The 71,449-nt window shown below is 47.0% G+C and overlaps 4 protein-coding genes and 1 long non-coding RNA gene across 5 annotated transcripts in view; all 5 read right to left on the reverse strand.

Annotated features, from left to right (window-relative positions):
* Positions 1-2,141, reverse strand: part of LOC142930599 (uncharacterized) — a 6,239-nt gene extending 4,098 nt beyond the window's left edge. The window contains exon 1 of the long non-coding RNA XR_012946550.1: positions 1,713-2,141. This is a non-coding gene — a long non-coding RNA (uncharacterized LOC142930599). The remainder of the gene's footprint in view (positions 1-1,712) is intronic.
* Positions 2,142-11,026: 8,885 nt separating this feature from the next.
* Positions 11,027-13,173, reverse strand: LOC142930602 (protein-arginine deiminase type-4-like). The gene is made up of 2 exons (XM_076073453.1): positions 12,659-13,173; positions 11,027-11,835 (listed from the first exon to the last, which is right to left on the reverse strand). The coding sequence occupies exons 1-2, from the start codon at positions 12,659-12,661 to the stop codon at positions 11,596-11,598; spliced, it is 243 nt and encodes an 80-aa protein (XP_075929568.1). The 5' UTR covers positions 12,662-13,173; the 3' UTR covers positions 11,027-11,595.
* Positions 13,174-14,728: 1,555 nt separating this feature from the next.
* LOC142930601 (protein-arginine deiminase type-4-like) lies at positions 14,729-30,705 on the reverse strand. Its single transcript, XM_076073452.1, has 7 exons — positions 30,524-30,705; positions 28,600-28,754; positions 26,661-26,808; positions 24,068-24,173; positions 23,113-23,195; positions 18,139-18,264; positions 14,729-17,429 (listed from the first exon to the last, which is right to left on the reverse strand). The coding sequence occupies exons 1-7, from the start codon at positions 30,620-30,622 to the stop codon at positions 17,190-17,192; spliced, it is 957 nt and encodes a 318-aa protein (XP_075929567.1). The 5' UTR covers positions 30,623-30,705; the 3' UTR covers positions 14,729-17,189.
* Positions 30,706-31,069: 364 nt separating this feature from the next.
* Positions 31,070-37,391, reverse strand: LOC142930633 (protein-arginine deiminase type-3-like). Its single transcript, XM_076073629.1, has 6 exons — positions 37,293-37,391; positions 35,585-35,702; positions 33,774-33,893; positions 32,325-32,506; positions 31,719-31,822; positions 31,070-31,209 (listed from the first exon to the last, which is right to left on the reverse strand). The coding sequence occupies exons 1-6, from the start codon at positions 37,389-37,391 to the stop codon at positions 31,089-31,091; spliced, it is 744 nt and encodes a 247-aa protein (XP_075929744.1). The 3' UTR covers positions 31,070-31,088.
* A 3,043-nt stretch (positions 37,392-40,434) lies between these two features.
* Positions 40,435-56,774, reverse strand: LOC142930634 (protein-arginine deiminase type-2-like). The gene is made up of 3 exons (XM_076073630.1): positions 56,533-56,774; positions 41,615-41,786; positions 40,435-40,623 (listed from the first exon to the last, which is right to left on the reverse strand). The coding sequence occupies exons 1-3, from the start codon at positions 56,622-56,624 to the stop codon at positions 40,435-40,437; spliced, it is 453 nt and encodes a 150-aa protein (XP_075929745.1). The 5' UTR covers positions 56,625-56,774.
* Between the last annotated feature and the right edge of the window lie 14,675 nt (positions 56,775-71,449).

A 71,449-nucleotide genomic window follows, 5' to 3' on the forward strand; every position in this document is an offset into this window, starting at 1 on the left:
TGTACTTCTATGCTCCGCGCCTTAATCGACCCACACAGAGCAGCCGTGGTGAAATATGGTGAAGAACCCCCGCGAGAGACACTGCATGGGGGGAGCGGCCTTCATAACGAAGTGAATCGCCAAAGGGCTGTAGATTAGCATTTATAATTGTAAGCTTATCAAACGTTGGGGCTGTCGCCAATGATCTGTACTCAGGATGCAATTCTGAATTTCGGATTTATCCGTAATTCCGAATCGTGTTTATTTTCACAGCCAACAGCCCGTGACATCGTCTCCATTATTCTATGGTTCTTTCGGTAAGTCAGGTAGATAGCAAAAATATAAAAAGTGATTAAAAAGTGATTTTACCGATTAAAAAGTGATTTTACCGATTAAAAAGTGAATTTACCAAAAAAAGTTACTTTAACGAAAGAACCATAGAATATGAATTCCTGCAGTCACTAAAGTGGTAAGTCAAAATCGCTCCCTTACCACAATTATTATAATGCTGCAAATATGTAAATGACCCTAAAACTTTTTCGTAAACTGTCACGGGAAAATTGTAAATGTTCATCCGCAACGTGACCTTAGGGGCCGTCCATAAATGACGTCACGCACCTAGGGGGGGGGGGTCAGACATTTGTGCCGATGTGACGAGGGGGGGGGGGTTGAGAAATGTGACGTCACATCAAAATGCGCAACTTAAATAAATATAGACACATTCTACTTAATTAAATAGACTTTTTTCTCCTACAACATCAGAGTGCAGCGCCACATTAAATACGCACTACAATGACAATAGTTTAAAGCGATTTGAAGCATGTTTTACTTTCAAAATGAAAATATGGTTTTGGGAGGTGGGGCAGAGCTTTGTGACGTCATATTTGAGGGGGGTCTGACTTTTTGTGACGCCGTGAGACGGCCCCTTAGACCGAAAGCTTTAAGAGGTTAAAAACCTCTACATCTGGCATGTTTATATTCTTAGTTTTTTCGGTAAAGTCACGTTGAAGAGAAACAACAAAATAATAAAATATATATAAAACAATAAAAAAAATTCTCACGACGTTTCGACCATAACTCAAACGGTCATCTTCAGGTGTGTTGGTTTGCATAAATTTATTTTTAAACGGCGCATTTATTTATTTATAAAAAAAAGACGTTAGCGTCACGCGCAGCGATTTGGCAGTTTACCCAGGACTAGTCCATCTATATTTTGAAAAGAGGAGGGGGGAGACGAAATTTTATAATGTATGCTGTCTGAAAGCCAATGTAAGCGTGAACAATCAATTAAGAACTGAAATGGAAAGATTTGATAAACCATTTCGTTCTTAATTGATTGTTCACGCTTACATTGGCTTTCAGACAGCATACATTATAAAATTTCGTCTCCCCCCTCCTCTTTTCAAAATATAGATGGACTAGTCCTGGGTAAACTGCCAAATCGCTGCGCGTGACGCTAACGTCTTTTTTTTTTATAAATAAATAAATGCGCCGTTTAAAAATAAATTTATGCAAACCAACACACCTGAAGATGACCGTTTGAGTTATGGTCGAAACGTCGTGAGAATTTTTTTTATTGTTTTATATATATTTTATTATTTTGTTGTTTCTCTTCAATGTGACTTTACCGAAAAAACTAAGAATATGAATTACTGCAGTCACGAAAGCTTTAAATCAAAATCTGCCATGTTTGTTAGGGGGGGGGGGGGGCACAACGTGACGTCACGTCTTACCTGTGACTCTGTGACGTCACTCGCCCCGCGCCCTTCGCTTTCGATGTGGCCAGGGTGCGAGCCCGCACGGCTGGCGAGCTCACGTGACGGCACGCAAAAGCGGCGATGCATGTGCCCAGACGCGCGGTTTGACGCGGACCCTCGTACTCCCCTCAGGTCTCGGAAGTTCGAGGTCATCGGTGATGTCATTTGGCGTTCCGAGTGGCCGTCGCACGTGCGTGACGTCACCACTCGACGGCGTCGACTGTCGATTCCGAGGCGTTCGGTGTGAGCGATTCGCTATCGCGATTCTTGAATCGATGGCGTTTCGTCTCCCGTGGGCTGTTCCTGCGGCCGTGATGGCCACGGCCCCTTTTGTGCCAGGCTAGGTGCACCTTGAGGCCGTCAAACGTGGACTCCACCTGCTCCGTCTGTGTGAGATAGAGGGCGTCGCGGTGGCTAAGAGATGTTAACTACCTCGCTTGGTATACGGGAGGTCGTGGGTTCGATCCCGACCCTGACCCCTGCTATATATTTGGAGTTTGCGTGTCTCTCCTCCCGTAGAGATGTTAACTACCTCGCCTGGTATACAGGAGGTCGTGGGTTAGACCCTGACCCCTGCTGTATATTTGGAGTTTGCGTGTCTCTCCCCGTAGAGATATTAACTACCTCGCTTTGTATGCAGGAGGTCGTGGGTTCAATTCCGACCCTGACCCCTGCTGTATATTTGGAGTTTGCAGTGTCTCTCTCCCCGTGGTCGCATGGATTTTTCTCCGTGCCCTCCGGTTTTTCCTTCCACATTTAAAATCAACATCACGCGTTTAGAGTCGATCATCGATTATCCACGAGGGAGGGGACGCCAGATTTTCAAAAACTCCGGATAATTAATCACTAAATAATTATTTAAAATAGATGATTTTTGCACATTCTTGTATGACATGTTTTTAGGTGTTATATGTTTTTTTTATTTGTTTACTGTATGAAATTGTCAGACATTAACATACAATGGACAAAAATGAACATCCAACTTTAAAAAAAGTTACTCTATTTACTGTATCGTACTTACCACTCCAATTTCGAAGACTACATGGGTTTATGTATATGAGCGCAGTATTATTGTATGTAGTGTATAATGTAGTGTATATATTTGACACTGAAATCAAGCATAGCTACTTTGTATGTCATGTTTTGGTGATTTCGAAAACGTTTTTTGGTTTGGCCATGTTTTTGTTTATTGTAGTACGGAGTTAGACTGATGGCCTTAATCTAAGTTGTCTTGTGGTTGTTGTTGTTTGACTTGCATCCCACTGGGATTTTTGCACACAGTGTTGGTGTACGGTGCTTTTTCAGGAATATTTAGATGTTTTTTCCTGCATTTTCTGTTTGCACAGTCGCATAGTCACTTTAAGATGTTTTCTTGTTTATTTTTGTGTTTGTTGCGGTTGCACCCGATTCACGAGCCGAATGACTCACATGGCTATACCTAATAAATGGAACTATCAATGGAACTATGTGTAGTGTCTTCAAAAATTACTCACACCAACACGTAACAAGTCACCTACTTACACTTTATTCACCTATTCTTGCACCAGTTGTAGGCACTCCTATAACTATCTATATCAGTGGTTCTTAAGCTGGGTTCGATCGAACCCCAGGGGTTCGTTGAGTCACTCTCCGGGGTTCGGCAGGGGTCAAGACACACACAGTATAGCAGCCCGGTTCGCACTAGCAATGTCGGGCCGTTTTTGTCAGCCGTCAAAAAATTGGCAACACACAATTTTTCTTCGCTGTGTTAGATTACAAGTGTTACACAAAATAAATTCAGCCCACTTGTATTAGTCGTGACGTCACGCTCCGCTTGGCCATCATTGGCTGCAGCTGATCACGCCACATTGCGTGATCAGGAACTTGGTGTGCTCAGTAGTCGACTTGTGGCTGTTGTGATTTTACGTCATTTGTGATTTTCTTTTAATCTTTCAATCCCTTCATACTAACTATGTCGAGCAAAAAAAGAAAGTGGTTGGACGAATATGTACAATATGGATTCACGTGTATAAAGGAACGTGATAGGAGTCAGCGTCCTCAATGCATGATTTGCAATGCCAAGTTGAGCATTTCTAGTCTAGCACCGGCAAAACTAAAGGAACACTTCCTAAAGCTGCATGGAGATGGGAAATACAAGAACACAACGCTCGCTGAATTCAAGGTGAAGAGAGCCAGATTCGATGAAAAGGCTACTCTGCCTGTTCTCGGCTTTGTACCCATCGACAAACCGATCGTCACAGCATCACAGTTGCGTACCTGATCGCAAAGCAGGGCAAACCACACACCATTGGTGAAACACTCGTAAAACCAGCTGCGTTGAAGATGGCGAATATCATGCTGGGAAAAGCTGCTGAAGATAAGACGACATGAGCGATGAGAGCTTGGCTCAAGTAGTTCTGATTTCAAGCCCAATAAAATTCAGCCTCCAACTCGACGAGACCACTGACGTTTCCAATCTAAGCCAGCTTGTATTCGTGGGCAATATGAAAGACGACGTGATGAAGGAATATTTTTTTTATTTTGTAACGATCTTTCGTGGAATATAGTTTCTGCAGTTTGTTCGGACGGAGCTCCAGCCATGCTGGGACGACACTGGTTTTGGAGCGCTGGTGAAATCCGATGCACCACACATCATTGTTACGCACTGTGTTCTGCACAGGCATGCGTTGGCAACAAAAACCTTGCCTCCAAAACTGCCAGAAGTATTAAAAATTGTAGTTGAGTGTGTGAACTACGTGCGAAATAGTGCTATGAAGCACCGCATCTTCAAAGAGCTGTGTAAGGAAATGGGCTCTGAATTCTAGATACTTCTGTACCATTCTAACGTTCGGTGGTTATCCCGGGGAAAGGTGCTGAATCGTGTTTTTGCCATGCGTGTGGAATTAGTCCTGTTTTTGCGAGAGTACCAACATTGTCACGCAGATTGCTTCGAAAATTCTGAGTTCGTTCTCATTTTGGCGTACATGGCCGATATTTTCGATGCTCTCAATCATCTCAATCGACAGATGCAGGGTGGTGGAGTCAACATCATTGAAGCGGAAGAAAACCTGAAGGAGTTTAAAAAAAAGCTCCCTTTATGGAAATGACGAACAGAGAATGATAACTTCACAAACTTCTCCCTGCTGGACGACTGTGTAAGTAAGATCGAAGACGTGTCTGGAATTGGAGACATTTCTGTACCTGGGGAGCTGAAGCAAGCAATTGCCATGCACTTAGATGAGCTCGCAAAGTCTCTCGACGGATACTTCCCCACCACAGAGTCATATCCAGCATGGGTGAGACAGCCGTTTACGTTTAGTGTTGCGACAGCAGATGTCAACGATGAATACCTCGAGGAAATCATTGAACTTCAGCAGAGCCAGCTTCAACAGCAACTCTTCAGAACAACAACGCTCTCAACGTTTTGGTGTCACCAAATCGTACCATACCCTCTAATTGCTAAGAAAGCCCTTGAGATACTCACACTGTTACAACGTATCTTTGCGAGCAATCTTTTTCGAGGATGGTAGACCAAAACTAAGAAAAGGAACAGACTTTGTTGCGAAAATGATATGAGAGTGGCACTTGCCAAGGTGAAGCCGCGCATTTCTGAACTTGTATCTGAAAGGCAACAGCAAAAGCCACATTGATTTGCAGTAAATATTCATTGAGTTATGTTTTTGTGTGAAATTCATGTTTTGTTGGTTTTGTTCTTTGAACACAGTGATTTTGTGTGCAACTGATGCATGGTTAATTTTGTGCACTAATAAAATATATACCTATGTTTTGAAGAAATCATATTTTATTTTTCCAATTACGAAGGTTTCGGTGAATGCACTGATGAAGCTTGCAGGGTTCAGTACCTCCAATAAGGTTACGAACCACTAATCTATATGATCACTTATGGTTAACTTCTCCCCACTCTTATCTACCTTTCGCCTCCCTTATCCTGCGCTCAGCAGCTCTGCTCTCAGCAACTTCGCACACAGGGTCTCCGCATGCAGCGTCTCCACACACAGCAACTCTACACCTCGACCGCTGCCCTCACCTACGCTCCCTCAGACCCGCTCACCCGTCTGTCCCAGGTGAGGGAATCACTATCACCCGCCTGGCGACGGCATAAGGGTTGAGGTTCCTTTGACGGCTGGAGCGGCTGCGGCGAGATGTCTTCACACTTGGTCCCCGGCAACAACTCCCCCGCTCCGCTCACGCACACTCCCTTATTTTAATTCCTCTGCTAATTATCCAAGACCTCTCGTGCGTCTCTTTAAGCTGTCGCCAGGCTAGCGCCTGTCAGCCCATCAATCAACCAGTATCTCCCGTCTCCCTGGCAACACCTCCGGTCTCAGCGTGCACAACCGGTCGACTCCGTTTGCACCTGGTTGCCCCTTAACAACTGGCGGTTTGCCCGTGCAAACCTCATGCGCACCTGTTTGCCCTCAGTTGCCCTGGGTTAACTGTGCGCACCGCGTATTTCACTACTCTACACATGCACACGGTGGCGATACCTGGACTGGGTCACAGCCTTTGGAGCGGTTTTGTCGGATTGGCCCGGGACAGCTGGATAATGTTGGAAGCAGCCGGATTATCGATAATCAACTATTTATCTGCTTTGCATTTTCACGTGACAAAGCCACTTCGTTGAGCTATCATTTGTGGTAGCCAGGTCGCTTCTGACAGCTCAGTGGGCCTTAAGTGGTAAAATAAATAAATCAACTTTAGTTTTTGGTTTAGTGCATATATGGGTTTTCTCCAAGAGCTCGTTTCCTCCTACTTAAACACGAATCTAGTTACAACTCCCCAATATAGTGAGGATCCCAGAGCTTGAGCATTTGCTGGCGCCGGCTCACTGCTTGGCTGCTGCTGCATTCCCACTTGTCTGTGGTTCCTGCACGCTCTTCTCGAGACGTTCTCTCGCTTCAAGAGCGAGTGAATAACTGCGGCGCGTTACGAGTTGAAGTTATTTTCTGCTGCAGTTGGAATTAGTGGTCAGTCGGCTTTGTTAGCTTTGCACCCAAGCTTTGGAACGCCTTGCCACTTGAAATCAGGCAGTCGGTAGACATTTAAGTCTGCTTTGAAAACCCATCTCTTTTTAAAGTGGCCTACCCTCTATAGTTTGGTCAGTTGGCCTGTCTTTATTTTTGTTTCCTGCTTTTCATGCATTGCGCATTGGGAACCTAGGATGGAATGCGCATTATACATTTGAATTATATTATTCACATTCTTGCGCCTCTTCCCCTAAATGATATCCTGATTCTTCTACTATTGATGTTCCATCACGAGACATCAGTATCCATTTTGTACTTTAACACAGCATCGCAACCTCCCTGCATTTAAGAATGCAAGTCTCAAGTTTATTTTGTTTAACCACGTGAGGATTGAAGACGCTAGCATAGAGCCTCATTTGCAAGAGTGACCTGGGCATCAGCCCACGGAAGTCGATATGACAGTCATTCACGTAACTTTAAATTCTTATGGGCACCAGCATGAGTCACAGCAAGGCCCCTCAGTAACATTTATGTGTAGCTATGGAATTGACAGCAAGGGCATTGCGGTGGCGAGATGTTAACTACCTCGCCTGGTATACAGGGGGTTGTGGGTTCGATCCCGACCCTGATGCCTGCTGTATATTTGGAGTTTGCGTGTCTATCTCCCCATGGATTTTTTCCCTAGGTCCTCTGGCTGCTATAAATTTCCACGTGATAAGCCACTTCGTTGAGCTGTCATTTGTAATAGCCAGGTCACGTCTGAAAAAGAGCTATACAGCTCAGTGGGCCTTACCTGGTAAAAAAAAAACATTTTTTAGTAAGTTGATACAGGAGTGCTTCAAGAAAAGCCAAAAGCATTGCATTCGTCCCTGTGTGTGTGAAAAAGCAGGTGATTTCCCAATGCACTCCATTGGGTCCGATTCTGGTGTTGATAGTGGCAGTTTGTAGTGATATTTGGTCCGAAAAAAATTCGAATTATCCCTCAGTTATCAAGAGCAACTGCCTTTCTACCAAAACGTAATTCAGGCCCGGCCAAATCACCTTTGACGAACAGATCATAGCTCAGTGGGCTGTACCTGACAAATAGAACAGTATATCCATGAATGAGAGGATATTATTCCTCTGCACTAATCACACCTCCGATTAGCACCATTGGCTAAATACGGTGCGAAATAAGTTCATCGCACATACAGAAAGTTGCAAATCAGTAATCAACTTGAATGGGTTTTGGGCATTGTTAGAAAGTACACTTTATTGCGAAGAAAATGTCATCAACTATTCACTTTGCAATTTACACAAGACCTGAAATATCTTGAATTACAGAACATTGACATCCCTTAGCCAAGAGCGATGCTGAAGCGTGGGAAGGTAACTAGGAAACATAAACCATTGTGAAGCATGCACAGTAAAGCCACCGCCTCCGCTATAACCGTGCATGTGGCCGCATGACATTCTCGCCGAATCTTATAAGCCACAGGCCCTGAGGGGGCATGCATATGCGTGGATTAGCACACACGGTACGGACACCATAAACTGCGCACAGTGACATGCTGATGGACAATCGACTTCCGTGGTACTGTACACCTAAGTTTTTTTTACACAGGGCACAACCTCCTGATGAGACTCGAGGAAACGATAAAGAAACCATTGTATTTTTTATTTTACCAGGTAAGGCCCCACTGAGCTGTGGTAGCTATTTTAAGAAGCGACCTGGCCACAAATGATAGCTCAACGAAGTGGCTGATCGTCACGTGGGAATTGATAGCAGCCAAATACTCCTTAAGCGCATGTTGATTCTAAATGTGGAGGGAAAAACCCTAGGACCCGGAGAAAAATCCACGTACCCACGGGGAGAGAGAGACATAGAGGCGAACAAAGCCTCACCAGGGTTTTCTGACGCATTGCTATTAAGAGCCCAATAATTGGTATATTGAAATGTGATTTTATTGCGGAGGGTAAACAAGCTCCCTTTTTGTGACTTTATGTAAATATATTGGTTTGAATAAAAGTGTTTGAGGGATTTTGCATTTCTCTTTGCTGTGCATAACTATGTTGGAACTGCATCTGACAAACAATTGAACTAGACATGCGTAGGTATGTACAACTTGATAACACTGTAATCAACTTAAAACTGACACTGTATATTGTTAGGGTTCTAGATTTAAAGCTTTCGTGACTGCTAGGATCCATACTCTTTGGTTCTATTGGGTAAAGTCACGTAGGTAAAAAATAAAATAACAAAAATCACGACGTTTCGGCCACAACACAAGCGGCCTTCATCGGGTGAAGGGACGAGACTGTCTGGAGGACAGCGCTGGAGTGAAAAAAGCCACGCTCAGATCACGACCTTTAAGCTGTGTGAGAAGAAACAAAGCGCCTTGACAAAGGAATTAGCATATAATTTAGCATTGAAATGGCTCATTGAAATAGCTAAGTTAAAGTATACACATCCGCAGAGGCACCCCTTGACAAAGGAATTAGCATAGAATTTAGCATTGAAATAGCTGAGTGATTAGCTTGTAACTGGTCACAGAAATAGCTATGTTAAAGTCAGAGCATATACATTCACCGAGGCACCTAGTACAAATCAAACAAATTCTCCGATACCAGGGTTTTTATCAGAGATTTGTTCACGAGGCAATTCAGATCTACAAACACAGACACAAATTCAACCGAGAAGATGGTTTCAAATTAAGCAACCATTGGAAAGATGTTCTAAATCGAACTAAACATTAAACTAATTTCAATGGTACAGTATATTTTTCAAGTAGTGGTACCCCAAACTTTCGCAGCTCTTATAAATTCCCTTTTCACACGATCAATAGGTAAACTCCTCCCCCCCCCCCCCCCGCGCCAAACGGCAAGTCCACCGGCACGTACACCACCTCTTTTCTAAAATCGGCCAATCAAATGCTAATTTTTATGCTAATTTCTTTGTCAGGACACCTTGTTTGCTCGCACACAGTTTAAAGGTCCGCGGTCTGGGCGTGGTTGTATTTCGCTGAATTCTCCTGTTTGATTTGTACTAGGTGCCTCGGTGAATGTATATGCTCTGACTTTAACATAGCTATTTCTGTGACCAGTTACAAGCTAATCACTCAGCTATTTCAATGCTAAATTCTATGCTAATTCCTTTGTCAAGGGGTGCCTCTGCGGATGTATATACTTTAACTTAGATATTTCAATGAGCCATTTCAATGCTAAATTATATGCTAATTCCTTTGTCAAGGCGCTTTGTTTCTTCTCACACAGCTTAAAGGTTGCGATCTGAGCATGGCTTTTTTCACTCCAGCGCTGTCCTCCAGACAGTCTCGTCCCTTCACCTGATGAAGGCCGCTTGTGTTGTGGCCGAAACGTCGTGATTTTTGTTATTTTATTTTTTACCTACGTGACTTTACCCAATAGAACCAAAGAGTATTGTTAGGGTGTTTATGAATTGTCTGAGGTTGCTTAATCTGTGGAACTGCCAGTGTTTCTTAGTTAGATGAGGCATAAATATTATTTGCCTTAAGAGACCACTTTCTGTGCGTTGTTTACACTACGTTATGGATGCTGTGTTTTTTATTCCTTAATATAATGCCATCGTGTTTTAGGCTCAGTCTACATTACAATTAATGACAGATTAAAAATGCGTGTTTTTAGAGATACATAATTGAAAAAAAATGAAGATAATTTGTATATTGCGATTATAATTTTCTATCTATTTTTTTACTTCGCTTATGTGTTATTGTTTATTATTGGTTTATTTTTACCGTCACTTGTTGCATATGTCGGAGGAAGTGGTGGTGTTGTTTTTGTTGATGAAACACGATTCGAGAGCTTCTTGACTCACAGGGTCATGCAAAATAAACTCAAACTTAATGGACAGCTGAGGAAAGACAGTTTGAGTTCGGAAATATATATTTTTGCACGGACATCATTTGCCGTAGCAAATGTGTAAAGCGTTCCAACCACCCCCCCCCAACTCTACACTCAATGCGTCGTGTCCAATTCACCGTACGTCACATGACTTATTGATGAATGCAACTCAACACAGTATCACTTAAAAAAATTGCTTTCATGGTGGATTATACGTAAATAATAATAATAGGTCTACATCACCACATTAGAATTACATCTTGGTTGCTCTGCCTATAGGCTGTTTAATACTGGAGTTCGTTACCTCAAAATCCACTACGGCAACATACAGCGATTGCTTTTGCATCATGTCGCTGGGTTATGGTGAAGGGACCCACCCCACAGTGTTCATGGAGACCTCTTGCCTATATGAGGCAATCCATACACATTGTAATGAGCAGGCTAAATGGAGCACAGGAGGGCAAGTGAAAGATGAGCTTCATTTTATTCACCCGAAACCATATTGACGCTCACCCACTTAAACACGTGCTTCTGGCAAATATTGTTCCAAACAGCACAGTAAGCTGCTCATTAGTGAAACAAACATATGTCCGTTTATTTTGTAGATTTTAAAAAATGCATGTTCATCAGGATTTCATTGTACACGTACGGTAGCTGGGGACCTTTTAAGCAACTGCTTGGACCTGTCCAAAATTGGCAAATCTCCCTCTTTCCAATGTGTTTTCGGGTCATACCATGTTCTTGTACCATGTTTGTTGTCCTTCCCCTGTACCACCGATTAGCACGGTCGGCTAACACACGTACACGTTCGGCTTCTTCGGGAGCTCTCGTGAAACTGAAGAAGTTCCCAGAAAACGTCGGAGACATCGTGCCCAACAATGCGCAGTGCAACCATAAAAAAAACCACAGACATAGAGAGAGGGCTATGAAGCACAATAAAAACGCGAAAACGTACGCAGCAAAACTCTCCGTCAGTAGGGCGGTGGCCCTCGCGGGCACCGTCCCGACCCCGTGGGTACGTGGTGGCTGGGGCCTCACAGGGGGCCCACATCCCACCAATGCGTGGCGGCGAAGTGCGCTCGGCGCGTGTTGGAGCCGCAGTGGACCTCGCCCTTCTTCACGTGGTGCGACAGGAGGTCGTCCACGAAGGAGCAGCGCAGGCCGAGGGGCTCGATCAGCGAACACACGCTGGTCTCGAGGGCGCACTGCTCGTCGATGATCGGACCAAACGGCTTGGGGATGGCCAGCTCCTTGTTCAGCACCACCATGTTCACCTGCGAGTCGTGACACGTGCAAGAGGTGAATTTTTTTTCACGTGTGTATGTTTAACTTTGTTAGCAGCGTATGTAGCCAACCGCACTAATCGGCTGAGTGTCTCGCAGTTTATAACGGTTTGTTAGAAACGTCTTTGCCGTGTTCACCTTTCCACAATAAAGAATACGACGTTTCGCCAATTCTGGCCGTCCCCTTATGATGCTAATTGTAATTATTGGTGAAACATCGTACTCATTGTAAATGTTGTGGGTTTAACTCTCCAAAACACCGGTGTGCTGAACTCCTAACGAATTGGCATGTTTTGTTTACGTACTGAACCTTACTAATTAAGCAAGCACCCTCTCTAGTTTCCGCTCCTCCCTCAAGACCCACCTCTTCTCCCAGGCCCATCCTTCCCTCCATCCCTTAGCACCCCCATAATTCCGGTACTCACAAACCGCCCTCCCCATACCCCAAACCCTATCCGCCAAATCACTTTTCGTTACCCGAATTATACCACTCATAATCCTTGTAAAGCGCTGTAGATAACAGCGCTATGTAAATATAAGATATATTGGCTGTGTCGGGTGGTGGCGGATTTGACGACATTTATATTTATGCGATCTAACCCAAAAAACCTCTTATTATGGACAATATTGGTCGTGAAAGCTCTGCTACTACTACGTGTTAACTTGCACCTGTGGTGGCGAGGCTGTTATCGCTCGCCAAGCGCACGGCTTCCGTCGCGTTTTGCATTCTCGACCGGTCGCAGGGGACGTGAACCCGAGGTTTGCCACGCAACATTGCAGCAGCAACAACGACAATGAGGGCAGCCACACGCACCATGTTGGAGAAGTAGGCCTCGGCCTTGCTCTAGTTGAGGAAGAAGAGCACGGGGAGCTCGATAATGTCCGCCTCCTCCAGGCCCAGCTCCCTCTTGAGCACGTCACGGTTCCAGTCGATGCAGCGCTGCCACCACACACAGGACAGATAAATGGGGAGCCGGGGATCGCGTCGCTTCAAGGCTGTGTGGCAGGTGCCTCCCCAACCCCAGCAAGCTGTTAACGGCGCTGTCTCCACCGCTGCGTACGTTCAGTGGTCCCTCGGTCTATGATTCCATCGATTAACAATCCGCCTCCCATAGTCCCATTTCTATTAACGATACATTTTCAATGAACGATACGGTTTTACGATATCACACGGCCGCCCATTTCGGCCAATCGGAGCGGTCCCAAGTGGACTCAGCCAACCTCAGCTCCAACAACCCCTTAAACCGCTATCCATGTTCTTAGCCAAAGGTATGACATTTTATTGTATGCTCTATTCATTATTTATCCATTTTTCTATTCATATTAATGCTCTAATGTGTTCCTACAACGTGTATTTATTAAAATTGCGTGTTTAAATATTATAACCTATATTTTTAGGGTGAAAAAGATCAACTTCTGGTCGTCTTTTAACAAATTAAGCCTTCAACGTGTATTTCCTATATTCGATTCATGATGTCAAGTAACGATGGTTTTCGTGGACCCAGTTAACATCGTTAATCGAGGGATCATCGTATATCTGTACAGCGGCTGGGAGGGCAATCACTCGTGATGATAGTGTAGAGGTGTTAACTACTCACTGTTCGGTAACCTGCATTGCCACGAGGTATCAAAGGGGCAGTGCAGCGTTACCTCTGTGTACATAACGGTTGGGGTCAGACGAGGTGAAGTGGATCGTAGCGACAGGTATCAGTGTGTTTAACACGTAGTAGAGCTTCCACGGCCAATATCCATGAGAGGTTTTTTGTTGGATTAGATTGCGTAAATATACATGTCGTTAAACCCGCCACCACCCGACAGCCAATTAGTAAGGTTTGTCACGCAAACAAAATATGCCAATTGGTTACTAGTTCAGCACGCCGATGTGTTGAAGAGTAAACTCACATTTATAATTCGAGTACTAAAACTTACATCCTATGGTTGTGGCTTTAGCCAGGAAAAAATACATTTTAGTGATATTGCTATTGATTTAATGATCAACTTATATTTAACATATGTAATTGAAGATATCGGTGTTACAAAAAATAACCTAATGATAACATGTCTAATGAATGTAAAACACTAAAATCCCTCTTGCACCCTCAAATGCGGAATGCGCACCGTTATAACGCGGAACACTCCCGTTATAACGCAGAACGCTCCCATTATAAAGCGGAATGCTCCCATTATCACGCAGAATGAGCGGCGTTATAATGCTGAATGCTCCCATTATAACACGGCATGAGCGCCGTTATAACATGGCATGAGCGCCGTTATAACATGGAATGAGCGCCGTTATAACGCGGTTTTCTGAGCAGTCGACGTCGAACTACTTTCTTGAGCTGCATGGCTGAATGGTGTGATACAGTACGCGGAATGATACAGTAACACGGCGGTGTAGCCTCAGTTATTTATCCCGCCATGTTACTCCCCGTGTGCACATCATATCTCGCCAAACTATATTGTTTACATTTTTAGTGGGGAAATAGTTTTTCGCTTAAAACTAGTTTTTAGTTTGAAGCAGCACTTATCAGGAACGCATCTACCGCCTTAAACGAGGACTTACTGTGATGATATATTTTCTCATTTTTATTAAACAAGAGCCCAGTATACGGCACGAGCGACGGAAATTATATTTTTGTTAAACGGACAGTGTGATTATCGTGGACATGACATCGTACTTTATATCGTAGCATCCCCATAAGGGGTGACCCGAATGAGCTGTGTGTGCCCATCTGGTGGAGAGGCGATGATGATGATGGCGAAGCCACTGCCAGCGCATTTCAGTTTCAAATTAGTGAACTATTCTAAACTAAAAAAAAGATTTTACCAGGTAAATAGCTCTTTTTCAGAAGCGACCTGGCCACAGAAAGTCAAGAACAAAGAACACGTTTAAACAATTTATTGAAAGCAGTGCAACATCAATCAAACACCAATATTTTAACCACATCAATTTGCAGTGGCGATTAATAAAATATAAAAGAGAAATGCACCTGGAAATGAGGCACTTCTCATAAATGTACTACTGATTTTGGTCCATGGAAGGTACATTAAAAAGCAAAGCGAATCACATGACTTGGTGGCCTGTGGTCGAACCTGGCGCCGACGTCTTTTCGATGCCGAGACACGTAGAAGAGAAGCATTTTGAATCAATATCTCCTGTAAACCGGAGTACATTCGCAGGCGGATATTGTCAAGAAACTCTGCGCTTTTAATTTAAGCTAAATTCCCAACTCTGAAAGTTTGACGCTCATGCAATGAACATTAAGTCTCACGTGGCAGAGCGGGTGAGAAAATTCCTCCCTCTGACACGTGGAGCCAGAGGTCACTTCCAGCTGTCTCAGAGGTAGCGCTGCTATATCCTCTTCAGTGAGCCATACCATTACACAAGGGGGGGTTGGTTGCACTGCTGAATGAGACATCCCAATGGATACTTCGTCTCAGACATGATGCAAACAGGGAAATTATGATAAAAATTTTGTAAAGTTTAAAAGCCATGTAAAACTATTCTTCACATTAATCTAAATCATTGTTGCCACGGCCAATTCGAGTGACGCACACTCGTTACATGTTTTTCTAATTTAAACTTTTCTTATCCAATGCAAAACTGGATGTCAGAGTTAAGTTGATCCTTGGGGCTCTAGTTATCCTTCGATCTCAAAGGATTCGCAAGTCAATTGGGGGATGAATAGGCCTGAATAGGCACGAACATCATACCAGCCACAGTTTTCTTAAATGCCTTTCCCTACACAATGTTTGCAATGATAAGGCAAAAGTCTGCTGCAAGAGTTACTTGGCTTAGATAACGCCCTTCGACAAGCCTACTATTTGTTTTTAGTCCTTAAGAGCTGGCACGAGTTACCTGCCTGAAATAATCAAATCACCATACGTGATTACAGCCTGGATTAATACTCACAAGGCAGTTGCCTGAATTGAACCAGCTGAGCAAGCTATGCCAGAGCTGTGCCGAGCCAACCCTGGTGTGACTCGAGAGGTGCTGGGTTGTTTTTCCACTGCACCAGCCAAGACATGCCAGGGCTGTACCGAGCCAGCCCTGGTGGCACTCGGGAAGTTGCTTGGGTTGCTTTTCCACTGCAACCAGCCGAGCCATGCCACCGGCAACAAGCACAACGAGCAAGTCGAGACACAGGTAGACAATGTGATGACGCCGTGTCCTCACCACAGTGTGCCGACTAGCGTCGCACATGATGAACGAATCATTAGCCCTGTTTAACACGTAGTAGTAGGCTACGTGTTAGATATAAATGTGTAATTCAGCCTGCCACCACCCGACAGCCAATTGGCGAGGTTTGTCACATCAACAAAACATGCCAATTAGTTGCTGCTTCAGCACATTGATGTGGCAAAGAGTAAAAATAGTAAATTGTGGATTTACTCTCCCAACACACAACCGGTGTGCTGTAGTAGTAACAAATTGACACGTTTTGTTTACGTTATAATCTGGATGGAACACTCATTTCTTTAGAACTGCTTTTCGTGTTTCGTTTGTGGTCCTTCCCCGACACCTCCGATAAGCACGGTTGGCTACGTATGGTGCGAAAGAAGTTCAACATACAATTCTTACAAATTGGCTGCGTCGGATGGTGGCGGGTTAATCAACGCATATTTACGTGACCTAACCCAAGCAAAACTCTTTGTGAATCATTGACCCTGACCCTGTTTGGGCCCGAGCTAGATTCAGATACTTTGTTAGCCCAGGAAATTATGCTTTGGTTGTGGCTCAGCACAGTGGGAAAACCAACCACCTGTACCATCAGTTTAACACGTAGGCTTTCGTGACCAATATTATTCATAATAAAGGTTTTTGGGTTAGATCGCGTTATGTATAAATGTGTCGTAACCCTCTACCACCCGACATGGCCAAACAGTAAAAAATGTGTCACGTTTACAAAGGACAAATAGTTTACTACTTTAGCCCACCGGTGTGTTGACGAGTGAATCAACATCATTTAAAATTTGAGTACGACGTTTCGCTGGTAATTACATCCAGCTTCATCGGGCAATTCGCCAGAATGGTAAAGCCCTCACTTTCTCCCGGTGTTAAATAGAGCAGCAGGGTGACGTCATCATTTAACTCATTCAGGTGCAGTGATTTCAGGCGGGAGGGGGGGGGGGGTATTGTAATTATAAAATCGATTGGTAATCAGTCAATGGTTATGATTAGTAATGAGTTGTAGATTAGTAATTAGTTGTAATGTGTGTTATTATAATTATATGCACAATAACACATGCGGGCCTCGCACTGGCTTGGCTCGGACGATCCAGCGGAGGACGGGCCATCGGCATGACGTGGGCTGTCGTCTTCACGCCCAGGGGCTTGACGGGTCTCACAGGGGGTCCACGTCCCACCAGCGGACGCCGGCGAAGGGTGAGCGGCGAGTGTTGGAGCCGCAGTGCACCTCGCCCTGATTGAGGTGGTAGGTCTTCAGGTCGTCGATGAAGTGGCAAGCGAGGCCCAGGGGCTCGAGCAGGGAGCGCACGCGTCTCTCCAGTGGACACTGCCCGTCCACGTGCGGCCAGAATGGCTTTGGGATGCCCAGTTGCTTGTTGAGCACCACCATGTTCACCTGGGCCACGGAATGGCACGGGAGAAATTAATAAGCCTGCATTTTAACGATGATATAAGGAATAATATACTATTTTGCAGAGGTTCTTAGCAGTCAGTTGTAGAGTATTCCAAGTTGGTCATAGAGGAGTGGGGTAGTTTAGGGTACAGTATACAAAGTATGTATGTACGGTGAACTTATTTCGCACCGTGTGTAGCCAACAGTGCTAATGGGAGGTGCGGGGTAAAGACAACAAACTAAACACAACAACAAGCAGTTCTAAGGAAATGAGTTTCCTGTGGCTGAAGTCACGATACAGCGCAAGCACAATGCGATGGCAGTGGTGGATGGTGAATGTTTACAACTGAGACTGCCACTAGTGTGACCACTTGGCAGCATCGTGAAATAAACAGATCTAAGAGAAGGGCACGGCAAGATGCCGGATGGCTATCGTAAACAAAATTCGGATATTGCCATTTCTAACAGATGCCGGTTTAATGGAGCATTCTGGATGGTAAAGTGCCGAATTGCAGAGCTTTTCCTGTATATACTATTAAAAATAATAATAAAAAAATTAAGCTTCTAATCTCAATGGTCCTCAAACTATTTGTGATGGACAGGTCACTTCTGAAAAAGAGCTATATAGATCAGTGGGCCTTACCTGGTAAAATAAAAAAAATAGTTAAACAGTTAAAGAGTGGAGCTTTGGTAACAGAGCATCCACACGCACCACGTCGGGGAAGTAGGCCTCGGCCTTGCTCTCGTTGAGGAAGAAGAGCACGGGGAGGTCGATGATGTCCGCCTCCTCCAGGCCCAGCTCCCTCTTGAGCACGTCGCGGTTCCAGTCAATGCAGCGCTGCCACCACAGTCGTTGCCATTAATACGCACGTGTGCGTGTGTGTGCGCGCGTGTGTGTGTGCATTTCTTCACAGGTGCTCGCTAACAGCACTTGCCCCAAAAGGCCGTTAAGGCTATATGGGGGATCTTTGTCTTTGTGCCTTACAAAATTGGCGCGTGATTTTTGGCGATTTCAGTGGCGATTTTCTTTTTCTCTCACTAACTTTGACGTCAATTATTTTTTATATGCATGTAGTATTAATAATAACGAACGATAAAAAGTAGCATTCAAAGCCATCAAATGGGGCTGTCTTTGGCCTTATGGAAACAATAGGCTTTTGTATTCTTTGGTTCTTTCGGTAAAGTCACGTAGGTAATAATAGAATAAAATAAAACAAAAATAAAAACAACTAAATTAAATCACGACGTTTTGGGCGCAACACAAGCGCCCGTCATCAGGTGGAACACAACAGTTAGAAACATCTAACTGCAGTGAAACAAGACGCTATATAAATAAGAGAGGGGTGGGAGGAGCCAAGGTGGGGGGGTGGGGGGTGGGGGGTGCGTGGGGCGGGGGGTAGGGCATAGGAAGATCAAAGAGAGAAAAGGGAAGACACTAAACATGCTGCAATGGACAACATGACACTAAACATGCCGCAATGGACAACAACATCATGTAGTTATGATTTTACCTGATTAATAACATATTTCCAATGATTGCTCAATTTGTATCCATCATCTCAGTTAAAGTTATGTCTATGTTTGTGTATCTGGATGGCTTCATGAACAAACCTTTCATAGTAGCCAGATGGTTTGCAGAGTACCTTGGTCTCGGAAAAAACAATATCATGAGAGCCCACAGCATTATAGCAGTGATCAGCAACTGCGGAGGAATTGGTTTTTCCGTGTTTCAGATCTGACTTGTGCTCGCGGACACGGTCAGAAACATGACGTTTCGTTTCGCCAATGTAACGATCACCACAGATGCAACTTAGTTTGTAGATTCCAGGGTATTGCAAGTCAGGAATGACATCCTTCACAGATGAGATTAGATCACGGATTTTGTGTACTGTACTAAATCGGACCTGGATCTTGTGTTTTGTTTAAGATTTTGGCAACCTTTTTGGTAACGCCATCTATGTATGGTAACGTGATGGTTTTGATCGGAGTCTTAGGGGGTTGTTTCTCCATGGTAGGAGATACAACTTTGCGGATACTACGGACCGAGTATCCATTCATCTTAAGGGCCATGTGTACATGTTCTAATTCATTGACCAGGTGGTGTTGGTCAGAGATGCAGTCGGCCCTATGGATCAGTGTTTTGATGAGGGAATTCTTCTGTGCCGGATGGTGGTGGGAATCAGGCTTCAGATAGGAGTCTGTGTGGGTGGCATTCCTTTAGACAGAATGTCCCAAAGAGCCATGGGACCTCCTCTCAAACAGAACATCCAAGAATGGTAGCTTGCCATCCTTCTCCACTTCCATGGTGAATTTGATTGATGGGTGTATGGAGTTAATGTGGTCAAGAAATTGGTTCAATGCTGGTAGGCCATGTTGCCAAATGACGAAAGTGTCATCCACATATCTCTTCCACAGGGAACGACATAGGGTGGATGTCTGGATGGCGTCTGTTTCAAATTTCTCCATGAAAACATTGGCTATCACTGGTGACAAGGGGGACCCATGGGGTATCCTCATTTTGTTTGTAGAAAGTACCATTCCAGGTGAAGTAAGTGTTGATGAGGCAGTGCCTAACCAGCACAGGGACATCAGGGTTCAGTCCATGTTGGACAAAGTGTTCAATTATTGCTATGGTGTCAGTAGGCCTCGGCAAGGTAAGGTAAAAGGTTAAAACAACGAGCCTACCTTTACCCTACCTTTTACCCTTACCCCACTTTTTACCCTTACCCCATACAAATTACCCGATTACAGGGTAATTACTGGGGTACTACACATGAAAAAGGTTTATAACAGGTAAATGCTAGGTAGAGTGCTTTATTCATAGAGAATACTCTCGATGATTACAATTTTACACGCTTTATTTTAACTCACTGTTGTTGTCCTCAAATCTTGTAACTAAATTTTAACCCACTTCCCAATGTGGTATCGACTGCAAACTTGATATACTTATGTCATACTGATGACAATACTATATTCTATCATTAAAATATATATATAAGTTTTAAACATTTTTTATGTTATGTTTCGGCTTGGGTCTAATTGTCCACAGTCAACTGACGTTGGCTGTAATTGGCCACGGTCCCTTACGTTACGGCAAGCTTCGGGGCCACTTCCTGGAGTCGTGGAGTTCTGCAATTACTCATACATTTCATAAAAGCGTGTTTTTAAGAAAGTTTTTTTTAAATATTACTAATTAAATGGAGGCCACGGACTGCGCCACGGAGCTTTTAGTGGTAAACAAGGCACCGTATTTACCGGGTAATACTTCGCGCTACCGTTACCCTACTGGGTAATTCTTCCGAGCTACCTTTAACCCTACCCTTTACCTTACCCGTTGGCATGTCGACACCTTTACTCTTTTACCCGGTAAAAAGGGTAAATTACCTTACCTTGCCGAGGCCTAAGTGTCAGGCACTGGAACCTTGGTAAATGGAGAGACCACATCAAAGCTGACGAGGACATCATCAGGGGACAGTGAAATGTCCTTGAATAGAGAGACCAAGTGAGTTGAATTAAGTACAGCTGAAGTGGTCTTGCCAGTAAAGGGAAGTAAAGTATCCGGCAGAAAACGGGCTAGTTTGTAGGTAGGTAAGTTGATCGTGGACACGATGGGCTGCAATGGGGTACCTTCTTTATGGATCTTGGGAAAACCATAGAATCTGGGTGGTCTAGCAGCCGAGGGTTTTAGGGAGAGCCGTTTGACTGGTTCGATTAGGGAAGTCGAACTGGTAATTTTCTTGTTGGTTTTAGTAGTTAGGCTGTTAGTCAGATCTCTATTGATTTTGGAGTAGCTGCCATCATTGAGTAGGCCCTGGATTTTGTTGTTGTATGTGGTTATATCCATGATGACAGTGGCATTGCCCTTGTCGGCCGAGAGGATGACTATCTCATCCCTCTTTTTCAAATTTACGAGTTCAGAGCGCTCATTTTTGCCAATGTTGCTAATGGGTTTCTTAGAATTTTTGAGGATAGTGGCAATTTCAGCTCCAGCAACGTCTGTTTGGATGTGTCCTAAGCCTTTGAGGGCTCAGCATGTTTAGTGTCATGTTGTCCATTGCAGCATGTTCAGCATGTTAGTGTCTTCCCTTTCCTCTCTTTGATCTTCCTATGCCCTACCCCACGCACCCCCACCCCCCCACTCTGTATCTCCTCCTTGGCTCCTCCCACCCCTCTCTTATTTATATAGCGTCTTGTTTCACTGCAGATTTCTTGCCCAGTTCAGCAGTTGTTTCTAACTGTTGTGTCCCACCTGATGACGGGCGCTTGTGTTGCGCCAGAAACGTCGTGATTTAATTTAGTTGTTTTTATTGTTGTTTTATTTCATTTTTTTATCTACGTGACTTTACCGAAAGAACCAAAGAATATGGATCCTTGCAGTCACGAAAACTTAAAATCTAGAATAGGCTTTTGCTCATGAAACGGATATACGGTGAAGTCCTCGCTTAACGCGTGTTCACACAGCGCGTTCCTCGCTACGAGAGTTCTGCGAGGGAGCACTCTCGCACACAAGCGGAACGCGCCATGCAACAACGCTGGCTGCTCTCAGTTATAACGCTGGCCGCTCCCCATTATAACGTGGACCACGCCCCGTTATAACGTGGTTCCTGAGCGGTCGACGACGAACTACTTTCTTGAGTCGCGCGACTAAGCGGTATGATACAGTAACGCGGAACAATACAGTAACGCGACGGCGTACCCTCAAATTAGTTGTATGTCCTACCATCGGATGAGTTAATTATATAAACGTGATTCAGTCGGTTAATTCCTCACTTAATGCATTTACACTGAACGCAGCACTTTTCAGGAATGCATCTACCGTGTAAACGAGGAATTTCTGAACACGAATGAATCCCACCCCCTGCACGAGGCAGGTGTTTGAAGGACACCCTAAAATCGTGTGTGTGTGTGCTTATCTCTGGGTATCAGTGTGTGCGTGTGTGGTTATCTCTGGGTATCAGTGTGTGTATGGTTATCTCTGGGTATCAGTGTGTGTGTGTGTGGTTATCTCTGGATATCAGTGTGTGAGTGTCTGTGGTTATCTCTGGGTATCAGTGTGCGAGTGTGTGGTTATCTCTGGGTATCAGTGTGTGTGGGTGTGGTTATCTCTGGGTATCAGTGTGTGTGTGTGGTTATCTCTGGGTATCAGTGTGTGTGTGGTTATCTCTGGGTATCAGTGTGTGTGTGGTTATCTCTGGGTATCAGTGTGTGTGTGTGGTTATCTCTGGGTATCAGTGTGTGTGTGTGGTTATCTCTGGGTATCAGTGTGTGTGTGTGGTTATCTCTGGGTATCAGTGTGTGTGTGTGTGGTTATCTCTGGGTATCAGTGTGTGTGTGTGTCTGGTTATCTCTGGGTATCAGTGTGTGTGTGTGTGGTTATCTCTGGGTATAAGTGTGTGTGTGTGGTTATCTCTGGGTATCAGTGTGTGTGTGTTTGGTTATCTCTGGGTATAAGTGTGTGTGTGTGGTTATCTCTGGGTATCAGTGTGTGTGTGTGTGGTTATCTCTGGGTACCAGTGTGTGTGTGTGGTTATCTCTGGGTATCAGTATGTGTGTGTGGTTATTTATGGGTATCAGTGTGTGGTTATCTCTGGCTATCAGTGTGTGTGTGTGGTTATCTCTGGGTATCAGTGTGTGGTTATCTCTGGGTATCGGTGAGAACAGGTCCACCTCTGGGTGAATACTGTACCTGCACATTATTGTTTTCAGTCGTGATGTTTATGTCATCGAGGATGTCCTGAATCTTCATCTTGCGCTCCAAGGATGAGACAACTGTGGGGGGATCATAGATGGGAAGAGGGTGATCGCGATAGAGGAGATGTGGGAGGTCAGAGGTTAGGTTTCATTGCTTACAGCATTGACTACAACTAGCATTACTGCCTGTTGTAATTACAACTAGCAGTAACTACAACTAGCAATGGTGAAACGTCATACTCAGATTGTAAATGTTGTGGATTTGCTCTCCAACACACCGGTGTGCTGTGCTAGTAACAAATTGGCATGTTCTGTTTACGTGACAAACCTCAATAATTGGCTACGTCGGGTGGTGGCGGTTTTAACGATACATTTATATTTACGCGATCGAACCCAAAAAATCCGTATTACGGATTCTGTTCAATGCAAAACCGGTACCAGTTCTCGGTGCAAATCAATCGCTGCCACCCAAAGAGAGATGCCAATTTCCTGATTGTCCAACTGAAACCCAAGACATGTGGCAGCCCTGACTTTATAATGCCATCCAATGTTTGGTGCTTTACAGTTATATTTCTTGGAAAGGCAAGGATATTTTCCCAAAACGTATTTTTTCTTTCTTTGCAACTCACCAGATGGAAGTCTTTACAAAAGGGTCGGTGCCTCATTTTTCTCTTCTAGTCAATCATGACCCAGAACTTTTATCAGTATTAGAATACAGTCTAGGAAAGGCCTAAGGCCCAATCCACCACGTTTCCATTTTGCCTGCTTTCAGATGCCCTCAACTAGCAGAAGACGAATATGTACCTGCACATTAAAGCTAAACACAAATACGTAGTCGTCCAATGTGCGGGACACCGCTTCATTTAATACCTAGGATCTTGCGCTGCCAACTGCAGCTTCAGCGTCGATGTTTATAAATCTTCAACCTGCACATTTAGTGACGAGCTCACCGTCTGGGCAGCTCTCAAAGAGGCGCCTCTGGCCGTGGCCCTGCTGGTGCAGCTCCTTGAGGAGACGGAGACACGCGTTGGGGCTCGCGAGCAGCAGCCGGAACCCCTGTGTGTCGCACGGCACCACAAGCAAATCGCACACAACAACAACACAAACACGTAGAACACGACAATAATAACACCACGCAAAGCACAATACAATTCACCGTAACACAAACACGTCACACACAATGACAACACAACACAATGCACAGCAACACAAACACATCGCACACAACGACAACAACAACACAAACACGATGAACAACGGCAATAACAACACCACACAAAGCACAACACAATGCACGGCAGCACAAACGCATCACACACAACGACAATAACACCGCACAATGCACAGCAACACAAACATATCGTACACAACGACAACACCGTACAACAACACAAACACACAATGACAACGACATCAACACAAACACATCGCGTACAACAACGACAACAACAACACAACACACAACAACACAAACAGACAAAGATCGTTAGCAGCCCCGCCGTTGGGCAGGGGCCTCCCACCCGCGTCTTCCACTCTTCACGATCTCTTTGCCACCTCCATCTCGGGCATTCCCCCAAACTGCATCTCATCCCACAATCTCATTTTCCATCTTTATTTTTCCTTCCAATCTTCAGCCTTAGTTCCTTTGGTAATGTTTCCCCATCTCTCATCCGATGTGCGAGCAATATCAGCCCCCCACTGGAAGCCCTGCGGCCACCTTGCGCCACTGATGACGCCGTCACTCGTCGTCACCGAGGTCGTCACTCTGGACATCTTTGTGAAAAAGAGCTTTGTAGCTCATCGGATTCTTCCAATAAAAATAATTCAGATTATGATTCTGAGTGTCGCGCGTCTTGAAGGCCGGATGCCTGACAGCTGCCATTGGAAAATGCATGCCGCTTAAATGATTATTTTAAAAAAATCTGTCTTCTAATTGATTTTTCTAAATCTCACACAAACCCTCCTATTATTTCCTTTTTAAAGATCTTATTATCTTGTTCAAGTAAAAAAAGATCAATGGTCATCTATTTGCATATTCTCCAGATTATAAGAGACAGTTTTTTTCTCCCCGTACTTTAAAACAACATTTCCAGGTGCATCTTATTATTCAGTTTTCGTGTGTGTGACCAATATAACTTTATTGACACTGGGCACATGTTTAGAGTGCATCGGACCTTGCAAGTCTTTTATAATGATGAGACTATGGTATACCTTCAATAGTGCTGTTTGTTTGCTCACCCCTTGGCATTTTGGGCCTGTGCTTAGCAACCACAATAATAACAACAAAATAAACAACGCATGTATATAGACATTGTGCATGCACGTGTGCTCGAATATACAGGGTGCTTAAAAAAATGTTTAACACGTCTGAGAATTTGCAACAATGCCACAAGAAATGTGCCTCCAGGCTCTGGAGACCACCTGGAGATGATTCCAGGCATGTGTTGACAATGATTGCGAACAAGTGGAGACTTTCACATTTTTAAGCTATTAACATTACATTTTGGTATCATGTTACAGTACCTTATCCGTTATTGTTTCATTAAAAACGATAGTCCCATTTAAGTGTTAACGTTTTTTGGAAGCGGCCCGTACTCGAGGCCAGCGGTACTCCACGCCAGCGGTTCCCAACCCTCTTTCCCAACCTCCAAATATTTAGCGGAACACCACACGCTGCAACCACTAGTTATTTGAAATTGTGCATTTCCTCGGTGAGGATGTTATTATTTATCTTTTTTTCCACGGGACCCCCACCCCACCATAGTAGCCTCGCGGACCACAGGTTGGGAACCACTGCTCGAGTTTAAAAATCCATCCATGGTCCTGCCCCACCCTCGTCTTGCTTCTCTCGTCTCTTACTCCTCTGTTACATCCTATCCTCTATGCTCCCAGTCTCTGCGGTCCCTCTCCGTGCCGCCCTCACCATCCTGCACCCAGCCTCGCTCTCTCGTTCCTTGTCCCTTCTGGCTCCCCTTCACTGGGAACAAACTCCCACTGCATGCGGAACAATCATCGTTGCCAGAACAACCAGCTGCCGCTCCTCCCTTAAATCCCATTTCTTCTCCCCAGTCCAATCTACTACTGCTGCTGCTACTAAACTAACCTAAAATTAAATTAAACCATTATTTTACCAGGTGAGGCCCACAGAGCTATGTAGTGCTTTTTCATTAGTGGCTAATCACATGGGCATTTATTGCAGCCAAATGCTTTAAAAGCATATTGATTCTAAACGTGAAGGACCCGGAGACAAATCCTCGCGACCACAGGAAGAACATGCAAACTCCAAATATACAGCAGGCGTCAGGGTCAGTATGAAATCCACTACCTTCTCTACACCAGGTAAGGTAGTTAAAATCTTGCCACCGTGGCGCCTCCCTGTCCCCCACCCCCCAGCTACTACCAGACCTACCCCAACCCCCCCCCCCCTTAACCTCTCCCGCCTGTCCTCCTAACCGTCACCTAAACTACACCACCACTTTCTAAATCGCAACAACCACCATCATCTCCCGTGTAATCGGAGGACAGTTCACCATCACGCCAAACCTTGCGGTCGGGCGCCGGCACGAAGCTCATGAACTCGTCGACGTGGCCCACGCTGAGCCAGTCGCTGTAGAGCTCAACGGGCGCCTGCACCTGCTGCGCGAACAGGAACTCGCGCACGGCGCGGGCCATTTTGCGCCCCGCGCGCTCTCTGCAGGGACGGGACCACATACGAGACAAGCGGGGCGCGGCGGGTCAGGGCGGGTCGGGATGTCACACCTGGGCGACAACGGCGGGCGACGGAGTCAGGGGGATAAGGGGACAGGAGGTGGAGAGGGAATGCGGTGAATGGGACGATCCTGCGAACGAGGGACCCATTTGAGCTCGAGGTGGTGCGTGGCACGTGCCTGTAGTCCCGCCACTCTTAGAGTGATTGGTGCAGCGGCGGCGTGGTTGGCTTGGGCCCTGGTGAAAATAATTAATTGGGCCCCCCCATCCCTCCATCTTCAATTTTCCCCCACTTTGTATCATAAATCGTTACATCTCAATTATGAAGCTGTTTCATGACCGTTCCCCTCTTGTCTGTGTGTGTGTGCGAGCTGCTTAATGAGCTCATTCTTTACGTTTTCTGGCTTTCTGCCGAGTTCGGTTATGATTCGGAATCATACTATACAGTGTTGTTATGTTAAGGTTTGGTATTGAGCGGTATGCCATGTTAATTTAAAAAATATCGCACGATATGCTGCTAGGTGTGTACAAGTTGTTCATATGCTAGTGGTCACATGGCTATATATTTTTTTTGCTCTCAGGAAGCCACTAGAGTTATGCCCTTTCAAATCGAAATTGAAAAAACATTCTTTAAAACTGATTTTTGTACTTAGTTGATCCTGCAATCTCAAATGTAAATGATCTATAAACCTGAAAAGTTTGCATCTGAACTTCAATCTTTGATTAGTTTGTTGTCCTTCCCCCACACCTCCGATTAGCACGGCTGGCTAACGTACGGTGCGAAAGAAATTAAATGTGCACACCTATATACAACACCTGGACTCCTCTGGCTTATCGGCAGTGCCTTCCCTGTGACGGCACCAGAGAAGGTGTCGGTCCAGCGATGTTGGTAAATTGTCACGATTCAGCATCGTGACCAAACTCGTCCGTTTTTTGTGTAGATGGTACCTCGTTTGTATTTTCTCATTTATTTCTCTGTCTCATTTGTTGCAGTTTTTTCTTGACGATGGGTGTTTGAGGAATCGCCGATTCCAATACAATTGTTGCATTCAACGGCGAGCGCACGTCCAAATGTGCTTTCATGTGAATTCCAGTCTTGCGCAAGAGCAATTTTCGATGTCCACTCGCCACGACGAGAGTGCTTCGGGAGGAGGCAGCTTTGTCATTGTCTCCCATTGAAGAGGGCGAGGGCTACAGTGGTCCACTATATACTTGAACTAATTAAGGTTTGTGCAAATGAGAAAGCTATTTTTACAAGTGGGCTAATGGGGAGGGGGAGAGGGGGGGTGAAGATAACCGTACAAATGAGATAGAATAAACGTGAAAAAAATTAAGCCCAAATGAAGTGGAAGTGGAGGGGGTGGAGCTGGGGTGAGGAGGTGCATTGCGAGATGAACCAGCCAACCCGAGTTTGAATCCCGGCCATGTTCAACATCGGTTAAAGAGCGTTAACCTGAACCGGGTCTGGCCCATTCCCACTCACCAAACGTGAAGGATGGTGGAAACAACCCCCTGTGATTGACATTGGTGTGGAATGGCCTTAATGCGGAAGATTTTTTTTTAATGCAGCAAGGCAGTCAATTTCTTCCTTACTTTCTGAAAACATGACGAAAAATAATGACTGAAGAAGAATCGGCTCTTGAATCAAATCGCGACCGCCGACTGAATATTCATCGAGTTATTGAAGAGGTTCGGGGGGAGAGGGGGGGAGGTGAATCATTCCATGCGGCGACCCCCAGAATGAGAGAGGGAGTGAGACACCCAGCAGACTCACCCGGGGAAGGCGCTGCCGATGATGATGCGCCCGAGTGGATATTTCTTGCCCCTCACGATGACGGGGGGCGACACCTCAAGGTTTCCGAACGAGTCCAGGCTGTTCACCCATTCGCCTCTCCGTGTCTTCCGCGTCACATAGCCAAAGTCCTTGCCCTGAGACGCCGGCCAGGGCAGAGAAACACCATGGTGGCGAGATATTAACTACCTCGCCTGGTATGCTGGAGGTCAGCTTTTGAGACTGTCGAGAAGTTCTTACCGGGGTCCCCGACTCGGTGGTGCCTCGGCTGGGAGGCTTCCCCCCCTTGCTCTCCAAAAACCCTTGCAGAATTATGATGTTTGGTCCAAAGTCCTTCGTTTTTAGTTTCGATCATTCATTTAAGACCATTTTGCTTTGATAAATTATCCACGTGATAAGCCACTTCGTTGAGCTATAATTTGTGGCCAGGTCGCTTCCGAAAAAGAGTCATATAGCTCAGTGGGCCTTACCTGGTAAAATAAAATAAAAATGTTGGTTTTAGTTTTAAAACATGAAAGGCTCACAGACTGAAGGGCTGTAATCTGTTGGAATTTTACACGTTGAAACAGACCATGGTTCATTTACATTATTACCCACAACTAGTGACATAGGTGCATAATAAATTGAGTACAGTCTCTGAAAAGTTCACGATTTGAAAAAGAGCTATAATTGCTCAGTAAGTCTTACCCCAGTACAATAAAAAAGGTTTATTTTTTAGGAACGCAGTGAACATGACTCTCGCCATGTCCAATTGCCTCCACGGACTCATCCCTGCATGCCCCGTCTCACTCCATCCTCTCTCATCATCCCCTCGGTTCCCCTCCACGCCCCCTCCTGCTGCTCCCCTCTCATCTCACTCTACTCTCCTCCGCACGACCTTCCCATTGCTCCCTTTCTTTTTGTCCTCACCATACTCCCCCCTGTGTATAGGAGGATACGATGCATTTCGTGTGTAACAAGCAATTCCTGTGAATGGGTTACTGGATGATGTATACAGTAGTCCCTCGTTAACACTGACATCGATTAAGTATACCTATCAACCTGTTATCAGTGCCTACCTTATTTCAGACCAATTCAGACAGTATTGGTCACCCCGTGCCCTTATAAAGGGCGAAACACAAACAAATAGAAACAAAATTTTGCCCGCATGGAAACGGCTGTACGCCGTATGGACCTGAAAACTTAATTTCCCTGTACAAGAATACGGGTAAACCGTATGGGTTGACAGGTATGTTTAATGTTTTTTAATCGGTTCACGTTTCACCTCCTATAGGACCCCTATGGTTCCGACTGACGTTAACATGTTGATTGATGGTAATGTTTACGTTCTGCACCCCGCGTGCAGAACGTAAACATTACATGACTGGTACCGTCTTCCTGTTTCAGGAGAAACCCAATTTTCTGATATACCATGATAAGACCACCCGTTCGCCCAACTTAACGCCATTCGATTTTTTTTTATCTCTGCCATTTTTGAAATAAAGTCTACAACTAGCAAACCAAGCGACCTTGAAGAGCTTAAACATGTTACTGTTGTTGATGTTGCTGTGTCATCATCCATCCCCTACAGCTGTGTTGGAAAATGTTTTCTCAGGGTTTGAACACTGAATTAGTTTGATTATAGTGAATTATTGATCATAGTAAATGATGGACGACGTGGAAGTTTATTAATAATCCGATAATATCTAATCAATACCATAACATTTTGAATAAACTAAAAACTCCTAAGCCATATTAAATTAATGTCAGTACCTCGAATAACAATAAAACTACTCAACATTATTTTTGGTCTATTATTTTTCGGACACCCTGTATGCTTTTTAATCCGCGATTCGCGAGGCAGTGTGCATCGCTTTCTGCCATGGAAGCGTAGCCAGCAAGGGCTGGGTGGGGTCGACGCGGTTACCGTTAGAAGGATCGGCACGGCCTTAAGTTCGTGGTCCCGCGGGGAGTCGAACACGACCGGTATGACCTTGGTGGGACACTCGCAGTAGCCAAACTCCATCTCGTCCTGCGCGTGAACAAAGAGAAACGTCAATTACCCCACCCCCACGAAACCTCGCTGAGTGAATGGAGCAGCGTTGGTAGCGAGTGAATCCACCGGCGGATTAAGGCCTCCCAACGTCGCACTAAGACGTTTGGTTTGTTTGACCATACTTCACCGTGCAGGTGGAGTGCAGGCTGAAGGGTGGGCCCTAGGACCAGTTCGGATATCACTCACCACTGATGTTAGCTGTCATCAGGAAATCGAACTTGGGTCGCCGGGTTCATAACCCAGTGCTCTCACCACTGCACCACTGCACCACTGCTCCATCAGAACTAAAGCATTATGAGATGCTAATCATCTTCGACAGATGAGCTCACCCTGTGTGCTTACCACTATGAATGAGAATTGAACTCAGGTCACTGGGTTAGTAGCACAGCACGCTAACCGCTACTCTACGGCTCCCCACACACCTCAGTACTCTCTCTTACACACTGACACTCACCTGCATCCACACGTCCATATTGACCTGTATTTCAATTGGCGTGCACCCGGCCAGGTGAGCGAGGGTGGTCATCTGCTTTATGAACACCGCATTCGAGTCGACCCTGGGGTGACAAAGACAAAGTTCCCCCGTATAGCCTTAACAGACTGTAGGGGCAAGTGCTGTTAGCGAGCACCGATGAAGGCCGGCACAGCACACGAGGGGGTGGGTGGCCAGCACTACACCAACACACACTCTTCCACACACCTTTGTCTCCCTAGTGGTGACGTTTACACATTGCACCAGCTACTCCTTTGAGGCATAGTCGACCTAGGGGAGGTCCAGGACCGGTAAAAATATTCGCTATCACTGGTGTTGGCTGTGAACGGGAATCGAACCTGGGTTGCCGGGTTTGTAGCACAGCGCACTAAACTGCTACACTTCCACTCCCTACTAACCCTGAGGTGAGCACACAACCACGCAAACACACAACCACGCAACCACAGAACCATGCAACCGCTCACCATGCAGAGAGGATACACCACGCATCACACGCCACCGCATCTAGGCCCGGTTTAATTTATTTTTGGGATTAACATAAAAATCGGGAACGTATCCCTACTCCCCAGATACCTTGACATGAAGACCTCCAGCGCCGGCTGGGTATTTGGAGTCATGATCCACGGAGCCACACGAAAAACCACGCTGTCGGTGAAAATCGGTGTGCTCTGTTTGCCCTGGCAAAAGCGAGAAAATAATAATACTATAGCGTCACAAAACAACCTAACCCATAATGTTCATAATGATGGTTTTGGGTTAGATCGCATAACAATAAATGTGTTGTAACCCTCCACCACCCGACACAGCCAATTGGTAAGGGATGTGTCATGTAAACAAACGCCAATTAGTTCCAACTTCAGCCCACCGGTGTGTTGGAGAGTAAATCCACAACATTTACAATTTGATTATGACGTTTCACTGGTAATTACATCCAGCATCATGCGCCATTTGCCAGAATAGCCTATCCCACTTCACTTCCCATAGATGGATCACTGATGTCAAGATGTGTCCAGACACCTGGATAGAAAATAAATCGCAACGTTCGATGGGCAGACAAAAAGCCGACTGCTGCAAGGATGACCGGAGTCTGCGTGATGGTTTATGCTCCTCGACAAGAAAGATGGATGCACGGGGATAGATGCTGCCCAGTTGCTGCTGCTGGTTCTGCTGCCCACTCACCGGCAGGATGCTCTGGAGGAGGCTGAGGTGGAAGAGAACAAATCCGTTGAAGTCGCCGTCCGGGAAGCTTAGCCCCTCCACGAAGAGTTTAACCTCTCCGCCACGACCCGGGTACTCGAACAAGTAGCTCGACTTGCCCGGCCCCAGCGAATGGCTCTCCGTGCCTATCACCTTGCTCAGATCTCAACACCACCGAGGCACCGACAACGTGTCAACCAGCGAGTGTCCTTCACTTGACATATCCCCCGTCACGTTTACAAGCTTGTGATGGTTGTCCGATCTCAGAATCAAGAGTAGGATTCAGACTGGAGAGTGAATTAAAACCTTTTCTATCTGCGAGGATTACGTTGTTGAAAATGCTCGCGAATGCAGAAAAACCTTTGCTCCAGTGGGGGAAAAGTGGGGTGAAGTTCCTGGAACGAGTGAACATAGGGAGGAAATGGTAAGTGTTAAATAACTATGAATACAATAAATAAATAACATTCAGAAGTACGACGTTTTTTTAATTTCCTTTCATAATGATGATGATTTGACAATGATAGAGGTGGTGGTGGTGGTGATCTCCTCGGGAGATACAGGGGTTTGATAACAACGCAGCACAGCTGTTATCAGTTCAGCACTGGGGAGCGCAAGCCGCAACACTCTCCCTGATTGCATTCGCGTTCTTTTTAATGGACCAGACAGTCGACTCGTTTATACATTTGGTATAAGTACGTATATGAAGTAAAAAAATCCACAAGAGTGAGTTTAGAGCGGGATTACTGCAAGACGTGAGGACTATGTGGGCAGCCGAGAGGGCATACCTGATCTTTGCAGACAGTTTCAAATGTAGTAACATTCTGTGCTCACCTCCCTAGTGTCGATGGTCTGTAGGCACTACGCACACTCGCGAATACTGAGTCTGGCGGGTCGCGAAGAGGGAAAAATGGATACATTTAGAAACTCGCGAATATGCGAAACTTGCAAATCCAGAACTCGCGCTTAGTGAGGATTTCTTGTATTTGGATTGAGGACTGCCTCAGGATACCAGCTACCATAGGCTTGAGATGCCAGGTAACCAGGAGATAGCAACGCAGCTACAGAATGTATGAAGTGAAGTCGTGAGTCGTAAGGAATGAACTGGCGGACCGTATCTCTCTTTAAATACACCTTGATGCTAAATGCAGAGGGAAAAAAAACCGGAGGACCCGGAGAAAAATCGACGCAGCCACGGGAAGAGAGACATGCAAACTCCAAATATAGAGAAGTGAGGGTCGGGATCTTACCCACGAACTCCTGTATACCCAGCGAGGTTGTTAACATCTCCTAGCCACCGTGCAAAGTGATTATAGACAGGCGTCAGGGTTGGGTTTGAGCCCACGACCTCCTGTATCCTGTATACCAGATGAAGTAGTTAACATCTCTTAGCCACTGTGGCGCAGTGCTCCGTTGGGTCGATGGGCCTCTCACCAGGTACGTGGAAGACGCCGGCGTGCTGCGACTCGAGGGTGTGCAGCTGGAGGCTGTAGCCGGGCGGCAGCTTGGCGGGACCTCGGGTACGAACCAGCATGGGCGACATGTCCTGCAGGTCTGTCGGGGGATGGTCACATGCGGCGGCATAGCGATCATCACCCATCAGCTCATTAGTGACACAGTGATTATCACCCGTCAGCTCAGTGACACGGTGATCATCACCCGTCAACTCATTAGTGACACAGCGATCATCACCCGTCAGCCCATTAATAACACGGCGATCATAACCCGTCAGCTCTTTCTGAAGCCAGCATCGCAGCTTCACTCGATCTCATTCCCTCTTCTCATTCCTCTCTTTCTCCACTGCATCTACCCAACCTCCTTCCTGGTCTTCCCTCCTCCCAGTTTCCCTCCACTTTTGTGGGCACCGCAACATGGCTCCCGCGACGCTTCGTCGACACCCAAGGCCTCTCGCCCCTCTAGGGGGAGCCCTTCTAAAGCAGTGGTTCTCATACCGGGGGGTACTCGGGGGTACAAGCAGTGCCAGATTAAGCTAGTGCGGGGCCTGTAGCATATGTTATAAAGGGGCCCTAAATATGAAAACACAATATTTTTACTTGCATAGTAAAGTCATTGTATTTTTTAGTTTGCTATACAGCCAAATACGACAAATCGCTAACCTTTAAACACCCAGTCATTCATAAAAGTTGAAGTCGGTATAGTACTATAATAATAGAGAATCACTGAATTGGAATTGATAGCTTCAAAGCATTTAGCGCGGGGCCCTTGAAAGTGCGGGGCCCGTAGCTAATGCACGTGTAGCTACTGCACGTGTAGCTACTGCACGTGTAGCTACTGCACGTGTAGCTACTGCACGTGTAGCTACTGCACGTGTAGCTACTGCACGTGTAGCTACTGCACGTGTAGCTACTGCACGTGTAGTAGCTACTGCACGTGTAGTAGCTACTGCACGTGTAGGGGGTACCTGAGGTGATTTATCAATGAGAGTCATTTTGTAAATAATCTTAGATGAGTCTGCCAATATAAAATAACCAAGATGAAATTTATATCCATATGGTAACCCAAAACGATATGAAAGACCTTTCTAAACTCACCGATCGTAAACAATGTGGGTTTCCAAGATAACCAGCGAGCGCGAACAAATTACCTCGCGCGTTGCACAGCGTCCATTTAATTATCTTCTTTTATGCACTTGCAGTTACTAGCTAGTTAGGATACCTCACGAAATGAACAACTGGTTCAAATATTGATGTCCATTATTCATACATTTATTTCTCAGAACCATGTTTAGTCGGGCAAGGAGCTTGTGCTCGTATGAAACAAAATTCAACAAGGGGGTCACAGAAGTCGCCAATCGAAGGTTGAGAACCACTGATCTAGAGGGCGTTTACGCATGTCACACGTCACACATTTTTTGTGCATTTGTATTATTAAAGAATAAAAACGCTCAGCAAGTCGTCAATGAGGAGCACGGAGAAAGCGAAGCGGCGTGAGGTGGAGATTGGAGTTTGCATGTCTCTCTCTCTCTCTCCCCGTGGTCGCCTGTGGATTTTTTTCCGGATCCTCCGGTTTTTCCCTCAAACATTTTAAATCAACGTCACGCGTTTAGAGTATTTGGCTGCTGTAAATGTCCACGTGATGACAAGCCACCTTCGTCGAGCCGTCATTTGTGAATGCCAGGTCGCTTCTGAAAAAGAAGTTATATACAGCTCAGTGGGGCCTTGCTTGTTAAAATAAAAATTCGTTTAGTTTATCAATTTTTAGTTCATGGAGTGGCGACCGCGCACCTGCTGCCCCCTGTAGGTAGCGGTCCTCGTTGTCGGGTTTTGGGGTGGAGTCCGTCTCCTTGTCGCAATTCACCAGAAGAATGGCGCCATGCCCGTTGGGTCCCCACTTCCACGTCGCCTTCACGCGCCACAGAGAAAAAGACAAAGATCCCCCCCATGTAGCCTTAACAATACTATCAAGGCAAGCGCTGTTGTTGCGTGCAGCACCTGTGAAGGGCCGGCACGACACATGAGGGGGTGGGTGGCCAGCATCATGCCCCAGCCGCATTTGTCTTGCCCAGTGGTGATGTTTACGCGCCGCACCGGGTACTTATTTGAAGCCGAGTCGACCTTGGGGAGGTCCAGGACCAGTTCAGACTGGTGTTGGTGGCAGTCACAGTGGGTTCAAAGAACAGCGCTCTAACCATTACACTACCGCTCAGGACCACAGAGATAGAGATCCCCCATATAGCCTTAAACAGATTGTTGGGGCAAGTACTTTTCCCGAGTAGCACCTATAAAGACTGTAACGGCACACAAGGGGGTGGATGGCCAGCACCACACACCGGCTGCCTTTGTTGCCCCCAGTGGCAATGTTTACTACATGCCACACCAGGTACCCATTTGAGGCTGAGTCGACCTAGGGGAGGCCCAGGATCGGTTCAGATAATTGTCACCGGCATTGGTGGCCGTGAGCAAGAATAAAATCCGTGTAGCCGGGTTCGTTGCGAGGCATAGCGCAAAACCGTTACTGCACCACCGCCCAGCACCACGGGCACAGAGCGACAACCGTCGAAGCTTCTACAACGCCCCCCCACACCGCCACCCTCCAGTGAGCGAAGACTGCGGCCACGCTCTGGGGATGACGACACGGGCTGAGCACTCGCGCCTTTGCCGCTTGTTGCAGACGAGCGCGGTTCGAGCCCAGGGGCCGCCCTGGATGACGCCGCGGGGTGTATCAACCAGAGACAAAATGGGCCGTCTGCTTCACAGTGGTGGACATTCGAGATCCCGTGACGTGATTCGAAACGGAGTGGACCACGTGTGCCGGCGTCACGGTCCAAACTTACCAATTAAAATTACTCGTAAATGACCTATGAACTATAAAACTATACAAAAAAGGTGTATTTATACTGGAGGAATCCGATGAGCTAACAAACAATAGGAAAACACGATAGGAGTGTAAAGTAAAAAAACATACCAATAAGTATTTTTTTTTTATCTTACCAGGTAAAACTTACCGAGGTATTTACTTATTTTTCAGATGCAACCTGGCCACAAATGGTAGCTCAACGCAGTGGCTTATCGTGTGGAAATTTATAGCAGCAAAATACTCCAAACACAAGTCGATTATAAATGTGGAGGGAGAAAGCAGAGTGAGAAAGACGCAAACTCCAAATATACAGCAGGCGTCAGGGTCGGGATCGAACCCACGACCTCCTGTATACCAGGCAAAGGAGTTAGCATCTCGCCACCGATGACGGGGGCAGAAGAGGATAGTGTGCGGCCGTCCACCTAGCTGGGCTTTGACAGAAAACCACGAGCATGTGAGAGGGAGTGGACAGGGTGAGATGAAACGAGAAGGGAGTAGGCAGGAGTGAGCCCTTGCAGAGAAACAGAGGTGACCTCTATTTTTTTATATTGTTAACAACCCTGCCAAGCCCTTCCCGACCCCCCGCCCCGAGTTGCCAGAGCATGCTCTCTGGACAGAAGCTCCCTTCTTCCTCACTCTGCTGTCCGGATCTGGAACTGCCTCCCTGATTAACACATTGTCGGCAAAGTCACCAATTCCGGTCTTCAGGCCTTCAAATGCCGAGCACAGACACATGGGAAATTTTCTAATGTCACCACACGCCTTGTAGGGACTGAATCTTTGAGCTGTAGTGAACCAATGATAATGGCAATTAGATGTACTAATGTTTAACATGTAGGCTTTCACGACCAACATCATCCATAATACAGGTGTTTTTTGGGTTCGTGGCGGTGGCGGCTTTAACGACATTCATATCTTTATTGTAACTGTAAAAAACCTGCATTATAGATGTACTAATGTCTGATATGGCGATCGTTCACAATTGCACCCAATGCAACAAAAAACAGATTAACGCGAGCCCCATACAAAGCGCTGATCACCAAAATGCAGTTGGGAGGGGGGGGGTAGAACAGAAATTCTGCAAACAGCAGCCCCGAGTTTTCGGCGCGACAGGGGCCTAGCGAAGTGCGGAAAAAACTGGGCACACTACCCCACACAGGTGGGGAACGCCCGCGGGGGGAGGGGGGGGACATTATTGTTTATACGGGGAGGGGAAGAGGGTAATGGGGAAAGATAGGGACGAGGAGGGGATAGGAGGGGAAGGGGGTTGGGGAGGGGGGTGATCTCTTTACGTTTATTCAGGACAGAGGGTGTGCCAGTGAAGGGATCGGAGTATGAAGGGTAACGTTGGTCTCTTTCTGTGTGCAGAGTCCTGGCATTTCGGATCATCGTCATTCTCCCCATCTGGGGAAGGCGAAAGGTGGTTGAGGAGGCTACAGAGGACAATGGATGAGTGTGCTCTGCAGCAGCCAGGCAGAGGGAGCGGCGATGCAGGAGATGCGCAGACAAGAGGGAGGAGGTGTGACACAGGGTGGAGGTACGTGGGGAGAAGAAAAATACAGGGGGCTCAGGATCAACGACGATGACTCGGAGGTTAAGCGCACACACTCCTTGCCAGGCGCTTTACCTTGTTAGGGTGGTTTTGCTCTACGATGCCATCTCGATCAGAGTCCACATCCAGGGAGAGGCCTGTAATCGAACAACAACAACAACAGCATCGTCACCATCGCACGGCCAAAGCTTAAATATCTCACTTTCGAGTCCAGGTCAACGAACTTCCTCTGTTCCTCTTTTCCTCTCTATTAAATATAAGGGAATAATTCTGTCCATGTCCGTCCCAAACTATATTGAATTGTTATGCCTTGACCACACCTTTTTGATGTAAACAATTAACTTCAGTCAAATGTCCTTAAAGTAATGATGTGTTTTATTTGATATTTTAAAAATATTGTAAACTACATTATTCCTATGCTAATTATACTATGACGGTCACACAGTGCATCTGAATTACAAAAGCACTACTTACTAAGCACTGTAACGTTGCAGGAACAATTATTAACTTTAAGTGGCACTAAAAGTTGAAACCTGTTTAGTTCTTACTGGCTTAACCAACTCGCCTGGTATACAGGAGGTCGTGGGTTTGACCCCGACCCTGATGCCTGCTGTATATTTTGAGTGTGCGTGTTCTCCCTGTGGTTCCATGGAATTTTCTCCGGGTCCTCCGGTTTTTCCTTCCACATTTAGAATCAACGTCACACGTCTAGAGTATTTTGGCTGCTTTACATTTCCACATGATGGAAAGCCACTTCGTTGAGCTACCATTTGTGGCCAGGTCATTTCTGAAAAAAAGCAATATAGCACAATGGGCCTTTCCTGGTAAAATAACATAAAAAGTTTAGTTTCAGTTTAAAACACAAAAGGCTCTCAGACTGACAGAGCATATTGTGTTGGTATTTTACGCGTTGAAACAGACCATGGTTTATTTACTTCATATTCCACAACTAGTGACGTAGGTGCATTCATAAATTGAGTACAATCTCTGAAGTTCACGATTTGTTTAAACCACCTTCAACCACGATCAGACGCCTAATTAACTCCTGTGGACAGACACATGAATGCTTTGTGAACATTGCATGATGTCAATCACACCTCATCTAATTTTATATTTATAGAGAGCACCTTCACTCAAGGCACTTGACAGAGCTTACAACTGAGAGACAGAATATCATGATTGAGATGGCAGGGGCGTGCACGAGTTGAGGAATGAGTGACCACAAAAGAGGAGAACGTAGGTATCACAGACGTGTGGGGATAGGAATGGGAAGAAGTGGAGGGGCGAGGGGCGGGATGAAGAAGAGAACAGGCAACAGAGGAGAGATGAGATTGAAAAGATTCAACGCTTCAAAACCTTCGCGTGCATCTCCTCATCAAGAAAACCAATGTTTAAAAAAAAAGACATCTGTTTGAGTTACACAGCTGTTGTTCACATTCTTCCACTTAACCAAAAGTTAATTAAAATACAGGAATAAGGGATCTTTGGACAACCAGATGAATTGCAAATTGGCTTCAAAGCAGAGATAACAGGAATAATGGCAAATAAAGTAGCGTATATGAGGCAGTTCATTGTATGCTATTGTTTGAGCTGGAACGGGCAGCCGATTAAGTCAATTAATTGATGAAAAATTGTAACCAACGATTATGTTTTGGTACTTGATTACTCAGGCCCATTTAAAATGGTGACTGTTCCCCCATCCTTAAGGGAGAAAACCATCCCCACAAGCCATGGCCAGCGTGACATTGCCGACTTTTCTTGAGTCACCACGCCCCACCCATTACCTTCTGTTCAGTATCAACGTGTGGAAAACAGACGTGAGAATGATTATTTTAACATAAACTATTTTTGTCTTATCCAAATGGCACAGAATTTGCTAGAATAATCGATTGCTAAGGTAATTGGATAACGCCACTCTAGATACTACATGCTCAATGCCCCCCCCCCCCGTCGCCATTTCATTACGGTGTGACATCACAGGAAGTGACGTCACAGTTCTGTCATTACCCGATATCGCCGAAAAGCTCTGGGTGACTATCAGAGTGAATCCGGGATTGAATGGAAAGAAACACCACTGTATGACTCTACTTTATTAGTTATTAAGATGAGGAGCTCATGTTAGTTGGCTTGCGTGTCAAGAATAATGTTTTAGGCTTTGGGTTTAGAATTCCACATATTAGATAGGGGCTCATATCATGGTTGGTGTTGGGTGTTATTGTTATTGAATCATATTTTCGCGTTCCGTAGGTCCTGAATTTTGATTTTTTTAAAAGTATCACGCTCGTTGTCACTCGCACAAGGACACAACGCAGAAGTGACGACACTCAGCGACCACATCTCACCAATGGCCGTCAGGTAAACTCGAGCTTTGGCCAGGGCAACATCAGCCTTTTCTCCGTAAAAGGTCACGGACATCTGCAATCAAAACCCAAAGAGGATGAGTACCCCGTGCGGTGTGGGGGGGGGGGGGTAGTTGAGACCTGAATTAACAAAACCCTCATCTCTGGTGTAGGCCACTCTGTTTCAAAGACAATGTATATATTATCAGAGCATGTTTGTTTGCAAGTATGTGTGGTTAATGCAGACTTGATTCCTTGAAATAGGTATCTATTTGGTGTTTGAACATCTTAACACCTGTTCTATTGCCATCACATATAATTATTCCATTGTATTTCTGATATGTTGAATAAATAGCATCCATCCTTCTTCTGAATACTCATTTTGCCTGGGCATATCCCGTGAATGCAATCGTGATGATTGCGGCAGTGGCCGGTGGTAGGAGTGTTGGTTCTAATGGTCCTGTGCACTTGGACGGATGAGAGCGGTGTGGCAGGGATATCAATGTCGGTCACGGTGGAGAGTAAATGGATCCAGTGGCAGATACAGTGGTGGTGTTGTTGCTCGTGGTAGTGATTAAGTGCCCTCACTGTAGTGGCAGATGAATCAGTATTAATGGTTATAAAGGGTAGTGGTGGACGAATTTAGACAAAGATTCCCCATATAGCCTTTAACAGACTATTGGGGCAAGTGCTATTGACGAGCACCTATGAAGGTCGGCAAGGCAAAGACGGGGTGGGTGGTAACACCACGCTTGGCCGCCTTTGTCTCCTCAGTGGCAATGTTTTTATACACTGCATCAGGTAATCATTTGAGGCTGAGTCGGCCTCGGGGAGGTCCAGGACCGGTTGAGATCATTAATCGTCATGGGTGTTGGCCGTGAGCGAGAATCGAACTCAGGTCGCCGGGTTCGTAGCGTGGTGCGTTAACTACTGCGCCACAGACCCAGGTGCCATGAGTTGACCGACTGAGATGACTGGCAAATGCACCAGCCGTGCCCCCATAATGTGCACGCACACGCACACAAACGCGCACATGCACGCATGCACACGCAGCGTAATGCTCTCACCTTCTTGTCACCAACCTCCTGGCTGGGCGTGAGCACCTGAGCGTGCACCTGGGTCCCCACGGCCACGCGGCCGCGTGCGTCGTTGGCCGCCGACCTGAACGGCGTGCTCACCCAGCACGTGACGTCCACGCTGGCACTCACAGAGAAGCTCTCTGCCCCCGGCGGTGCCACACTAGGAATGGGCAAGGGGGGGGGGGGGTAGGGCAATTTGAATGTACAGCATCCCAAACGCGTTACTCCTTGGCATTAGTTTGAATGGTAAAATCCTAAACAAAATCTGCTGCATTGCCAAAATATGATACTGAGCTAAACAATTGTTTTATTTTACCATGTAAGGCCCCCCACTGAGCTATATATATAGCTCTTTTCTAGAAGGGACCTGGTCAGAAATGATAGCTCAATGAAGTGGCTTATCGTCACGTGGATATTTATAGCAGCCAGATACCGGATGGCCCTGAAAAAAAAACACACGACCACGGGGAGAGAGACACCACAAACTCTAAATATGCAGCAGGTGTCAGGGTCGGGATTGAACCCACGTCCTCCCGTATACTAGGCGAGGAAGTTAACATCTCGCCACTGTGGCGCGCGTATAAGCAAGAGTTCTCACGAAAAAAACATCCCCTGTACTGTTTTGAATACACATAGTCTATCAGAATTTTCAGAAATTAAATGTCCTACACACGGGTTGTCGTTTACACTCAAAATAGCCCCTACTGGATCAGTTGCAACAACATGGCAAATTGCGTTCAATTTATCTCTCGGATTGCATCGTCAGACATTACCTATCCACTGCTGGATGATGGCCTCACCGTCCCATCGTGGCACTGCATTGCCACAGTCCCTCCTGCACCAGCATGTGAGCTGATCTGCCACCACTGCCTTCTCCACGGGAGTTGTGAAACTCATTTTTGGCAGTATGTACACTCTATATAGGATGTCTTAGCACATTTAATGCAGCCGTTTGGGTGGCCACTTTATCTCAATTATAATTGATAATTATCAGTTCAGACACATGCAAAGCAGGTTTGTGTGACAGCCACCAACCATTGTTAAGTCAACATAACTCTGAGCTGCATTTAGAAACATGCGTTTAGAGTATTTGACTATGATACATTTCCACGTGATTGATACTTTGTTGATCTATTATTTGTGGTCAGGTCGCTTCTGAAAAAGAGCTATGCAGCTCAGTGGGTCTGATCTGGTAAAATAAAATAAAAATTAATAGTTAACTCTAGTGTGCCATGATGGTCTTCGTGAGGTGGTTACCAACAGCACTTGCCCCCCAACAAACTGGTAAAGGCTACAGAGGCCATATTTGTCTTTGTATATATGTGTATGCATGCATAGGTTGTGTGCACCTAAGGTTAGTACTTGTGGTTGACTGCCTAGTTGGTTATGGTTTAAGGCTAGGGCTCGCATTCGATCGGTCAATTTGTTCTGCTTGCAAACTGCTTACCCCCCATTTTCCCATTGCAACGTGTGACCTTTTTTTGTTTTTGGCAACGCTCTGTGACAGCAGCGTGAATCAGACACCAAAGTACCCCCCCACCCCAAGTCCCAGTCCATATTAATCAATGCTGCTTGTGCAGTGGGTCGTCCTTCCCCCGCACCTCTGATTAGCACGGTAGGCTACGTACGCCGCTAAAGAAGTTCAACATACAGTACATAAACATAGAACATAGCAATGAATGGGCCTCGGGAAACAACACCACTCTGCGTAGCTGTAGGGCAAAGCAATCGCATCTGGAGAGGGAGCCCTGGGCACCGAACCATAGGCACAGGTAAACTTGCACAGTTATTGAGTTGTGTCTCTTATGTGGTGACCAGTGCGTTTTGAACCTTTAGCCAAGGGCACTTCGTCGCCGACCCCTTCCTCACTGTTGCACACGCGCACGAGAGACACAAGATGATGAAACGAGCCACAAATCGTTTGGTTGTAAACTCCGCCGGCTGTTGATGGTCACGTCTGAACCAGAATGTTCTCTGTGAGTCGCTACATCTGCAGCATGTACAATTCGTTGGGGATATGCGAATGATTGGAATAAGAGCAGATGGCCAAACGCCATGGGTTATAGGAAATGCATTTATGCAAAGTTGGTGCTGCCCTGCATTTAACTTTCCTCGCACAAGCATGTACTTTCTCCTGAACATCTGTGAAAAAAGAGCTTTATAGCTCATCGGATTCCTCCAGCATAATAAAGATTCCAATTCTGACCGCTGCTGGCGACAAAGAAAATTCCGGTTCAGAAGTGCCCACCGACAACCCAAACAAATCTGTGGTGCGGCCATTGATGGGCACTTCTGAACCAGAATGTTCTCTGCGAGTTGCTACATCTACAGCGTGTACAAATCACTGGGGATGTGCGGACGATTGGAATCATTGCAGATGGCCAAGCGCCATGGGTTATACCAGGGGGGGTTGGCAACCTGTGGCTCCGGAGTCGCATGTGGTGGCTCTTTGGCTTCCCCCTTGCGGGCGGCCGTAAAATAGACAGTAGGCCTTAAACTTAATTGAACGTAAAGATAATTTATTAAGTATGGCAGGGAATGGGTCACTTTAGAATATCTAGACGATGGCGAAATGTACAAAAGTCAAACTGTATTGTTAAAGTGTCATTAAGGGGGACAAAAACTAAATAGACGCAGTTTATTCCATCACCTATTTTGGTGAAGTCACAATGTGGTTGTCATCTGCCTGTATACCTGCTGCTGTGTTTGTGTGTAACAAGGAGCTCAGAGTGCGAACGGCTCTCGAACTATATTGGTCAAAGACAAAACAAAAATGTCTCTTCTTTTTTGAAAAGTTGCCGAGCCCTGGGTATATACGAATTGCGTTCGTGCAAAGTTGATGCTGCCCTGCATTCGCTTTACTCACACTGCATTTGATTTCTCCTGGATATCTGTGAAAAAAGAATGGTTTTTAGCTCATCGGATTACTCCAAGATAATAAAGTTTCTGATTCTGACCGCTGCTGACGACAGGACCTCTCCACTCGAGGGCACGTGGGCTTCTCTTCCACGATGGGCAGACATCTTGGAAGAGCACGGGAGTACCCACACTTTAGGGGCCGTCCATAATTTTGGATGATTTTTAACCCCCCCCCCTCGTCACACGGCGTCACAAAAAGTCAGACCCCTCCCTCAAATATGACGTCACAAAGCTCTGCCCCCCCCCCCAAACCATATTTCCATTTTGAAAATAAAACATGCTTCAAATCTCTTTAAACTATTGACATTGTAGTGCGTATTTAATGTGGTGCTGCACTCTGATGTTGTAGGAGTGTTGTTATAACAAGTAGTGTTGTTATAACAATTCTATATTTATTTAAAGTTGCGCATTTTGATGTGACGTCACATTTCTCACCCCCCCCCCCTCGTCACACATCGTCACAAATGTCTGACCCCCCCCCCCCTAAGTGCGTGACGTCATTCATGGACGGCCCCTTACCCAACCACACGTGACCTGCTGACAGACGGTGTTACACCCATTTATGCTGTTGAGTGGACAGAGGTGGGGGGGGTTGGTGGGGGGGGGGGGGATTTAAGCGACTTTCAGCGTTGTTTCAACAGTACAACAAAATTCTACTTGGATTAACAAAGCGTATAAATGTGACCATGGCTCAAGGTGTTGTACAAGTATGGGGACGACATGCACATGTACAGAGCTTTTTTTTTGGGGGGGGGGGGGGGAGATAAAAAAAAAATGTTGGCAGGCAGAGGGGTTAAATTCCTCAGGTCACAAATGATCTTACAGTAGATGGTCAAATGAACACACTTTTTTGGGAGAGAGAGATATTCGTTTCGGCAAATGAGGAAGGCCTCTAGCCCTGACAAATCCGGGCAACGGTGACGACGGTTTGGATGGAAAAAATAAAATAATTCCAAATCATGGGGGGCTCGTGTTGTTGCTCTGGAGACAAGGAGATCGATGATCATCGATATTCGGTCGCCTTGTTGATGGCACTCGTCGTGATTTCTCGCTCAACAGGGTGGGCCACGTGAAGGCTGCCACGGGGAGGCGGGGGGGCAGCAGCAGAGTAAACGAGTGCCCTCCCATTCCATGAAAGTTTATTTAGGGGTTCGGACAGAAAGCCCTCGTTTCTGGAGCAGAGAGCACTCGAGGGGGAGTAAAGTGGGCTAAGAGAGAGGGGCGAGGTAGGAAAGTCCACGGAGTATCTTAGAGGTATCGAGTGTGATGCCAGGAATCGATCCGAATTGAGGGTGATGTCGCGTTGTTTACAGGGTGTTGTGGATTAAGTTTGATGGAGTTTGTAGATTTAGCGACGTCATACGCCTCCGATTAGCACGGTTTGCCTTTCATGCGGTGTGAAAGAAGCTCGACATACATGTGTACGTACAACGAGAAGAGAGTTGCAGTAGTTAAGTTGAGAGGTGATGACGGTCTCAAGCAGCAGCAGCTATGGCGAGGAGATGGCAGGTGCCAGTGGAGGTATAAAGGTAAGACCTACTTTAAACGCGATACCTCACCGAATGTTACCCGTATCTTCCATAAATCATTTTTACGATCACATTTACATTCCTTGGTTATCAGTCACTGATTTGGCTGTGAATGTAAACATCCTAACAGCTGCAAAACACCTCTGAGTGCATAATTATGTGCAAATCTCATAGTATAAGCCTTTACTGGCTACATAAGCAAACAATAGATATCTTAAGATAATAGTACAGTACTCCCTTGGCTAACTGTTTCATCCGTTCCATGAAAACTACTGGCAATCGAAATAACTGTGCATTTAATTCACTTATAAGTTGAAAAATAAGTCTGCAAGAGAGACGTTTCCACGCCAAAACAGAAAACGTCATGTAAACAAAGCCAGTCGAGGTCTAAAAGCTCATAAATGGGCGTCGCTGATTGGCTGAGGTACGCTCTGCTCACTTACGAGCGCTCGGATTAGCCGAAATTGGCGCCCCGCGTGCATAACGTAAACGTTACCGTTAATCAAAATGTTAACATCAGTCAAAACCACGGGGTCCTATGGGAGACGAAATGTCAACCGATTAAAAAAAAAGTTAACCGATGTCACCGTTAACTGAGGGACTACTGTATTAGATCAGGGACGCCAAAACAAAGCCCCTGACAGAAACCTAGACGCCCCCCCCCCCCCGCCACCGCCCTATCATAGACTGTCTGGAAGAGCCAAGGCCCACATATAGATTATCGGAGGCTTACCGTTTGCTAGGCAAGGAAGGTGCTGGGACCAGATCAGCAATTCTGAAACTATGGAACAGAAGAAACCTTCTATTCCCAGACATCACACTGCTGAAATTGTCCTAAATCTGGAAAGCCCCGAGAATCCGGCCCTAGATCAATACCGCTCAAAACTCTTACAGTTAAAATTCATGCATGGCACATACATGACAAAAGAAAGGGCAAAATTCACAGCAAACCCCTCCTGACTGTCTAGCATGTACCCCAGGCACAATACAAACCCACTTACGCGCGGTTTTGGTCATGCCCGGGCATCCCAAATTTATACCAGAAGGTGACATTTGACAAATGTGGCAACAACCTCTCTCCATCGATTGAAACTGCCCTGTGGGGGGGGGGGGGGGCTTGAAACCGAGTAACCCTTTCAAAACACCAGCACGCCCTACTCCAAGCGTTCACCATCATTGCCCAGGAAAACCATCCTTGTAAAACTGGAAAGACCATGACCCCCCGGCAGCCACCATCTCCCATGGGGGCAAAGGCGTTACACCCTGCTAGCTCACGCGGGCAATGAACACATTGTCCTACAAGGCAATGAAACGGTATATAAGGTCAGGGTATCCCCCCTCTGACCGCCGAAGTTTAAAATTAGAGTAAAGTGTCCCCCTGCCCCCCTCGTTGACCGGGACGCGTGGGCATATGGGGCCTGGCAAATATTTGCGAAGCGGTTGTTTTTTTTTTGTCGCCCCCAACGTTCTGCGGCGGGCCTTTGTTTTTTAGGGACAGCAAGAATCGCGTCAAACATTTTTAAATGAGAGGAAAGGTGGAGAGGCCCTGGGAGGGTGGGAGACGGGGAGCGGCCAAGGGAGAGGGGGAACCCCCCACCGCCACCAGTTGAGATAAGAAGGTCCCAGAATAGAGGAGAGGTTGTCATCCCAAAACGCAAAGCCACGTGGATGTTAGTATGACTTATAGGGCGCGTTCCTTTCTCACCCACCTTCCACGATACACCTGATCTCCCCCCGAGAATGCTGATTACTTCCTCCCTGCCCCCTCTTGCCCCCACCCCCATCCATATATACACTCTCCCACTCTCCCCCGTCGGAAGACCCCCTCAGGGTGGTCACCGAACATTCCTTTCACACACCTCTACATGTTCAAGCGCCAAAAGACTCCACACCCACCCAAACCCACCCATCCACTCACCCAAACCCACCAAAATCCACGCATCCAAACCCACCCACCCACTAACTCCCCCCCTCCCACCCACTAACTCCCCCCCACCCACCCACATTTTCTATTATGTTGTGCACATCTATCACCTCTGCTTTCCCGCGAGAGAGACTTCTGCTACAACTCGTTAAATTAAGTCACTACCAAATAAGGGCCCGCCCCAGGCCCTGTCAATCATGGTGATTGTTTGACCACATCTTGCCACACTTGTGAGTGCAGGTTAATTTAAAAAAGAAGGGCGGGAACCAGGACCGGTAGAGTTATGATTACTCACCACTGACGTTAGCTGTCACTGGGAATCAAACTCAGATTAGCGGTTTCATTTATGCGGTGAAACAAACCACTGCGTCACCAGTCCCCACAATGAGCTCCTACCCAAGCAAAGAGTGCTGTGAAGGTGAACTCCACTGCCATAGTTCTCAACAATACATCTCCAGATTAGTGCTCAGGAGGAAGGATGTATCCAACGCACATCCGATTAACGCGGCTGGCTACGTACGGTGCGAAAGAAGTCCATCGCACGTATGTCCAGGGCACCTACCCATAACCACACACTCGCGACTCGCGTCTCTTGAGCTCTCAATCGGACTTTGAGTCCGATTTGTGAAATATGTGCTGCGTTTTAAATAGTGTTTATTTTAGTGATCATTTCGTGGTCTAGCGTGGTTGGTACGGCAGCTGGTGAACGGAATGTCTGATCTTAAGGTATCTAGATTTATATAGCGCCGCTTATTATAGCAATTATTTAACACGTAGTAGGCTTTTGCGACCAATATCATCCATAATAGAGTTTTTTTTGGGTTAGATCGCGTAAAAATATAAATGTTGTGTCGTTAAAACCCGCGACCACCCAACACAGCTAACTAGTAAGGGTTGTCACGTAAATAGAACGTGGCCAATTCTAGATTTGAAGCTTTCGTGACTGCAAGGATCCATACTCTTTGGTTCTATTCGGTAAAGCCACGTAGGTAAAAAAAATAAAACAACAAAAATCACGACGTTTCGCCCACAACACAAGTGGCCTTCATCAGGTGAAGGGACCGTGCTGTCACGAAGACAGCGTTGGAATAAAGAAAGTCAAGCCAGGTCGCGTCCTTTAAGCTGTGTGGGAGGAAACCAAACGCTTTGACAAAGGAATTAGCATAAAGTGCTGATAGAACACTTAAAGTGCTGATAGAACACTTAACATGGGGAGGGCGGGGGGGAAGGGGAGGGGAATTTGACAATGCAAACGTTGTCTTGCTTTGACAAAGGAATTAGTATAAAGTGCTGATAGAACACTTAAAGTGCTGATAGAACACTTAACACGGGGGGGGGGGGGGGGTTGGGGAGGGGAATTTGACAATGCAAACGTCTTGAAGGGAAATAAGCTGCTGTGAAAGTTTGGTATATCACTACTGGGATAAATATACTGTACCATTGAAATTAGTTTAATGTTTGGTATGATTTAGAACATCTTTCCAATGATTGCTTAATTTGAAACCATCTTCTCGGTTGAAATTGTGTCTGTGTTTGTAAATCTGAATTGCCTCGTGTATAAATCTCTGATGATAACCTGTGGGTTTGCAAAGGACCTGGGTATCGGAGAACACTATATCGTGATCACCCACAGCGTTGTAACAGTGGTCAGCCACGGCAGAAGAATTCGTTCTGCCGTGTTTCAAATCTGATTTGTGCTCGCGAATTCGGTCAGAGACATGTCGCTTCGTCTCCCTGATATAGCAATCACCACAGGTGCAGCTAAATTTGCAAAGCCCGGGGTACTGTAAGTCCAGAATGACATCCTTCACGGATGGGATCAGGTCACGGATTATGTGTACTGTGTTGAACCGGACCAGGATCTTGTGTTTGTTTAGAAACAACCATTTGATATTCTAGATTTAAAGCTTTCGTGACTGCTAGGATCCATACTCTTTGGTTCTATTGGGTAAAGTCACGTAGGTGAAAATAAAATAACAAAAAAATCACGACGTTTCGGCCACAACACAAGCGGCCTTCATCAGGTGAAGGGAGTGGAAGAAGCCACGCTTAGATCACGACCTTTAAGCTGTGTGAGAAGATAAATAAGACCAAGCGCCTTGACAAAGGAATTAGCATATAATTTAGCATTGAAATGGCTCATTGAAATAGCTAATTTATAGTATACACATCCGCAGAGGTACCCCTTGACAAAGGAATTAGCATCGAATTTAGCATTGAAATAGCTGAGTGATTAGCTTGTAACTGGTCACAGAAATAGCTCTGTTAAAGTTAGAGTATATTCATTCACCGAGGCACCTAGTACTCATCAAACACGAGACTTTAGTGAAACACAACCACGCTCAGACATCGGACCTGTGTGCGAGCAAACAAGGTGTTCTGACAAAGAAATTAGCATAAAAATTAGCATTTGATTTGCGGATTTTAGGAAAGAGGTCGTGTAAGTGCCGGTGGACTTGCAGTTTGGCGCGGGGGGAGGGGGAAAGGGGGGAGGGGGAGTTTACCTATTGATGGTGTGAAAATGGGAATTTATAAGAGCTGCGAAAGTTTGGGGTACCACTACTCGAAAAATATACTGTACCATTGAAATTAGTTTAATGTTTAGTTCGATTTAGAACATCTTTCCAATGGTTGCTTAATTTGAAACCATCCTCTCGGTTGAAATTGTGTCTGCGTTTGTAGATCTGAATTGCTTCATGAACAAATCTCTGATAAAAGCCCGTGGGTTTGCAAGGAACCTTGGTATCGGAGAAAATCATATCGTGATCCCCCACAGCGTTGTAACAGTGATCAGCCACGGCAGAAGAATTCGTTTTGCCGTGTTTCAAATCTGATTTGTGCTCGCGAATTCGGTCAGAGACATGTCACTTTGTCTCACCGATGTAGCAATAACCGCAGGTACAACTCAATTTGTAAACCCCGGGGTACTGTAAATCAGGAATGACATCCTTCACGGATGGGATCAGATCACGAATTTTGTGTACTGTATTGAACTGGACCTGGATCTTGTGTTTGTTTAGAATTTTGGAAATCTTTTTAGTAACGCCTGCTATATATGGAAGTGTGATGGTTTTGACCGGAGTATCAAGTGGTTGTATCTGTATGGAGGGAGAGACAGCTTGGCGGATGGTACGGTCAGAGTAACCATTCCTTTTGAGGGCCAGGTGTACATGTTTTAATTCACTGGTCAGGTGGTGTTGGTCCGAAATGCAATGAGCCCTATGGTATAAAGTTTTGATGAGATCATTATTTTGGGCTGGGTGGTGGTGGGAATCAGGTTTTAAGTAGGAATCTGTGTGGGTGGGTTTGCTGTAGACAGAATGCCCCAATGAGCCATCAGGTCTCCTCTCAAACAGAACATCTAAGAATGGTAGCTTGCCATCTTTCTCCACTTCCATGGTGAATTTGATGGCGGGATGTCTGGAATTGATGTGGTGTAGGAAAAGGTTCAGAGCTGGGAGGCCATGTGGCCAAATGACGAAAGTGTCATCCACATATCTCTTCCACAGGGAAGGTCTGAGGGTGGAAGTATGGATGGCATCTGATTCAAATTTCTCCATGAAAATATTGGCTATCACTGGTGATAAGAGGGATCCCATGGGGTACCCTCATTTTGTTTGTAGAAGGAGCCATTCCAAGTAAAGTAGGTATTGTTGAGGCAGTGCCTAACCAGTGCAGGTGTGTCGGGGTCTAGTCCATGTTGGACCAAATTTTCAATTATTTCAATGGTATCAGGTACTGGGACCTTGGTGAACAAAGAGACCACATCGAAGCTGACAAGGATATCGTCAGGGGACAGTACAACGTCTTTGACCATAGAGACCAATTGGGCTGAGTTAAGTACTGCTGAGGCGGTCTTGCCAGTTAAAGGCAGCAAGGTATCTGACAGAAAACGGGCTAGTTTATAGGTAGGAGAGTTGATCGTGGATACGATGGGTCGAAGTGGGGTGCCTTCTTTATGAATCTTGGGAAGACCATAGAATCTAGGGGGTCTTGCAGCAGAAGGTTTTAGGGAGGGACGATTAGTTGGGTCGATTAGGGAGGTCGAACTTGTGATGATCTTGTTGGTTTTTATCGCTAGGCTATTAGTGGGGTCATTTTTTTATTTTTGAGTAACTTCCATCGTTGAGCAGATTCTGGATTTTGTTGTTGTATGAATCTTTATCCATAATAACAGTAGCGTTGCCTTTATCTCTGGTCAAAACAATCACACTACCATATATACCAGGCGTTACTAAAAAGACCTCCAAAATTCTAAACAAACACAAGATCCTGGTCCGGTTCAATACAGTACACAAAATCCGTGACCTGATCCCATACGTGAAGGATGTCATTCCGGACTTACAGTACCCCGGGGTTTACAAATTGAGCTGCACCTGTGGTGATTGCTATATCGGGGAGACGAAGCGACATGTCTCTGACCGAATTCGCGAGCACAAATCAGATTTGAAACACGGCAGAACGAATTCTTCTGCCGTGGCTGACCACTGTTACAACGCTGTGGGTGATCACGATATGGTGTTCTCCAATACCCAGGTCCTTTGCAAACCCACAGGTTATCATCAGAGATTTGTACACGAGGCAATTCAGATTTACAAACACAGACACAATTTCAACCGAGAAGATGGTTTCAAATTAAGCAATCATTGGAAAGATGTTCTAAATCATACCAAACATTAAACTAATTTCAATGGTACAGTATATTTATCCAAGTAGTGATATACCAAACTTTCACAGCAGCTTATTTCCCTTCAAGACAACGTTTGCATTGTCAAATTCCTCTCCCCCCCCCCGTGTTAAGTGTTCTACCAGCACTTTAAGTGTTCTATCAGCAGTTTATGCTAATTCCTTTGTCAAAGCGTTTGGTTTCATCCCACACAGCTTAAAGGACGCAACCTGGCTTGACTTTCTTTATTCCAACGCTGTCTTCGTGATAGCACGGTCCCTTCACTTTATGAAGGCCTCTTGTGTTGTGGCCGAAACGTCGTGATTTTTGTTGTTTCATTTTTTTTACCTACGTGACTTTACCGAATAGAACCAAATAGTATAGAACGTCACCAATTCGTCACTGGTACAGCACACCGGCGTGTTGGAGAGCCAAGCCACAACATTTACAATCTGAGTACGACGTTTCGCCAGTAATTACAACTAGCTACTATTGGTGAAGACTAATTACGAACGTCCGACTTACAAACACCGCGTCCTTACAAACCAGCTTCCATGAAATATATTTTCAAAATAGCTTTGACTTAAAACATGAACTCGCAATTGCAAACTGAACCGCGGAAACACGGCCAACACCAGTGACGATGATCTGAACTGGTCCTGGGCCTCCCCTAGGTCGACTCAGCCTCAAATGAGTACCCGGTGCGATGTGTAAACATCGCCACTGGGGAGACAAAGGCAGTCGGGCGTGGTGCTGGCCACCCACCCCCTCGTGTACCGTTCTGGCCTTCATAGGTGCTCGCTAACAGCACTTGCCCCTACAGTCTGTTAAGGCTATACGGGGGAACTTTGTTTGTTTGGAGTGGTAGTGTAGCGGTTAGTGCTCTGCTGCGCTGGGGGCCATCCATTTAGTACGTACGCATGGAGGGGGGAGGGGGTGGTTAACCCAAATGCGTACACTTGTGTATGGGGGGTCTACTGACAATGTTACGTACGCATAGGAATCGGGGGGTTAGGGAACCTCCATAATAATTTGTCGAAATTGGCCTTCAAATGAGCCACAGTTCAGTTACTTCAGCGGTCAGACAACAAGCACTACCGGGAGAAGTGGGACTGTGGGAGAGGTGTCACTTGTGTAGTGGGTGGGGTGGGGTTTGCAAGCGGTGTGCGGGTTACAGACACTGAGAGGTCGCATCGGGGCGGCCAGGTGCGGTGGTGAGAGGGAGCAACGGAAAGGAGGCGGCTCTTTAAGATCCATGGCAGTAATTTGGCCGGCTGCAAATGCAGGCGGGGAAAAGACGCCGGGCAGACCGGGAGATTGAGACGATAACGAGGAAAGCCACGGGCGTTAGGCGACTGCAGGTCGCCTGCTTAATTCACGAGGAGTTAATGAGGAGGGATTTATATACACGGGAGCGTGGGAGAAAGAGTTGAGTTGGTCGGAGTGAAGAGAAGAGGAAAGACAAGAGAAGCTAGCAGAGAGTCTAGCTAGCAGTAGAGAAGCTAGCAGAGCGTATAGTTAGAGGTGGATAATCTAGCAGAGTATATAGTGGAAGGTTAACAGTAGAGAAGCTAGCAGAAGATATAGTGAGATACCAGCAGTGGAGAAGCTATCCGAGTGTATAGTAATAGGCTAGCAGTGGAGAGACTAGCGGAGTGTATGGTGGGAAGCTATCAGAGTGTGTAGTGGTAGGCCAGCAGCAGAGAGAGCAAAGCGTGACAGGCAGGCTAGCAGTGGAGAGACTAGAAGAGTGAGATATGTTCAAACACCACACCAGTTACTCGTTTGAGGCTGAGTAGACCTAGGGGAGGCCCAGGACCGGTTAAAATAATCGTCACCGGTGGTGGCCGTGAGCGGGAATCGAACTCGGGTAGCCGGGTTCATAGCGTGGCGCGCTAACCACTACACTACAATGCGTTACGCTTCGACATGCGCGCATCACGTGACAGATTTGACGTCACAGCTCACTAGCCGTGCGAAACATATATGCATTATTGAGCACCCCCCCCCCAAAAAAAAATTGTCTTTTGTATAATATTTGCATGGTGTACAGCCTGGAAAGTCCCCACATGGCAAATTTCCATTTTGTTGCACGTCGGGAAGTACGCTAAACATTTTGAACAGACACACGTATTCACAACTGTGCCTTTTATATATATGAAGATTTACTACACAGTATTATTTTACAGTGTTACGTGCAAATGTACAATGTTTCTTCTTAATTGAGTTTAACGATGCTTTCCTGTTTTGCTAAACCGTAACAGACTTCATAACACCGACCGCATGGGCATTTAAATAATCCGTTATTGTGTTCCTACCTACGAACCGTTCGACTTACGAACCGGTCTTAGGAACGAATTAGGCTCGTAAGCCGAGGACTGCCCGTATAGCTATTACAATATATAGTTGTACATTATATATTTGTACATACGGTGATAGTGGTTGAGATAAAGATTACTGCGATGGGGGACGCTGTCCAACTGCAAACCACTCTTCATAGCTGGCACCTGAGTGCCTCCGGCCCGTGGGCCCCCGGGTGCAGTGGCAATGCCTGCACACTCGATAGCTACACCGCCGTTGTTACAACTACCATCCCACTACGGTCCTTGGCGTACGCTTATTATTGCTCGCCCTGTAGACGGGCAAACAATGAAGACAATGTGGGGCGTTGGTATATGTATTATGAATTATTATGAATATGTAGTGTAAACATATGGAGAAAAATGACACATTTTTTACATTTATTTAACCAGGTAAGGCCCACTGAGATATGGAACTCGTTTTCAGTAACGACCTGGTCACAATTTATATCTAAACGAAGTGGCTTATCAACGTGTACATTTATAGCAGCCAAATACTCTAAAACGCATGTTTCTAAATGTGGAGGGAAAAACCGGAGAACCCGGAGAAAAATCCACACGACCACGGAAACAGAGAACATGCCAACTCCAAATTTACAGCAGGCGTCAGGGTCGGGATTGAACCCACGAACTCCTGTATATCAGGCGAGGAAGTTAACATCTCTATTGAGAAAGACACGCAAACTCGCAATATACAGCAGGCGTCAGAGTCGGGATTGAACCCATGACCTCCTGTACACCAGGCGAGGTAGTTAACATCTCTATAGAGAGGCACGCGAACTCCAAATATACGGCAGGCGTCAGAGTCGTGATTGAACCCACGACCTCCAGCATAATCATCGGGATCGGTGGCCACTAGGGGAGGCAGTCATGATGAAAATACCTGATCAGCTACACTCCCCTTGAAGGCCGGGTGTGGTGACGTGCCCACTCATGTCTTTATGACATCAGAGGTCAAAATGTAAAAAGTTCCGGCATGAGACCACTTTGTCACACAACATCCCTCCCACCGTTAACTATCAGTTTCCCCTCTGCGGAAACATCGTAGCATCGGAGTGGGAACAGTTATATGTATGTTGAACTTTCTTTCGCACCGTACGTAGCCAACCGCGCTAATCGGAGGTGCGCGGGAACGACAACAAAACAGTGTTACAGGTGTATACCGGCTCTGTTCGACCACTTTACGACTGCTCAACACACAGCTCAAATATATCACTTACACACACAGCTCCATGCGTCACTCACTGGTGACACACACAGCTCCATGTATCACTCACTGGTACACACACACACAGCTCCATACATCACTCACTGGTACACACGCAAAGCTCCATGCATCACTCACTGGTAACACACACAGCTCCATGTGTCACTCACTGGTAGACATACAGCTCCATGCGTCACTCACTGGTACACACACACAGCTCCATGTATCACTCACTGGTACACACACACAGCATCATGCATCACTCACTTGTAACACACACACAGCGCCATGCGTCACTCACTGGTAAATGTCCATGACCAGCTCAGTGCCCAGGACGAAGACCTCCTCCAGGACCTTGTCCAGCTGCAGGTAGATTGTCCGAGTCTTGGCCATGTTGTCCTCCGCACGCCTTCCTTCCTACTGCACCTGCAAAACACGACGGGGCAACTCAAGCTAAGAAGAGCAGCCGCTCGGGATCACGTTATCAGCTGCTTGTTAAGGCTCTTTAAATAGCCAGGCGTCTTATATGGGGGGTCGTGAGTCACGACTTTTTGTCGGCGCAAAATATAAGGAAGGGTTCCCTCGTGCTTATTGGGTCATGGTGATGTAATTGTACCTGGGAGGGGTGGGAGGGGTGGTGGGCGGAAAGTGGGGGAGGGGGCAGGGATGGAGGGGAATGGGCAGGGATGGAGGGGAGGGGGTAGGGATGGATGGGAGGGGGTAGAGATGGAGGGGAGGGGGTAGGGATGGATGGGAGGGGGTAGAGATGGAGGGGAGGGGGTAGGTAGGGAGGGGAGGGGGCAAGGATGGAGGGGAGGCGGTAGGCATGGTGGGAGGGAAAACCCGAAGGACCCGGAGAAAAATCCACGCGACCAGAGAGAGAGAGACACGCACACTCCAAATATACAGCAGCAGGTGTCAGGGTCAGGATCGAGATCGAACCCACGACTTGCTGCATACCAGGCGAGGGAGATAACATCTCACCACCGTGGCACCCCAAACGAACCCGGGGACTAAGCAAAACTACTGCCCTGCACCTGTTTAGATGGAAAAACATTTGCCTTTCCAAAACGTCAGTGCAGGGCACTGATCTCATGCCTTTCTTAACACACCGAACCCTAATGTTATCGCCACACACACCGCACTGTTAATGCCACTGATGCCGTGCGTATTACTTTGTAGCCTAAATCTCCAGAACCAATAGTCAAAGGAGGAAAACCAAAAGTCTAAAAACACACGCTTTCCACAACACTGTTTTTTTTCTTTTAGATGACGTGATCTGGAGAGCAGTTCTAAAAACGTTTCATGGGGTCATTGTTTTTGTATGTCCTGTATGTATGTATATGCACCTCCGATTCGCACGTTTGGCAACGTACGGTGGGATAGAAATTCAACATACATATGTATTTTTGTTATCATTGCTCGTCAGAGACACCTACTGAAGGTGATTGAATTAAAATATACATTTTATTACTCACCAAACTTCTCTTGTGCATTGATGTGAATCAGTTTGCATAATCTTCACAAATATTTTGTAACCATCAGCCTGTGGACTATCCAAAAGAGATCTGGCTAGCAATTGAGCAGCATTGATTCTAGCAAGTCTGACACTGCCGATGAGACACACTATGTCGAAGCCGGTCCAGAGTTTGCTTTACTGTATTTTGGGTCAATGCTTGCTGAAGTTATGCAACCCCAGAAGACCGTGAGGTAGTTGCATTTGTTTGTTTTTTATATACTTTTATATGTTTTATGTCGAGAGACAGACATCTGGAGGAGACATTGTCTGCTGATCTCTTATATTCTCCACAACGGTGCTAATGAGTAGTTTGTGTTTTGCGCCATCCAGACCATTGAATGATGTTTGTCCATCATTCCGCTTGCAACCACAGAGCCAACAGAAGTGCCACCATACACAAAACACAGCCTTAAACGACAACACAAAGGTACTCCCTACACAAAGGCAAATATCCCCCGTATAGCCTGTAACACTGTTGGGGCAAGTGCTGTTAGCGAACACCTCTGAAGACCGGTACGGCACACGAGTGGGTGGGTGGCCAACACCACACCCGGTCGCCTTTGTCTCCCTAGTGGTGATGTTTTACACCCGGCACCGGGTGCTAATTTGAGGCTGAGTCGACCTAGGGGAGGTCCAGGACCCGTTCAGATAATCGTCACTGTGGCCGTGAACGGGAATCGAACTCGCGTCGCCGGGTTTGTAGCGCAGCGTGCTAACCGCTACACTACCGCTCCCCGACACACAAAAAGACAAGGACAAAGATCCCCCGTCTAGCCTTAACAGACCATTGGAGCAAGTGCTGTTAGCAAGCACCTATGAAGGCCAGAACGGCACACGAGGGAGTGGGTGGCCAGAACCACCCACGGCCGCCTTTGTCTCCCCAGTGGCGATGTTTATTACACACCGCACCAGGTACTCATTTGAGGCTGAGTCGACCTAGGAGAGGCCCAGGATCGGTTCAGATAATCGTCACCGATGTTGGCCATGAGCGGGAATCGAACTCCGGTCGCCAGGTTCGAAGCGTAGTGCACTAACGGCTACACTACCGCTCCCCGACACACACACACACAACCACACTCATGCACACATCAAAAAACATCATAATCAGCCACGATCTATCCACTGCTGCATCAAGGCCTGCCCAAGCTGTTGCAACCTCTCACGGTCTTGCGATGCAGCAGCCCGCCTCGCGTGCCGCACACAAAGTTCCGTTATCTGTCTTGGGCAACTTTGTAGGTGCCAGAGCAACGAAGCCGCTCCGTCGGAGCCGCCCCTGCGGCAGTGGTGCTGCAGCAGCGGGGCCGCCTGGCCGGCGCCGTGGTAGCAGCGCCACCCCTTGTGGTGCCACGGCAGCGAGGCCGCTCCATCGGAGCCATGCCTACGGCAGTGGTACTGCAACAGCGAAGCTGCTCCGTCGGAGCCGTGCCTGCGGCGGGGGTGCTGCAGCAACAAAGCCGCCCGGCTTCCGTCGCGGCGCTTCCCCCACCACCCCCCGACATGAACACACACACACACACATAGAGCCCCGAGGGGAGGTCACCTGGCCGACAGGCTTTCACCCGGAAGCCCTCCAATCTTCACAGTTTCCTGCGACCAGGGAATTGGGCGACCTCCCCCGAGGCTAGCTCGCACCGCGGCGCCGTGACCTGGATGGTAGTTGCATGGTCACAACGGGGCTGCTCAGCCGCCGCGGATAGAGGGGCACACTCGACACGGGTCAGCAGGCAGGTAGGGGGTGGGGCGGAGTAACGAGCGGCGGGACGAATGCGCTTGCATAAAGAGTTAAAAGCGGACGTCGGAGAGAGAACTGATCCGATTAGAGAGCAGCGGGAAATTCGAGGCTTCTGATTGGACGAAAGGCCAGCGGATTAGCGGCAAGTTATCGTTGATGTAAGGACAATAAAAAGGGCAGGGAAGGTAGGGGCAGTCAGTCGTGTTCTTCTGGGTCAAGGATCGGAGGAGTCATCGTGCCTGCCACTAGATTGTCCGTGAGACGAGTCGCAGCGCAGCCAGGCCCCGTTCCCAGCGAGGACTACGTGCAGCCTCGCCTTTCCACAGCTTCCTACACCTCGGAGTCGAACCGTGAGTACGCAGGAGAGAGGTGAAATTAAGGGGAATATCCTTAGGGAGAGTGATTAGGGAGAGACGGGACAGATTGAGTCCTAGACCACCGGGAGATAGGTTAGACCTGCCCTGCTGGCCCACACTGACACGGGTAGTTTCGCTTCGTTATTCGCGGAGAATAAATCGCAAGTAGTCAATAAACCTTGTCGTGTCGTCCCTGCGAATGCGGAGAGGAGTGCATGGTGCTGTGAGCCTTCTCGTTGTGGTATCCTGTGTTTGCGCACGAGCGTGTATTTTACCCGCGTGTGTGCGCTCGCCGCTGCGTGTAGCTCATAGTTAACATGTACGCGAGGTAGACGGGCATCGTGCACGCGAGATCACCTGTGCCGCCTCTGCTTAAAGTGTGCGTGAGGTAGACGGGCGGCGTGCATGCGAGATTAGATGTGTAGCTCGTGGTTAGCGTGTGCGAGAGGTGCACGAAGGGCGTACCTGCGAGGTTGTTCATACAGCCCTTTAAACCAGCTCCGGGGCACCTCCTCCAATCGGCTGCGCACGTACGAGTGACGCCCCTGCCCTCTGATCCCCGACCCCGGGTCCCGCGCGTGCGATTGGTGCACGGCGCCAGGCAGGTAGCCGCATCGAATTTTGGTGGCTGCGGGTGCATGAGTGTGCGCGACTGCGTACGGCGTGCATAACGTTTAGAGGATCACGCGAGTGGGAGTGTGTGCGAATTGATCCCAGGTGGCTACGCCCCAGCCGCGGATTATGCCAAGAGGGACTGCGATGAGGGGGGGGAGGGGGGTTGGAGGGCAGTAACCCTCCCCCGAGCACGCGAGAGGAGAGCAATGGCTCTCCAGGGAGCGAGGAGTCGGAGGTCAGCCTCCCCGACAACATGGCGTCAGAAGCGGTACGAACACCCATATCCCCACAGGAGAGAGGCGCGTTACTGCACGTGAAAATAAGGTATGGGTTTACCGGCATGGGGACCCCTTCATGGAAAGCGTTTGCCCACAACATCATAGGGGCTAAAGAGCTTAATGGCTGGACGGACGCGCAGTCATTATGGCAACTTACTATTAATCTAGATGGGTGGGCAGCTGACTTTGTGGAGGCTCTACCCGCAAGCACCCAAACCATGTGTAATGTGAGACAGGCAAAGACGGCCTTAGAGGTGCGCCGACGCCAACCCGGCGAGGACTTTCGCGACTATGCTGAAGACGTGCGATCGCTGACACGGATCACCCATCCAGAGTTCGCGACAGAGGTAATTGACGAGCTGGCTGCCGACAAAACCCTCTGGTATTTAGCCTGCACCACGTGGTGGCAGCCCAAAGTGGGTAGTGCAAGCCTTCCCTTTGATACCCTTGTCGAGTGCGCGCTTGAGTGCGAGGAGCTTGCCAGTGAACGCGCGCAGCTCTGGGGGCTGGGACGAGAATGCGCCATCGCGAGCCTGCTCCCAAAGGAGGAAGAGGAGGAGGAGGGGCTCACCAGTACGGTAAGGGGCCGGGCAAGGGAGCCTCCGGGATCCCGCGAGACAACCCTGGGATGGGTAGCAGGGCTACAGACCCGCATGGGAGATATAGCCGGCCAGCTGGCCCACGTATGCGAGGAAACGAACCACAACATGACCAAACTACAGTCTACAGTTGAGACCATTCAGTCCGAAATGGGAGAGCTGCACTCCACAGTAGGCGGGCTAATTGGACGAGTGTCCCGATTGGGGGCAGAGCTTGGGCAGACACGTATCGGGGAGAGAAGGGACGGGCAAGGGGCCTCCTATGGGGCCGCCCCCCGGGCATGTGATCTGTGCGACCGGCAAGGGCATCTCATGAGAGACTGTCCTCAGATCGCCCGCGCTAGAAACGCACCAGGGTTAAATGCCAACGCCCCCTAGAGAGTGGACCAACTAGGGGTACAATCGACGCAGTCCCAACACAAAATGACGATAATAATAATGGTGAGCGAGTGACCTCCACCCAGATTCCGACAACAACACCCAAGGACGCGGTGAGGACGGGCGACTGGCTGCGGAAACTGGTTGCGGGAATCACGGGGGCCACGCCGCTGGTAGAAGGGCAGGTAAACGGGCGGTGCACCCGGATTTTGCTGGACACGGGGGCGGTGGCCTCACTCGTGAGCGCCACACAATGCAGCGTGCTCGGGATTGACGTGGGCCGCCTGCAGGCCCCGGATCGCGCGGTGCACACGGCGAGTGGAGCCGGGATGGGACTTCTGGGGAGGGTCACCCTGGAAGTCCGTCTCGGACGCCAGGTGTGTGACCAAGAGTTCTATGTCTCGAGCGTGTTATGCCACGAGTGTATCACAGGTACAGACCTCCTGGAAAAGCTGGGGCTCAACGTGCAGCCCCGCCAGTGATGCGCCACCGTGGAAGGCAGCGGGGAGCGGATTCCTTTCCTGGGACCTGAGCCGAATCGCCCCCGCTTTGCACCCGTGGCCGCTACCCTGGTGTCGGCCGTCACCATCGGGCCGCTCGCCGAGATGCTGGTGCCAGTGTCAACACCCTCCACCGACCCCACACACCGACCATCGGGCGAGGTAATGCTAACTCCTCACCCGGAGTTGGCGACGCGGTACGGGGTTGTGGGATCAGCCACGCTGGTCAATGCAGATTGGGGCCGACTGTTTGTGCGGGTATTTAACCGACACAGTACCCCGGAAATGCTACGACGACGCACCACGGTAGCCACCATACACCCCTTGCACGCGCGCCACTCTAACGACTCGGTGTTTGCACTCTGGGCTGAGGACCCTGGTCGCCCCGAGGACAACCAGGACCTGGCCTGGCGAGTCGGCCCGACTCCCCGAGCCGAGGGCGACTAGTTATAGTGTAATTAGTGTAGTTAGCCTGGTGGTTACGTAGCTAGTTACGGTGTAGTTAGTGCAGTTAGCCTGGTGGTCATGTAGCTAGTTACGGTGTAGTTAGTGCCGTTAGCCTGGTGGTCATTGAGCTAGTTATGGTGTAATTAGTGTGGTTAGCCTGATGGTCATGTAGCTAGTTACGGTGTAATTAGTGTAGTTAGCCTGGTGGTGACATAGCTAGTTATGGTGTAGTTAGTGTAGTTAGCCTGGTGGTCATGTAGCTGGTTAAGGTGTAGTTAGTGTAGTTAGCCTGGTGGTCACGTAGCTAGTTACGGTGTAATTAGTGTATTTAGCCTGGTGGTCATGTATCTAGTTACGGTGTAGTTAGTGTAGTTATTCTGGTGGTCATGCATCTAGTTACGGTGTAGTTAGTGTAGTTAGACTGGTGGTCCACCACCGGAGGTTTTTATCTGGTGAAAGGGCAGTTACTCCATTGTTTTGGTATTAATGTGTTGCCTCCAAGGAATACATCTGCAACTCAGTTGAACTCACTACGCATGTTAACACAGCAATACTTGTACACATGCACAACCCTTAAAAGTATCAAACAGAGATAAATACACGTGCATATGATATACACTCACACGCAATATTTAGTTACATAGCACACGTTATTTGCAGTAGTAATTCGTTTGACTGTACTGCTATCGATTACCTCATCGCCTTGCAAGGTGAGAGACTGACACCTCATCATCATCGACCATGATCTAACCCAGGGGTCGGGAACCTATGGCTCGCGAGCCAGATGTGGCTCTTTTGATGATTGCATATGGCTCGCAGATAAAACAAAATATTCTCACTTGTTTTAATCCATCCATCGATTTTTCACTGCGCATGTCCTGTTCAGGGCTGCAGGAGCAATTGTCCATTATTTTAATTGGATGATACTGGCCTACGTTTGCCGTTGCTGGGTAAAACAGGCAAACGCCCCCTTTTGAATCAGTCTGTGACTGCGTCTGCTCGGTCATTAGCTCAAAGCTAACCCTTCGACGAAGAAGATGGCGAAAAGAAAAAAAGACGACGAGTATCGTACATTTCAGGACGAATGGACCGAAGAATTCGCCTTTGTGGAGAGAGCGGGTTCTGCGGTGTGTCTAATTTGCAATGACAAAATTACATCGTTGAAACGGTCGAATGTAAAGCGGCACTTCGACACGCGCCACGCTACCTTTGCATCAAAATACCCTGCGGGAGACAGCAGAAAGAAAGCGTGCCAAGAGCTTCTGAGCAGGGTGCAAGCTAGCCAGCAGCAACTCCGCGTATGGACCCGGCAAGGTGACTATAATTCGGCTAGCTTTGCTGGTTCTTTAGCAATAGTGAGGAACGGAAAACCATTCACAGATGGCGAGTATGCTAAAACGTTCATGCTGGATGTAGCCAATGAACTTTTTGATGATCTTCCGAACAAAGACAAGATAATCAAACGGATACAAGACATGCCTCTGTCGGCAAGAACTGTCCATGATCGTACCATCGTGATGGCAAACAAAGTGGAGGAAACGCAAGTGAAGGACATAAATGCAGCGCCGTTCTTTTCTCTGGCTTTGGATGAGTCAACAGACGTGAGCCATTTGTCGCAGTTCAGCGTGATTGCAAGATATGCTGTTGGTGACACACTGCGCGAAGAAAGTCTTGCTGTTCTGCCATTAAAAGGGTCCACAAGAGGTGAGGATTTATTCAAGTCTTTCATGGAGTTTGCTCAAGAAAAAAGTCTACCTATGGATAAACTTCTCTCAGTGTGTACTGATGGTGCTCCGTGTATGGTGGGGAAAAACAAAGGATTTGTGGCGCTTCTCCGTGAACATGAAAATAGACCCATCCTAAGTTTCCATTGCATTATACACCAGGAGGCACTTTGTGCTCAGATGTGTGACAGGCAGTTTGGCGAAGTGATGTCGCTGGTCATTCGTGTGATCAACTTTATTGTTGCCCGAGCCTTAAATGATCGCCAGTTTAAAACACTGCTGGATGAAGTTGTAAATAACTATCCTGGTCTGCTTTTGCACAGCAATGTGCGTTGGTTGTCAAGAGGGAAGGTGCTTAGCCGTTTTGCGGCTTGCCTGAACGAAATCCGGACTTTCCTTGAAATGAAAGGCGTCGGGCATCCTGAGCTAGCCGACACCGAGTGGCTCCTCAAGTTTTACTATCTCGTAGATCTGACTGAACATCTGAACCAGCTCAACGTGAAAATGCAAGGCATTGGAAATACAGTGTTATCCCTTCAACAAGCTGTATTTGCTTTTGAAAACAAGCTGGAGCTTTTCATCACGGATCTTGAAACAGGTCGTTTACTACATTTTGAAAAACTGAGCCAATTTAAAGATGCATGCACAGCAAGTGAGCCCATTCAAAACCTTGATCTCCACCAGCTAGCTGGCTGCACATCCAGTCTCCTACAGTCCTTCAAAGCACGCTTTGGAGAATTTCGTGAGCACACTCGTCTTTTTAAGTTCATCACCCATCCAAACGAGTGTTCACTGAACACATCCGACCTGAATTACATCCCTGGTGTCTCCGTCAGAGATTTTGAAGCAGAAGTGGCTGACCTGAAGGCCTCAGACATGTGGGTGAATAAGTTCAAGTCACTGAATGAAGATTTGGAAAGAATCACACGACAGAAAGCGGAGTTGGCGAGCAAGCACATGTGGACAGAAATGAAAAAACTCCAACCCGAAGACCAGCTGATTCTCAAAACTTGGAACGCGCTTCCTGTCACATACCACACACTGCAGCGTGTGAGTATTGCTGTATTGACCATGTTTGGATCTACGTATGCATGTGAGCAGTCATTCTCACATCTTAAAAACATCAAGTCCAACCTACGATCACGTTTAACGGATGAAAGCCTCAACGCTTGCATGAAGCTTAACCTCACCAAGTACCAACCCGACTACAAAGACATCAGCAAATCCATGCAGCACCAGAAGTCGCATTAATGGTGAGTGTTATAACAACATTATTTATAAGAATAAATTCAGAGGCTTATTATACTGACATTTAGTTGAATTCACTTTTAAAATATATTATATGGCTCTCACTGAAATACATTTCCAAATTTTTTGCTTTCATGGCTCTCTTAGTCAAAAAGGTTCCCGACCCCTGATCTAACCATTGCTGTATTAAGATCTCTCCATGCCGTTTTCACCCCTCAAGGTCCTACGATGCAACAACTCCCCAAGCTCCAGCACACAAACTGATTCCATTGCTCCGTCTCCGTGGTGGATGTCCTCTCCTGGCCGCGTTTCCCTTTTTGGCAACCGCTCCTCCTTTATTCTCGACCGCCGGTCATCGTTCACGCCAATGATGATGCGTCCTGCTGCCAGAGCACACTTATGTTTCTTAAAAGTCAATATTACGTTGAATGTTAACCCTCTCCCATTCCGGTGACGTATGTGTACGTCATCGGAACGAAATCAGAAGAAAAAATCAAAAGAAAATAATTTTATTAGGTATGTCTTCAGGTCGGAAGACGTACCCGAGGCTCCCACAAGGTCAAATGGGAGGGCGTGTGGCACATTTTCGTGCCAGCTATCGTAGAGTTAGGTCGTGTCGCTGTGGTTAACTGCGGTAAGAGCAAAGTCTTTAAAAACAACGGCGCTACGCCTCTCTGAAAACTAACCCCGATCCGCTTGCACGTTCTGACATTCGGCGGCGAACGGGATACCGCACCCAGCAACTTGCAGACCGCCTCAGCATGGGTAAAATGGTTAAGAACTCATGTGCAATGAAGTTTGCCGATGCCAACTCACGTAAGCCTCCGCACCAGACGTGATCGCCTACCCTTTATACACACTGCCCAAAGCGGCACGGCGGCGTCCACCACCCACCAGTGAAAACACCTCCGAGCCAACAAGCGCTGCGCAAAGCCACCACAGTACACGGACCCCCCCCACCCCCACCTGTGTGCCCATATTGCTCCGAGTTTGGCCGACAGACGAATCGCCGCGGATTCTGCAACGATGGCTTCTCAATCCCTGTTTAAAGAATACGTGGGAGGGGAGGGGAGAAGGGTTACTGTCGCCCAAAATTCTCGCGACCTCCTGGGCACAACACACGCCCTCGCATCCCACCAACGTGCACACAGCCACTCTCAATTCCTCTTCTTAAATCCAGACGATTGGTCATCATCTCTCCACACCGTGAGCAGTGTGGTGAAGGCATAATAAGAGATCATGACACGGAGCCAGCTACTATGGGTGCTGTGAAGGTTCACCGACAAGCCATGGGATGACAGTTTCCGAGGGTAGCATGGTGAAAGCTAGCTGAGAATGTCATTAGCAAAGCCCGGGTGCCATGAGCAGTGTGGTAACGGCTCAGTCACAGGTCGTGGCACAAACCCAGCTACTGTGGGCTGGGCGGTGTTGAGGCCTCGCCGCACCACACTCACCTCCATCCCCTAGTCCGGGTCGCCGACTCGCGTGGGTCTAATGTAGGGACTGCCGTCTCTGTGCAGCGCGGGAATGATGAACCAGCTTCGGTGGGACACCTCCAGCACGAGCTCAACGCTCAACGGCAGCTGCTCCGACCGAACGGTGGCCGCCACATCCACGGTCTGCGTGATGCTGCACAATCGCACGTGCACACGTGGGGCAGGTGGTCCTGAGCGCGCCCGCATCGGTGCTGCGCAGCCACCCGTCTGCCACTTAAGTGGTGCGCGTTGTGGCCGATGCAAATGTAGCGCAGAAGAGTATGGGGCTCTGTGTGTGTACGTGTGTATGTTGAACTTCTTTTGCGCCGTACGTCGCCAACCGCGCAAATCGGAGGTGCGGGGGAAAGGACCAGAAACTAAATGCACAAAGATCAGTTCTAAAGAAAATTTATTTCAATCTTTAATAAATTAACATTTCAACCTAAGAAATGAGGTTTCAACTTGATATGGCTCGCGACCACGTGAGACCCATCACTTCGACATGGCCCACAAGCAATATATGTCACTGTGAGCATCTTAGCCGCACTAATCAGGTACTAGAGGGAAATATTTTTGACCTGGCTATAGCATGGTCTTTCTAATGTTAGTCCGCTTCTGTCACAGCTGAAGGCCCTAGCAGTGACAGAACAATTTCTGATTTGAAACTCCACCTAATTTACTCCAGGTATAAGTGTAGTGTTCGATTTCACTCAGACAACTTCTGTCTTTCTTCGAACACTGCTTTATTTACAACTCTCAGCATGTCCTCCACATTCCACAGTATCCTGGTCGCCACGGCTCGCTCGCCGTGCTTCACTCGACTCGCTCGCCACCTTTGTCTCTCCACTCCCCATGATTACTTCGCTTATTCCTTATTAACTTCTTGTCTCCGCTCTCCGCTATCACCCTCGCTATGCTCTCTCCACTGCTAACTGCTTCGTCTCTGTTCACCGTTATCACCATCACTATGCTCACTCCACTGCTAACTGCTTCGTCTCTCACTCCGTCTCAGCAACTCCACACACAGCGACTTCGCACACAGCGTCTTCGCACACAGCGTCTTCGCACACAGCGATTTCGAACACAGCGTCTTCGCACACAGCGACCTCGCACACAGCGTCTTTGCACTCAGCAACTCCACCCATCAACTCTTCACTCCAACTCTCACAAGCTCTCTAACTTCAACCCATCTCCAAGCTCAACTCCCTTCAACTCAACTCCCCTCTGTTGACTCCGACTCCCGCTCTTATACCCGCTCTCATTACACCCCCAATTAATTAACCCGCGTCCCAACGGCGCTCCGCGTGACCGTCGCACCTGTTTCTCGCCAGACTTCCAGACGCCGCTCCAGCCCCAGCAACAGCACCAACCAATCACAGCCGTCCACGGCTACCCTTTCTTAATTGCCCTAATATAACCTGCACTGTATTCGCCTTCACTACAGGCTGACCCAAGATAACCCGTACTGTTTGTGTGATCAGGTAATCACGCTATTTGTGCTACGTACCTTCCTACTCCACTACATAAGCACAACCGTTTATTATAAACCTTGCTGACATGTGCGCCCACCTCCATTGCGTTTACGGCCAGCTGCCACAGTGCACAGCGCATTGTAACGAGGGCCCCCCCCTCTCTCACCATGTCAGTCGTGGGGGAGGGGGTGTGTTAAACCATACATGGTGCTGGTCAGTACGGGCGTTGGCGAAGGGAGTGGGATGCCCAGGACCAGTTCATGTTGTAAGGTAGCTGCATTTAACGGGCACGGAATTTGTTCCAAAGTGTGGCGTCAAATGCTATGATGATGCTCCTTGAAGTCACAATTACGCAAGTCACTTTACGCGAATGTAGAAACATTTCCTTCGATTTTAATGACGCTTCAAATTCACGCGAGACAGCATGTAACAAGGAGCAGATTTTTTAAGTGTCCTCTCTGAAGAATGCCACGTCAGCTGTGTGCCGAGCGGTGTGGCAATGTTTCAATTTAAAGCTTTCGTGACTGCAGGGATTCATCTTCTTGGTTCTTTCGGTAAAGTCACGTACAATGGAAATAAAATAATAAAAATAAAACATAATAACATGAAATTCTCAAGACGTTTCTGCCACAACACAAGTAGCCTTCCTCAGGTGAAGAAACAGAACTATCAGTAAGACAGCGCTTCAGTGAACACTGCCAAGCTTGGCAGCGTCTTTTAAGCTGGGTGGAAGGAGCAGAGCGCCTAGGGCACGGAGATGACCAATAAGGACTGAATTGGTCTGTAATAAGGTAGGACACTGATTCGGAGTGGACAGGTATGGTCTTGACTTTGAAGAAGGTAATTTTTTTAGCGCGACCTTTGCCAATTACTTTGGCCGAATGTTAATGGTGGCGACCCTAACTCACAATTGGTAAAAAGATGCAAAGATAGCAAAAACAACACATTTACGAACGTCCAATGCAACATCCACAGCGACACGCGCAGTCCAGAAACCGGTGAGTGGATTATCCCGAGTTGTGTATAGTATGAGGGCCAACAGCCAACAAGGCTATTTTAATTTAACACGTAGGCTTTCGCGACGAATATATAGAGGCGTAGATGTGGTAACCGCACTTCTGCACTCTTGCGCAAAGTGGGGGGGGTGGGGGGGGGGGGTAATTGCCCTATTGAAAGTTGGTACGGCTATTTTAATACACAATATACAGGACGGACATGATCAAATAAAGGGCTCGCATAATATACGTTGCCTCAGTAATCCCACCCCACTTTGCGCAAGAGCACAGACGTGTGGTTACCACATCTACGCCTCTATGTAAGGAACGACAAAGTTAGACTTAAGCTAGTTTAATTAGTGGTGAAACGTCGTACTCAGATTGTAAATGTTTTGGCTTGGCTCTCCAACACACCGGTGTGCTGTAATAGTGACGAATTGGCACGTTTTGATTACGTGACAACCCTTACTAGAGTTGGCTGTGTCGGCTGGTGGCGGGGTTTAACGACACATTTATATATTTACGCGATCTAAGCCCAAAACAACTCTATTATTGAAGGCTATTTTACTCATTCTAGATTTGAAGTTTTCGTGACTGCAAGGATCCATGCTCTGGATCTTTCGGTAAAGTCACGTAGGTAAAGAAAATAATATAAAAGATAAAAATAAATCAATTAAATTAAATCACGACATTACTATTGCAATACAAGCAATCATCATCATCAGGTGTGAAAATAACAGCTAAAATTTCTTTTCATCTTTTATTTTATTATCTTTACCTACGTGACTTTACCGAAAGAACCAGAGTATTGCTATTTTACTATTTTATTTTAACCGGTAAAGCCCACTGAGCTATGTAGCTCTTTTTCAGAAGCGACCTGGCTATCACAAATCATAGCTCAAAGAAGTGGCTTATCACGTAAATATTTATAGCAGCCAAATACTCGAAACGCACGTTGATTCTAAATGTGGGGAGGGGGAGCGGAGGATCAGGAGGAAAATCCACACAATCACGGGGAGAGAAACACCACAAACTTCAAATACACAGCAGGCGTCAAGGTCGGGGTCGAACCCACAATCTCCTGTATACCAGGCGAGGTAGTTAACATCTCACCACCCGGATGCACACGAGTCGTCCAGGTAAATTAACTGTTGTTCCGAAACGCACACACAGCACAGTCCATCGTCCTGCCTCAGCAATTCACTGAAGTCATTCGTGCCGCCCGCCCTCACCACACACCTTAGTTTCTCGCAGGCCTGTGCATTTTCACTCCCACCCTCCTCAGCTTTTGAGACTGTCGAGAAGTTTTTACCGGGGTCCCCGACTCGGTGGTGCCTCGGCTGGGAGGCTTCCCCCCCTTACTCTCCAAAAACCCTCGCAGAATTATGACGTTTGGTCCAAAGTCCTTCGTTTTCAGTTTCGATCATTCATTTAAGACCATTTTGCGTTGATAAATTATCCACGTGATAAACCACTTTATTGAGTGATCATCTGTAGCCAGGCCGCTTCTGAAAAATAGGCGAATTGTTCAGTGGGCTTTACCTGGTAAGATACAAAAAAAAATTTCTTCAGTGATTTTTTTGTATTGTTTGTTTCACCGTTCTGACCCGCCCCTCCTGGACGTCTGTTTCTTGTTTAGAGATGTAGGAAAGAATCGGTGTATTCGGAGAAAACCCATGCTATGAGAGGTTGAAACTTAAATGTTAAGACTTAAAGTTTGAGACACAAATGGGTTCACAATCCCACTAGCCGCACTATCTCCTGACCACCACAAAGTGCAAGTGAGTTTAGGATTTGCAACAACAGCTAAAACTGCAGGCCCCACCAACCCTTGCCTCCCAAGTGTAGGCCTATGAGTGTGTGCGACTGAATGGAGGTCT

Source organism: Petromyzon marinus, chromosome 42 (assembly GCF_048934315.1).
Source record: "Petromyzon marinus isolate PM22_M1 ecotype Great Lakes invasive population chromosome 42, UKy_Petmar_22M1.pri1.0, whole genome shotgun sequence".
NCBI classification, from domain to species: domain Eukaryota; kingdom Metazoa; phylum Chordata; class Hyperoartia; order Petromyzontiformes; family Petromyzontidae; genus Petromyzon; species Petromyzon marinus.

Excerpts from the sequence above, each read along its gene's own strand:
- LOC142930633 (XM_076073629.1), bottom strand. The coding sequence starts at position 37,391 with ATGTGTCTGTGCTCGGCATTTGAAGGCCTGAAGACCGGAATTGGTGAC. Across the intron at positions 33,894-35,584 it reads CTACCTACAGGGGGCAGCAG|ACCTGCAGGACATGTCGCCC; the intron begins GTGCGCGGTCGC and ends ATCCCCCGACAG. Across the intron at positions 32,507-33,773 it reads CGGCGTCTTCCACGTACCTG|ATCTGAGCAAGGTGATAGGC; the intron begins GTGAGAGGCCCA and ends GGTGGTGTTGAG.
- LOC142930634 (XM_076073630.1), bottom strand. The coding sequence starts at position 56,624 with ATGGCCAAGACTCGGACAATCTACCTGCAGCTGGACAAGGTCCTGGAG. Across the intron at positions 41,787-56,532 it reads CTGGTCATGGACATTTACCA|TGTGGCACCGCCGGGGGCAG; the intron begins GTGAGTGACGCA and ends GCCCATTCCTAG. Across the intron at positions 40,624-41,614 it reads AGGAGGTTGGTGACAAGAAG|ATGTCCGTGACCTTTTACGG; the intron begins GTGAGAGCATTA and ends TTTTGATTGCAG.
- LOC142930601 (XM_076073452.1), bottom strand. The coding sequence starts at position 30,622 with ATGGAGTTTGGCTACTGCGAGTGTCCCACCAAGGTCATACCGGTCGTG. Across the intron at positions 28,755-30,523 it reads CCGTGCCGATCCTTCTAACG|GGCAAGGACTTTGGCTATGT; the intron begins GTAACCGCGTCG and ends CCGGCGTCTCAG. Across the intron at positions 17,430-18,138 it reads AGGCCTACTTCCCCGACGTG|GTGAACATGGTGGTGCTCAA; the intron begins GTGCGTGTGGAT and ends TCCGTGGCCCAG.